At 49.6% G+C, this 57,334-nt stretch overlaps 1 protein-coding gene across 1 annotated transcript; it reads right to left on the bottom strand.

Annotated features, from left to right (window-relative positions):
* Positions 1 to 467: 467 nt before the first annotated feature.
* On the bottom strand, positions 468 to 46,514 carry FA2H (fatty acid 2-hydroxylase). Its single transcript, XM_036346614.1, has 7 exons — positions 46,091 to 46,514; positions 18,735 to 18,827; positions 9,234 to 9,376; positions 8,529 to 8,635; positions 4,848 to 5,020; positions 3,217 to 3,469; positions 468 to 1,867 (listed from the first exon to the last, which is right to left on the bottom strand). The coding sequence occupies exons 1-7, from the start codon at positions 46,358 to 46,360 to the stop codon at positions 1,788 to 1,790; spliced, it is 1,119 nt and encodes a 372-aa protein (XP_036202507.1). The 5' UTR covers positions 46,361 to 46,514; the 3' UTR covers positions 468 to 1,787.
* Positions 46,515 to 57,334: the final 10,820 nt, after the last annotated feature.

Genomic DNA, 57,334 nt, shown 5'->3' with positions numbered 1-57,334 from the left:
AGGTGGCTCTGATGTGCTGGCTGGGAAGACATCCTGAGAATCTGTTTCACCTAGACCGAGCCAGCCTGATGTTCTAGCTCCCACGGTGGGCGCTGGTTGCTAGAGTTTTCCTCCTCTGTTGTAGGAAAGCCAACCGAATCTCAGTTGGGGTCTGATAAGTGCCAGAGGGACGTCTCCCCAGTGGTGTGCCAAGGCAGTTGATGGGGGTGACACCCCTCCCCACTCGCCCCAAATGCCCACCCCATGGGCAGGCAGTAAGGGGGAAGGCTGTCTGCAGATCATTTTAAAACGGGAATAAAACCAAGTCAGAAAATAAGAGTTGCTCAGCTTTTTATTATCACCATGGCCAGCACGTCTACACAACCTGGTCAAGGGTAAACATCCCTCCCTGCTGGACGGACCGTAGCCACCCCCCACCTTCCGTGATGGAGTCTGGCGAATGAACACCAAGTAGCAGCAACCGCTCATTTCTTTTTAAATGTCTTTATTTTTCAAAATATACAATTTATTTACACCTTTATTTCACAACTGTAGTTTGTATATTTATTCCAAAATCTTTAAATAACTCCGCAGTAAACAGTACAAATCACAGGAGCGGTCAAACTGCTTCTCTTTAGCCTTTATGCTCATCGAGTTTTTTAAACGTTTCAAGTAGTAATGGTTTGTGGGTAAGAAGGGCACAAAAATAGGACCAAAGGTTTACATAAGCTCAACACATAGAATTAGAAAGGGCGATCTGAGCAGCTACTTGAGCATTTATATAGTTTATAAATAAGACCCTCGCATGAGCAGTGAGGGTTTTGGTTATGAGGAAAAAGGGGCTGGAACCTCATCTGCTGGATAGGGAAGCCAATGGGGAGGGAGATAAGGCACCGAATAAAGGCTCCTTCTTGGCCTAAGGAGGCACTGGCTGGAAGGGTCCTGAGTGGGGGGGGCAGGGGCCCACCTGTGCCAGGTGGAGGTCAAGAATGGCTGGGAATGGGGTGTGGCTCCCCCCCAAAGAGAGCCTCTTTAGCTGACCTTGGAGCAAAGCTTTGTGATTCTGGAGGCAGGGAGATGGCTAGAGCAGCTGGTGGTTCCTAAAGAAAGGGGCCCGGGCTCCCGCCAGCCTTGAGGCCAATGCCAGCTAGCCTCGGCCCGTCTGCACAGGCAGGTGAGGGCCGGGCCTGTGTCTCGGCCTGAGGCACCTGGCGGTACAGCTGGCATCTGTGATTGGCAGTGGACGGAGGCACTGCCCTGGGGTCCGGGATGGCCTGTGGGAGGCATCATGCTGTCTCTTCCTGTGAGAGCCCTTCGTCCACCTCAGTGTTCTCCGCTCATCGGGAGAAAGCCAGAGCCATCAAACCGCCCCCGGGAAGGAAGGTGGGGAGACTAGGGCAGAGGCCCTGCAGACCCCACTCTTTGCTGTGGGGGTGGCTCCCAGGAAGCCCGAGGTGCTAAGACACAGGTGGATCACAGACCTGCCCGGAAGTCACAGGGGTCCGTTGCCGTCATTCCCCTTGGCCAGGTCCTCAAGCAGTCCTGTGGGCTGATTCTGGGCAGAGGTGCCGGTGGGAAGGCTGGGATGCTGCAGGAAAGAGCTAGTCCCTGAGGACCATGTGGCCACCAAGTGGATGTGACCCTCCCGTGGTGGGTCGGGAGGGAAGCCTCAGTCTTTAGGGTCTCCCCAGCACCCTTCACCAAGCCCAAGAGCCGGACAAAGCCCATCCTGCCTGGCCAGGCAAACCTTCTTGCAGGGTCTGGATGGGGCGGGGGTGGGACAGGGGCCACAGTGGGGCAGGGAATTGTCACTGGATCTTCAGGTGGGGTTCTTCCGGCATAAGAGTGTGGAAAATGTAATCCCAAAATTTAGTGCTGATGCCAAATCCTAGAGAGGGAGACGAATAGGGAGAAGGTGAGGCACTGTCCAAGGAGGGGCAGAAATCTGCTTGGAAAGGGAGCCGGGGAAGATTTTCACATCTGTCCCCGCTGGCCTTCCCAACTCTCAGGGCCATCCTGGCAGAAGTCAGAGCAGGGTACCAGTTTCCCAAGGATGCCTGTAGACTAAACCCAAATCCTTTATCTCCAGGACTTCCTGGGAGAGCCTGGCCCCTGCCTGCCTCAGCCTCCTCCTTCTCTGTGAAGATGTCAGGTCTGTTCCTGCTTCAGGGCTTTGCACCTGTTACCCTGAGATGCTCTTTCCCCAGATGTTGGGTGCTGGCTCCTTTTGATTTAGGTCTCAGCTCTAACGACATCTCCGCAGTGACGTCTGCCTGGACCACTTGACCTAGTGCTCTGCCATCCAACACGTGGCCACTAGCCCACGTGACTGCTCAGCACTGGAAATGTGGCTAGAGCTACAAAGGGACTAGATTTTCAATTTCTCTTAATTTTTTTAAAAAACATATTTTTATTGATTTCAGAGAAGAAGGGAGAGGGCTAGAGAGATAGAAACATCAATGATGAGAGAGAACCATCGATCGGCTGCCTCCTGCACACCCCACACTGGGGATCGAGCCCGAAATCTGGGCATATGCCCTGACCAGGAATCGAATTGTGACCTCCTGGTTCACAGATCGACGCTCAACCACTGAGCCACACCGGCCGGGCTAATTTCACTTAATTTTAATTAACTTACATTTCAATTTAAAAATGTATACTTGCCCTAGCCGGTTTGGTTCAGTGGATAGAGCGTCGGCCTGCGGACTGAAGGGTCCCAGGTTCGATTCCGGTCAAGGGCATGTACCTGGGTTGCGGGCACATCCCCAGTGGGAGATGTGCAGGAGGCAGCTGATTGATGTTTCTCTCTCATCGATGTTTCTAACTTTCTATCTCTCTCCCTTCCTCTCTGTGAAAAATCAATAAAATATATTTTTTAAAAAAATTAATTTCATCCATGTATTTTTACTGGCTCATGTGGCCACTAGAAATTTAAAAATCACATCTGTGACTTGCATATTTTATTAGACAGAGCTGGGCCCCTCCCCTGACTTATATGGTTCCTCTAACATCATCTTGCTTTACTTTCTTTGTGGCACTTATCGTGGTCTGAAGTGCTCTTTTACTAATGAGTGATTTCCTTGTTTGTCTCTGCTCTGCCCCCCACACCAGAGAGCAGGATGGGAGCCCCAGGCTTGCCTTGCTGTCTGTGGATCCCCAGAACCCAGAACAGTGCCTGGCTGTCAAATAAGCAAGTGATGAAACGAGTGAGACTGGGAGGTGTTGGCTGAGCCTTACCTGACTTCTGATGTGCAAAGTGATGCTTGACGTGGTGGGCCTTCATGCTGTACAGGTAGGAGCCTTTGTGCGGTGAGCCGAAGTGCAAGTAGTAATGGGTCATGTCGTAGAGGACGTAGCCCAGAAGGCCACCCGCAAACACAGTGCCTCCCACTGCCTCAGGCAGGAGGAGCTGCAAGGCTGTGTAGAAGAAGGCAATCACCAGCGAAGCTGGCGCAGGGGGGAAGACCAGGCGGGACTCGTCGAAGGGTGCCTGTGGATGGAGAGCTCAGTGTCAGAATGCAGCTGGGGGCCGGCCTGTAGCCACAACAGAGACTTCCCCACGGGGCGTGGGGCAGAGCAGCCCCGCTGTCCCAAGGCGGGGCAGTGATTATCATGGGTCGACTGGCACTCTCGGTGGCTTTGGGGAAGGCAGGCCACTATGCCGGGGAGTCCTAGAGAGACTGTCCTGTTCCCGGTTTCCAAGCCAGGCTAGGACCTGGAACACTGCGCAGGAACACGGGCGTGGATGTGATGTGGGCAGGATGTTCATGGTTTCGAGTCCCGCTTTATGCTCAAGGGGCCACTTTGGCTCTGGAATTTGTTAGATGCTAGAGAGGAGCCCCACCTCCGATGACCAGTTGGGGCACTTAGACCAGGGCCTGATGCTGTCTGGGAGGCTAATGTGGATTCCCATGGTGGGGTGATGCCGGAAGTGTTAGCATACTTTCTCCCCACCCTTCTTCCTAACAGGGGCTCTTCTTTGTTCCAAGGGGGTGTTGTCACATTTAACAATAAGAGAAATAGGCCTTAGGCTCTGGAGCTTTAAAAGCCAAGGGCCTGGTATAGAGGTTAGATTTTAGTGACTGATGGTGAGGATTCTGAGAGAGACAGACCCTCTCTGGGCTGGAAGAAAAGGGAGAGAGCAGGTAACAGTCATAGAGTGATATGCCGATAAGGGTCTCTCTCCCGTAGACCGGGAGCAGCAGGACCAGCAGTATGCTGGAGAGCCAGCTCTGGGAGGGAGGGAGAGAAGGAGGAAGAGACGGGCACCCGGGGCAGGCTGAGAACAGCACGGGGTGGGGACAGTGGGCTGCAACTTCCTCTGGGCAGACCTGGCTTCCAGTCCCTGCCACGGGGGCCATGATATTGGCCTTGAAGAGCCCCATTGTGGTGGGCGGTCGAGAGCACAGACTCTGGAATCCACAGAAGGAGGCACAAGATCCTGGCAGTGACAGGTGTGGCCTTGGGTGAGTTCCTAGTTCCCTAATTTCCCCAAGCCCGCTGGCTGCTCTGGGGAACGGGAAGAAGGAAGCTCCACACGGGCAGTGGCTGTTGGCTCCTTTGTTCAGTGGTGTCTAGAGCAGTGCCTGGCGCAGAGCGAGCACGCGGTGAACACTCGTCGAGTGAACGAACGAGTTGCTGTGAGGGTTACAGATGGCCCACGGAAGGTGCCTGCAGAGTGCCCAGTGTCAGTAATGACGGCACAGACACACACGCTCATTCTGTCCACGCCCGGTTCAGGTTAGGCCCCAGTCCTTCCTCCGAGCAACAGCAAAGGTCCTGATGTCCCTTGTTCCCAGCCCCTGACTCCCGGCTCCTGTGAATTGGGGAGAGCTGCAAGGCCCCGGGTGGGAGCCCGCCCCACTCACCTTGTGGTGCTGGCCGTGCATGATGAAGTGCAGCGTGATGAGGTAATAGCTGTTGCTGGGGGGCTTCATGTGGAACAGGAAGCGGTGGAGGAGGTACTCTGTTAGGCTCCAAAGGAGCATCCCCAGCACGAAGAGGCCTGGGAACACGGACTTAGGCATGGCTACCGAGTACTCTGCAGGGCGGCAAGAGAGAGGAAGGTCAGGGCGGATGGCCCCAGCAGGCAACAATGCCTGGCGGCTCTAGACGTCCATCTCACCCCCACCCCCCACCCCCATCACCTTGGGACCTGCAGGCCTCTGTCCAGCAGCTATGGGGGCAGGCCACACTGCTGGGGCTCTTGGGTCCAAATGAGAAGGAGGCCATGAGGACCTATGCTGGCCTTGGAGGGGTCCTCTCAGGGAACAATGGGGTCACTGACCAGAGATCTGAGATCTTCCTTACGGGGACTAAGAGGAGCAGCTGTGGCCGGTGATGGACATGGGCCTGGTACTATGATCTGAATGTGTCTCTTCAAAATTTTTATGTTGAAAGCTAACCCCCAAAGTGATGGTATTAAGAGGTGGAGCCTTTGGAAGGTGATTAGCTCATGAGGGTGAAGCCCTCATGAATAGGATTAGTGCCCTTATAAAAGAGGGCCCACAGCCCAGCTGGAGTGGCTCAGTTGGTTGAGCATCATCCTGTGTGCTGAAAGGTATGTGGCCGGTTCAATCCCCAGTCAGGGCACATACCTGGGTTGTGGGTTCGACCTGGTCAGGGCATGTATGGGAAGCAACCAATCAATGTCTCTCTCTCACATCAATGTTTCTCTCTCTTTCTCTCTCTCTCTTTCTCTTTCTTTCTCTTCCTCTCTCTAAGCATATCCTGGTTGAGGATAAAAAGAAAAAAGAAATAAAGAGGGCCCACAGAGCTCCCTGTCGCTTTTGTCCATGTGAGGACACAAGAAGACTATAACCTGGAAGAGGACCCTTACCTGACCAGGCTGGCACCCTGATCTGAACTCCCAGCTTCTAGATCTGGGAGCAACACATTTCTGCTGTTTATAAGTCACCCAGTCTGTGACGTTTTGCTGTAACTAAGTCCAGACGGCTAGGACCCCTGAGAAGACCCCTTGCCTTGGTGGCATGGGGGAGAGGGAAGAACGATCCCAATGAAGCCAGGAGAGCTGGGCAGTCATTGACGGAAAATGTGAACCACCATGGACTGGAGAGCAAGAGGGACAGGAAAACACACAGAGAAGTTTCAATGGGCACGACTTGAAATCATAGCATATGGGGAAGCTGTGAAAAAAACTGACGATGATTAGCACGGAGGTGAGGAGACTGGAGATGTAACTGTCCAGTGTGAGGTTCCCAACACCCACCCTCTCATGCCAGCCTGCAGTCCTTGAGGCTCTTATTTCCTTTCTCCATTTTGTTCATTTCTTTTTTGTTGTTGTTGATCCTCACCCCCGGATATTTTTCCCATTGACTTTTAGAGAGAGTGGAAGGAAGGGAAGGAGAGAGGAGGAGGAGGAGGAAAGAAACACACCAACTGGCCACAGACTTTTGTCTTGACCTTATTTGGGCTCCCTCCCCACAATCCTCATGGAGGCCCCCATCCCCACCCATGCCATGTGGTTCTGGCCTACCACTCACTTAACCTGCTTCCAGGCACCGCATTTGGGCACATCCTGAACTGCAGAACCCCTCTGCTTTTCCAAACACATTCATGCACATATCTAGGAATTTCGGCCGTGAGCTGGTGGCTCTGCTCAGCCTCCACTGCTTCTCGGCTCCTTGCACGGATAGATGCTAGTGCTCCCCTTGCCCAGCAGCTGTGTGGGGACCTGCCAGCCGCCCCTTGCCTAGCTCTGTGGCTCTTACTGTCTCTGCCTTGCCTGGCGAGCAGGGAGGTAAGGGAGGCCTGTGGACACATATCTTACACTGCCATCATGGTCACGGGCTCTACACTGGACCTTTATTAAACAGCACATCTCAGCTCTCTGCAGAGGCCTGCAGTTCTGACCAAGCCCTCAGATCACCCTCCCTGTCATGCAGAAGAGCCTCCTCCTATAGGTCAAGTCTCTGCCCACTCCCTCACCCCAGCATCATCCCTGTTGGCGCATCTGCCCCGGAGCTGGTACAGAGTGGCATCTCTAGAGGAATCCTGCAGAGGGACCTGGGCCAAGGCTCCGGCAGCCCCTTCCCCCTCCGGCCGCCAGCCCTGGCGGCTCTGCCACTGTTGCTGATTGTTAGGGAACCCTGGGTGGACAGTGGGCGATTCAGTGAGCAGGCTTTCTGAGCAACAAGCCCTGTGCTGTGCCTGAGCTATTCAGCGTGGGCAGAAAAGGGTAACCTTGGCTCTCGGGGCGTGCGTGTTAACCCTTGGTGACCGGGAGCAGCTCTGGGCTCTGGGGAACTTGCTGCATCTTGTTCATCCCCTACCACATCCTGGTCCAGGCAGGAAAACAGAGGCTCCCATCACTGTGGCCGTGGCCCCTCTCATCTACACCATTCAGGTCCTCTGCTTGCCACTCCCAGGAGCCATGGGCAGGAGAGAAGCTCAGAGTGAGGGCAGAAGGAGCCTGCCTCTGGCAGAGAGGGGGCGCTCCAAGGGCTCAGAGTCAGGAACATTACACGTGGTTGGGAAAGGAAAGCCCACCTGAGCTACCCCAGTACCCTTCTCCTGCCTGAACCCTCTCCTGGCCTCCATCTGAGCCTCCTGCCACCGCCCTGAGGCAGGCTGTGCTAGGACATCAGACCACCAGGGCAGGTGGCATGGACCTAGAGGCCCAAGGGAGGCGGCAAGCTTGGGAGGCAAGCTGACAGAAGTGGCCGCACCCAAACCCATGGCTGCCCTGAGAGACTCAGTCCCCTGGGCTCATTGGCAGCCCTGCTCTCTGTCCCCTGATCCCTGAAGCTGGGGGACACCTGGCATGTACATCCTAGCCACATGAGCCCGAGTCGCTTGTCTGACTTCTCTGAGGCTCCATTGCCTCACCTCGAAAGGGCATGATGATAGTCCCTTTCTCATGAGGCTGTTGGGAGGGTTAACCAAGATGGTCCCTGGAAGGCACCAGGCTTGGCACGTAGAAAATGCTCATTAGAGGTCAGTGGGGCTGTGACTCCGAGTCAGGGGTTCCGCTGCCTGGGCCTTTGCTCAGGAGACACTGCAGGACACTCCCAGATCTTTCTCTTCCAGGTTCTAAGCTGTGGTGTGTTCACGGGCCATTCTGAGTCTAGCTCTTAGCTGTGCCACGTGGTGAATGATTTCATTTAGTTTCTTGACAATCCCAGATCATACCTTTTCTAGTATTAGACTCAGTGATAAACCTCTTTTTTTATTGCTGTCTCCTGACAAATGATTTTATTTAGTTTCTGCTAATGCATTGCTGTTCTCCTCCTCTTCCTCCTCTTCCTCCTCCTCCTCCTCCTCCTCCTCCTCCTCCTCCTCCTCCTCCTCCACCACCACCACCTCTTCCTCCTCTTCTTTTCATCTTCTTATAATCCACTCAGGATTGGGGCTGAGGGAATCTGACAACATTTTTCTTTGGAAGACTATTTCTACAGAAAGGTCTCACTTCACAATGACTGTGATATAGTTTTGGGTTCTGTCTTTGCAGAGACCTAGTGCCAAAAGGAACACCAAGGTCTCCCACCTCCAGGAGCCATGGGAGCAGATCAGGAAGGGACCAACGTTACCTGTGGTGAAGGAAGCGAAGAGTCGGACATCGCCCTGGGCGAGGGTTCGGTAGTGGGACCAACTGAGGTACAGCATCAGGGGCATCCAGATGACGGGGACGCTGTACCTGCAGGAGGGCCACCAGGGTGAGAGACAGACATGCTCAGGGGCTCGCCGGGGCCAGCTTTTCCAACACACCTTTTCACTAGAGGGGGGATGATATGGTACCAAAGCACGTGTGGACAGCATGTGGAGACCTGGGGTCAAAGGGGGCACTGCTGGGGCGGGTGGGAAGGAGAAAACAGAAGGAAGGCCGTGAGTCTATTTGTGTGAGTCTCTGAAATGAGTTATTGGCAGAAAAGAACTGTGTCCCTGTGGCTACAGACTCTGTGCAGCTGAATAGATGCTGACCTCTTGTGGCAAAGGAGCTAATTGCAGGCAAAATTGTTCCCATGGGCATTAGAGGCTGGAAACCCTTCGTAGGAATCTGGAATAGAACAGGGTGGCATTCAGAGTGGTTTCTGGCTGTATGTCGGTGTGCCACTCACTCAATGAACAAACCACGCATAGGAATGGATTATACCTACGGCATGTTCCACTATCCCCGAGAACCTACAGTACAGCTCTGGGCTGGGATTGGGGGAGGATGCCCCCTCCCCTATTGTATCTGCCTGATACCCTCAGGAGAGAGGGACAGCCCTCCATGGGCTCAGTGCGGGGCTCACCAGACAGTCTTGGTGAGGGCCTCGATGAAGTCTGAGTAGAAGAGGCGGATGGGCCTGGTCACCGGCTGGTGGACCCACTCATCGTACTTCTCGCCCAAGTGGCCTACCTGCCACAGCAGGGGCTTCTGCCAGTCTACCAGGTCCTGCAGAAGACAAAGTCAGCGGACACTTGATATTCACACCTGCACACATTCATGCTCCCGTCTCCTGGTTATAGTATCACAGTCACCATCCTTTACCTCATGTGGTCGGTATAAGGTTACCTGCCCTCTCGCTTTAGTGATTCAGGACTTAACCAAGCCACTCATCTCAGCTCCCGGCCAGAGAAATGAGATCCAGGACAGGCTCATGACCTAAGCTGGCGCAATAAGCCATCAGACACTCTCTCTTCCTGCTGGAGTGGCTAAGTTGGCGGGTATGAGCCTGCCTGAGGACTCAGTTAATCCAGAAAGTGGCCAATCTGGGATCTAAAGACACCAAATCCAGGTGATGACACCTGAGCATCCAGATTCATCCATGCCTGAAGCTTGAAGGCCTGCCCAGGATACTGTAAGTACAGGAGCCAATACATTCTGTACTACCATAGGCTTTCTCCTCTACCAGAGGCATTCTTCTTGGTGTTGGCCTGGGCAATCCACATCATTTACTAGTACATTAGCACATGCAAATAATTTATACATAACTAAAATGGAAATATAATGGAAAATGTGCTCTAAATGTTTTACTTATAGGGATATAAGATCAACAAGTTTGGAAGCTGCAGTTCTAGGCAATGGGAAGCCCTTGAAGATTTATGATGAGTCAATGTATTGTAGATTAATCTGAACCAAAATCAGGAAACCAAAACCAGTAAAGGACAGTGAAGTTGTAGCAAGGGGCCACTTTCAAAGCCTGGCTCTGCCATTTATCAGCTGTGGGATCCTGGGCCTCTCAGAGCCCCTCAGCTCTCTTGTCCTAAAGCCGATGTGCTCACCACCCGTAAGAGAGAGAGAGGGCAGAATTTGTTCTGTGTTTGGCACATAGTGGATGTCAACAGATCTCCAGCGCAAGGGAGTTAGGTGGCCACTGCGGGTGAGAAGGGGGTGGTGTCAGGGAAGAAAAGGGGAGGAGAAGGAGATGCACGGAGGAAGAGCCCAGAGCCCGGGAGAAAGAGGCAACCGTGATTCTGCCACCTGCCTTCCTCGTCCGCGGCTGGACTCTCATCCTTGCACAGGCCCCCCCACCAAAGCTTTCAGCCCCGCTGGAGGCGAAGCTAGCCCTGCCATCACAGCCTTGGAGCGGGGACTAGGGCTCTTGGGCAAACTGAGCGGTCTCTCTGTGCCTGTAACTAGAGGAAAAGGCCCAAAGATGGTTGTGGTTTCCTGTTATGTGAACTTGGCAGTTCCAGGGTGCTGGCTGTCCCCTGCTTCCCAGGCTGGAAGAGGACTCTGGTCAGCCCAGAAGCATCCCATCCAGCACCCATTAAACAAGGCAGCCATCCAAGCCCCACTGAGTCGCTTGACTTTCTCCAGTCCCCGCATCTCCTTGACTTTTTCCCCTGGGTCTAGCAGGAAATGGATTTACTAGGTGCCTGCTGTCTCATTCCTTCCATTCCTCTGTCTCAGGTCTCTACACACACATACCCAGCACCACCACCACCACCACCAGGAAAAAAACACACACAAAAAACTGGAGGAACCAGCTATTGCTCTATGTTTACATGTTATCTTATGCAGCCTACAGAGCCCCACCTCAAAAGAAGGGAGGCCAGGGTCATGGGGAGAATTTGAGGTTTTGCCCCAATTGCAACACCATTGAGAGCTAACACTCAGAGCAATTCTTACATGCAGGCATGACTCCTAATTATTTGATCTTCAACATACCTCTAACTAGGCAAGTACTGTCATTACTGTCATCTTGCAGATGGGGAGACTGAAGCAAAGGAACTTGCCCCAGGTTACCCAGGTATGTCTCTCTGATGAATTGGCCCTGTAATCATTGGGAAGCAGCCATCTTTGTCCCTGGTAATACTCCTTGTCCTGAATCTTAATAGAGCCACACCAGGCTTCCTTATGCTTGCTTGGCACGGCCTATCTTTCCCCATTCTTTTACCTTTTTTTTTTTATTATTATTGATTCAGGTATTACATATGTGTCCTTATCCCCCCCACCATCCTTTTACTTTCAAACTATGTACATTTTTACATTTAACGTGTATCTCTTGGGTCTTGTTTTCTTTTTTTTTTTTAAATTTAGTCAATCTCTGCCTTTTATTTGAAGTGTTTAATCAATTTTTATTTAATGTGCGGTAGTACCACCATTTTGCTATTTGTTTTCTGTTTGTCTCCTCTATTCTCCTTTTTTTTGCCTTGTTTGCATTAATGAAGTATTTAAAAATATTCTATATTATCTCCTCTATTGACTTTTTAGCTATGCCCTTTTGTGTCCCCCCTCATTGTTACTCTACAGATGATAATACGCATCCTTAACTTATTACCATCTTTCTCAAATGAAAACCCAGGTTTTCGTACATTCTACTTTTGTATGTCACACGTGGCACTCCATGCCTGGCTTTCATTTGTACACTTAATTAGAATTAACTGCCTTAGACAATGAATGCTTCCAGCTATTGCACAGGGGTGCGTGCGGCCCGTCAGGCCTCTCTCTGAGCCTTGCTGTGGTTTGGGCAAATTTTCACCTGTTGATTCAATTTGCCCTTATTTTATAGAGAGTAGAAACAGCATAGGATTCATAAGCTTGATTCAGTTGAGACCCAGGAAAAATGTCTAGGCAGGCAGCAAACAGGGACTCCAGCCTGGAACTTCCACCCTACTATGAAGGAAACAGAACGGGAGGAAGAGCAGGTGTGGAGAGATGAAGCTAGAAGAGCTTGTATACAGGGGTGGTGGGAACAGAGCCAGCACCACCCCCGGGCCCCCTGCCCCTTGGAACACAGGGCCTTTCCGTTGATGCCCTGCTGCCCATCTGACCTTTGAACATGACTTTGGATCCTCCCTGAACAGACCAGTAGGCAATCACCATACAGATGGCAGACTCACAGCCTAGAGTTGGCCTGGAGGCTGCCTGACCAGCTCGCTGGCCTTGGAGGGCCTCAGACCCATGTCTAGCCCCCGGGGCATTTCTGTGAGATAGCGCTCCTTGGTGCCCATGAGGGCCACTGCACTCCGGGGGCTAAAGCACCACCCTGGAGGACTCCCCGGAAGGCTCACTCTTACTCTGCAAACATCTCCCTCCGTCCCCAAAGGCCAACACCTGTACTTCTACCACGGTAGCCTCAGCCCACTATTCCAGGGGAAGTAAAATGAGCTTCCATGTAAGTAGAGAAGTCCACCTACTGACTCTTCCCCCTTTTATGGATGAGGACACTGAGGCCCAGGGGGCTTACGTGATTCTTGGGAGGGGGTTGGTTGGCCCTGAAGTGGGAGCTTCCTTTCTCCCCTCCCCTTCCACACAGTCTCCCAGGAGCTGGGGCATTTACTGTGTGCTCCACCTGCTTAGATGGTACAAGTACTGACGGGTGTCTTTTCTCAATTCTCTTCCAGTTCTGATTATTGAAGAGGAAGTCTCAGCGGGGTGCTAATATGCTCAACATCTCTCACTTGCTGGTCATTTCCAACGTGGCGGCTGGCTGGAAACTCATCATGGGAAGGGAGGATGCAAAAAACAACAGCTTGGATCCCATGAGTGGGGAGGGTCTCAGGGTAAATTTCACTTCCTGGCAGAGGACCCCTTGGCTAACCCTCCCACAAATGGCTCTCTTCCTCCCAAGCTGATGCCTGGTCCTGCCCTCTTCCCACCCCTACTTCCTAAGTCTTGGGGAGCTGGGGAGGCATCAAAGGCATCCGCAAAGGTCTGACAGCCTCTGTAAGAGGTCAGGTGGGGGGCGGGGGGGGGGGGAGAAGCGTTCTGAATAGGCCACACCTCCAGTTCTCAGCCATTTGGGGGCTTCCATAGCTTGCCTCACAATAGCAAATCTTCCTTTACACAGCTGTGGGACCTGTTGCTCAGAGAGGGCAAGCGATTCACTCAGGGTTGCCCAGCTAAAGCAGGACTGCATAGATGAGGGTGAGGGGTCTTTTGGTGAACTGCTAGACCCCAAGCAACAGGCTGGGCCCCCCAAAACACATGCAAGTCTAGGGAGAGTTTGGTTAAAGTACCTAGTGTCAACTGTGTGTGTCCCATTCCCCTCCCCCACCCAGCTCTGTCCCTGCCCCAAAGGGAGGGGGAGGGCCTCGGCCTCTCCCGGCTATGCCAGGAATGCAGCTGCAGCAGGGCCAGGCAGGGGGAAAGGGCAGCCTGCCACCCAGAGGGTGGGTGGAAGGGCATGCGTGCTGCCAGGCTGGGGAGGGGGTCTCCCTCGCTCTCCCCCTTTCCCAGGTGCCCCTCGTCCTGGGCAGCACGGAGCCAGGTGGCACAGAGTGCTTTCCGGGGGCAGCCCCGGAGCAGGAGCAGGAGCTGGGACCTGCTGCTCTGCAGAAGGGGCACATGCAGGGAGAGGGGGCAGCTGCTCTGTGCCAGCAGCTCCTCCCACGACCACAGCCGCAGGCTGAGGCAATTGTTTAGAGAAATGCCCGCCCAGACCCCAGAGCTCACAGCTCCGGGGCAGCTTTCTGAGCCAGGAAGGCTCCGATGGGCTTCCAACCTGTGGGGGTTGGTGGGGAGGGGAGTGAGGACAAGGAGCTGGACAGGAATCCCAGGACATAGTGTCCTGCATCCTGGTCACAGCCCCCTGGGCTCAGACTTCACGGCCACTCTCCTTTGTGAGCCGTGATGCAGAGAACTAGGGCCTGCAATGACCCCACTTTACAGATGAGGAGACAGGTGCAGATGTTGGAGGTGGGACCTGCACCTCAGTGCATCGTAACCCAGAACCAGCAGGCCTGTCAGCTGGCTCAGGACCCTGCGGTGAGAGTCAGCCAGCACAGAGGCTGTGAGGGACCCAGCAGGGGTGTTCAGTGTGGGGGTCCATGGGGGCCCGTGGTGGCCTTGCTCTGAGAGGTGGCTCCTCTAACTGGAAGCGCCTACGTTCAAGTCTACAGAGGTGGTTCTGGACCAGCGTCCTTCTCCCTGTACCCAGGCGATGGGGTAGCTGGGAGGAGGCCTCAGGCTCCCCCTGTGAGGGTTCAGGGAGCTGAGAGTGGCCGGGAGCAGGGGGTGAAGGGGTCAAAGCCCCCTTCGAGGGAGGATCGCCATGTACCATGCAGAATGCCAGTGTGACCTCAGTGCTTGGGACAGAACAGCAAAGGGGCTCTGCCGCCCCACTCTCCCCCACCAGCCCCCCAGCCCCGCCCCCGCCGCCCCCAATCCTAAAGAGAAGTGGGCTGGTCTTGCACTGGCCACTGGCTTTCTGATACCCTGCGTACCCTCTCCCGGGTCCTCCTGACAACCCCACACTGTAGGGAGGGGAATAACGTCCTCCCACTTGCTGAGGGAGAAACAGAACATAGCTGCCTATGGTCACCCAGTGGCATCTCCTACTTGAGCCTGCCCCGTCCACCGCCCTCGCAGGATCAGAGAGCGGTGCCCAGCCCTCCTACCTGGTTTCTCCCTGGGGGAGGTGGGGGGGTATTTTTTGAGCACTCCTGAGCTCTTTGGCAGAGGGGCCAGGGTCTCTAGGCCAGGGAGCAAACAGGGAGAAAACTCAAGACCCTGGCCCAGCAAGGACAGTCTTGGGGAAGTTGCTGTGGATCCCTCCGGGCAGCCAGGTAGACGGGCATCCTTCTGGGGCAGGTCAAGGGGAGAAGGGCGGCCAAGGTGACATGGAGGGGTGGTGCTGGGAGGTGAGCCAGGGCTGGCCAGAGGTAGGCCGGCCAAGAGGACCCTTGTGCAGATCCAGGGCTATTTTCCTGAGAAGTGACTTAACTGAGGGTCCCAAAAGGTTCACCCAAGCGGCCAATATCAACATCTGCTCCGGGGACACTTGGAGCAGCCCTATGCTAAGGGGTGTGTGCACACGCGAATGGCAAGGGGACTTGGAGAGCCCACGGCTGCATTTTGCTTTGTGACACACCTGGCCTGATGAGTCTACCTGTCTCTTTTTTTTTTTTTTTTTAATATTTTTACAGAGAGGAAGGGAGAGAGATAGAGAGTTAGAAACATCGACCAGCTGCCTCCTGCACATCTCCTACTGGAGATGCGCCCACAACCCAGGTACATGCCCTTGACCGGAATCGAACCTGGGACCTTTCAGTCCGCAGGCCGACGCTCTATCCACTGAGCCAAACCAGTTTCAGCTACCTGTCTCTTAAGGGAAGAGAGTGGCTTCCACCCAGTGGAGGGAGGGCAGGTTCTGCTGGAGTCTGGCTTAGCCTGAGGGGAGGGATGGGGAAGAGGATGTGCAAAGCTTTGGAGACAACTCCCTCGGGGGACCTGCTCAGCCTCCTCCCTCCCTCTGCCACCCTCTCTCCCAAGCATCGGCCTCAAGGTGGGCAGGACATGTGGAGGGGCACCCGCAGGGGAGGGGCTCAGCCGCAGGCACTGGCTGTGCTAAATGTACCCGCAGAGTGACTTTGGGCAGGAGACTGAAGCTCCCCGTCACTGTTAAATTGGGATCTGAAAATCTTATCTCTTCAGGATTAAATTAGATAACTGGATCATAAGTTTAAAGTGCTCGGCCTGCGGTGTCGGGCACACGGTAAGAGCTCAGTAAAAGGAATGCTCATTCGGCCCTAACTCTGCTGCCCAGAGGGATTTGGGCAGGGACTTCTGCCAACACTTTAAATCACACCCGTTTCATCTGGCATCAGAAAGCTGGCCCCCAAAGTGGGCAGATGGCTGTCAGGGGGGGCTCTGCACCCGACACAGTGAGGCAGTGAGAAGAGCGGGTGGGACAAATGGGGCAGGTGTGTCCAGAGCGGGAACAGTGGGAAGCTCCTGCCACCTGTACTGGGCAAGCCCCAGGCAGGCAGGGCTCCAGAAAACGGGGAGATGTGTGGGCTGTAGTGCAGGGTGAGGGGCTAGAACCTGGATTCTCATCCCACAAGGAAGCCTGGATCCTGCCTGCCTGAGTGATCGGAGGGATGACTTAGAAATGGTTCTAACAGCCCAACTGATGTGGCTTCGTGGTTCAACTTTGACCCATGAACCAGGAGATCAGGGTTCGATTCCCCACCAGGTTGTGGGCTCGATCCCCAGTAGGGGGAGTGCAGGAGGCAGCCGATCAATGATTCTCATTATTGATTTTCTTTTCTCTCTCTCCCTCTCCCTTCCTCTCTGAAATCAATAAAAAATGTATTTGAAAAAAAGAAATGGTTCCAATAACCTTCTATGTAGAACCTGAAAATCAGACTATACCACACCTCTAAGCAGGGTGGGGGGCCCCTGGGCTGGTTTCCTGGCCCGTCTGCTGTACCTCCTCTCTGTGTCCCAGCACCCCAGTTCCCCTGGCTCTTTCTAGCATGGCCCATCCTGTCCCACCCTGTCCCACCTCCTAGTGGAGGCGTGGTCATGGGAGCCCAAGGCTCCCTTCCTCAGCAGTGCCAGAGGCACTCCCCTTGAATGCAAAACAGGAAGGGTTAACTTTGGCAAATCCCTTTGCCCTAGAGGTAGATGAGTTAAAAAAAAAAAAAAAAGGCAAGGAAAGTACTGTTCCCTCTTCCTGGGAAGCCCAGCTCCCCAGGCTGGGTCTCTTGGGGGGACTGGGAGCTCCCTGCTAGGGTGGTTCTCCTTACCCTCTCCTGGTCCAGCCCTTGCCCCTCTCTCTCAGCCCAGATGGGAGGAAGACAGAGGGTGTGTGAAAGAATGACAGAGGCAGGGAAGGTGAGTCAGGCTGGACCTGTCTGAACGTGCTGGCAAGGAGCCAGGAGCAGGCCCTGGGGGAGGAGGGGGAGGGGAGGACCCCTCATTCGCTCAGCTCAGGTTGGGGCACAGGTGATGGTGGAACAGGCTGGGTGGCCTTGATCCCCACCCACCCAAACCCCTGTGCAGTGACGGGGCTGGGGTCAGCCTTGGACCTGCAGCCCAGGTCGACTGGGAGGCTCCTTCCCCGCAGCAGGATACTGATCCAACCCCGCTCAGTTCCCCCAGGAAAGTATTTTCTTTCCAAGCCCACAGATGCTGGTGCCAAGGATCCCTCTTCATGGCTCCTTTTAGTCCCGCCCCCTGGCCTTGAGCCCTGGGCTGACTGCCGCTGCGCCTTCTCTGTCCAGCCCTCAGCCCCACCCTCCTCCTCTCCCCCTGAAGCTCCTCCTCTCCCAGGGCGAGGTCCTGACTTCACAGCTTTGGGGCCTCTGTACCATTCAAGCTGGCTGTCTTCCCCTCCGTCCTGCCCACATGCAGAACCAGCCCAAGTCCCCAAACTTCCAGAGAAGTCAGCCGTTTGTAGCAAGACCCCCCAGCCTCAGCCCTGGCCTGGCACTGAGCACCTGTGGCCAACCTGGGGCTCAGAGCCAGCCCACCAGGTTCCGGCGAGCTCCCTGGGGGCCTGCTGTCATCCGGCTAGCCTTCTCCTCCCCGGTCTTCTCTTTCCCTTTTGGTTACAGGCCCCTGGAAGGGGATGGGCATGGAACAACCTGTCCCAGCCCTTCCCACAGAGCACACACGCATGTCCTTGCTGTGGGCTGACGGCTCCTCAAAGGCGGTGCAATTCCCCTGTGACAGGCACCATCCCTGAGTTCCCGGAGTCAGGGCCTCAGGAGTCCTGGCCGAAGGGGCCCGGCAACCAGTAAGCTTTGTGTCCCTTGGGCATGCTTCTCGAAACTCCCCAAGTTGTGCTAACTGTTGACATGGTGGCGGAGGGTCTGTCCTCCCACCAGACTGTGAGCAGCCTGGCTCAGGGGCCTGTCCTGCTTGTCTCTCACCTGGGGTCCAACACAGGCAGGGACCCGTATGGATAACCCACTTATGTCTTTTCCAGGAAGAAATGGCAAAATGACATTGGGTCAGTCCTATGACCTAGGCTGGAGGGAAATGGCTCCTACATCTGGTTCCCTGCAGGGCCCCCAGGCCACGCTGCTTCTCCTACCACCCCCCCCACCCCCGCCCCCAGAACATGGAGAGGTTCCTTCCACCTGGGACCAACAAAGGGGGCCTGCCTAACCCGCCGAGATGCTGGCCTCAACACCAAGGGAGGTTTGGTGTCGGGCTCTGCAGACGAACACCGCAGGTAGTTCGCTCGGCCCCCGCCGCCCCAGCAGGTCCCCCGGTAAGCCTTGCGAGTGATTGCTGGTGCCTGGGCAGCTCTGCCTGGGCACCGGTCAAGCTGGCTGTCTGGGCCTGCTGACCCTGCACTGTGCCCTTCTCGGTGTCAGGGGTCCATGGGGACCCTCCCATGGGCACTTGGGCTTGGCTCTGCACAAACCTCCTCGTCCACAGTTCTCCTGCGCCCACCACAGCCTTGGTCACATGTGCTACCCAGGCGATGCTTGTACGCAGTGGGCATCTGCTTCCCAGCCTCATCTTTCTGGGCAAGCGTCACAAATAACTACAGCCTTTGGCTCCACACACCCTCTCCTCGGCCATGGGAGCCCCCGATCACCATTCCACCCCATCTTGTGCCAGTTACCTTGTCCCAGTCTACCACTTTGAGCTTTGGCTCCATCGCTGGGTCTGTCTTCTGCGTGTCCACAGAGACTGCAGCCCCGTTCTCCACGGAACCCTGGGGAGAGGAGGGACGAGGTGATTAGGTGATGACTCACAGTGGGTGAGGGCAGAGAGCGCAGCTGCCCCACGTTCAGGCAGCCAGGAGTGGTGAGAGCCTATGGTGGGGCAGGGTGGACAGAGACCAAGGATAGTATTGAGAACATTTTGAACACGGTAGACAATGATGTGCATGGTATTATTCTCTACATTTTTCTTCTCCTTAAAAAAAAATAATTTCTGCAAAAACAAGAGGCAGAAAGATCCAGGGGTGGGGGTGGGGGTGGGAGCAGCGGCAGAGAGACTGTAGGAAAATCAGCTATTAGTGGGAGTGTTCTGGGCAAGAAGGGCCCTGCCAGCCTCCCTCCTGTCCGTGGCAGGTGTCAGGCAGAGGGAGTCGCAGGAAATCACCGGCGGGCTCACTGTGCCACGCCCAGTGACTACCCTCCCTGTAATTCCACAGAGCCCATGGTCACAGGCTGGGCCAGCGAGGTCCATGTGCCCACAGGAAAGAGAGGCAGCAGAGAGCGAGGGAGACGGTTCCCTCCAGGAACTCCCATGTGTGGGTCAGTAGCCACACACGGTGAAACTGGCAGAGGAGTGCCCAAATGGGCTCAAGGTTAAATCACAGCGGCAAAGAGGCAAAGTCAGAAGGTAACAGAATGCGCTAGGAAAATCACATGGTCCCAGCTGGCTCTGATGTCACCGGGTGAGGCTGGAGAGGGCAGGCTGGCACGTAGCTAAAACTCATGCTTCGTCGCAGGAAGGGTGGGGAGACCATTTGCCGGGGGCCTGCCCTCTGAGTCCCTGTGACTGAAGGACACCGTGATGCTAGTGGCCACGGACGAGGCCCTGGAAGCTGAATATCGGCAAGAACCCAGGAGCAGCCAGTGGGGTGTCTATTGTCATGATTCTTACATTTTTGCTTCCAGATGAACCAAGAGAACCTGATGGTGACAGTGATACTGGCATTTCCTAGGGAAACTCATCAGTAACCCAAATCAAGGCAGCTTGCATGGTCTTGCCTTGGTCTGGTATTATTTTTACTTTTAATCCTCACCTGAGAATATTTTTTTCATTGCTTTTTAGAGAGTAGTAGGGAGGGAGGAAGGGAGGGAGGGAGAGAGGGAGAGAGGGAGAGAGGGAGAGAGAGAGAGAGAGAGAGGGAGAGAGAGACATTAATGTGAGAAAGACACATCGACTGGTTGCCTCCTGAGCATGCCCCAATCAGGGGCAGGGAGTGGACCTGCAACCCAGGTACGTGCCCTTGACCAGAAATCAAACCGAGACCCTTCAGTTCTTGGGATGATGCTCTAACCACTTTGCAACATTGGCCAGGGCTATCTCAGTATTTTTCGTCTGTGTCCCCGTGCTAATACCTGCATTCTTTTAAAAAAGTATCTCTGATGACCTCTTAAGGACAAAGAAGAACTTTATAGTATATCAGACAATGAAACTCCCTCAGCGTCCAAAATAAAGGTCATATAATAATCTTGCCACTTCTAGTTCTGTCCTACCCTCAAAATACCCCAGGGTGCCCCCGATCACTGAGTTCTTGATTCTCCTTCCCTTCTGAATAGCTATTTTCCCCTTTCTTAAGTTGGGTGATCCAACCCTTCTGTGCCCACAACCCCACTTACTGCAACTCCACCATCTCAACAAGACGGAAGGCTCACTTTGGGGCCTGCAGGGAAGGGGTCCTCACGTGCCTTATCTTTTCATGGTTTTGTCTGTGCTACACTTTCCAGACACCCCTGAGTGGCAGACACAGAGCTATTTGGGGTACATCCACCTAAACAAATCCCTGGAAGCAGCAGAAAAGGTGGTCGCCTCTGGCACAGGGCACAGCACCCATCCGTGCAGCCCACTCATCCGCTCCCTCCAGTCTGACTGTTTTCTGAGAGCATTAGTCCTTGGCTCGGCTGGCGGCCTCGGGTTTGCAGGGACCACTCCTGGTTCTTTCCCTCTAGGACAGCGGTTCTCACCTGTGGGTCGCCAACCTGTGGGTCGCGTCCCCTTTGGGGGTCGAACAACCCTTTCACAGGGGTCGCCTAAGACCATCAGAAAACACATATATAATTACATATTGTTTTTGTGATTAATCACAAGGCTTTAATTATGTCCAATTTGAAACAATGAAAATACATCCTGCATATCAGATATTTACATTACGATTCATAACAGCAGCAAAATTACAGTGATGAAGTAGCAATGAAAATAATTTTATGGTTGGGGGTCACCACAACATGAGGAACTGTACTAAAGGGTCGCGGCATTAGGAAGGTTGAGAACCACTGCTCTAGGACCACACAGGCGCTTTCTCCTTCATCTGCAGGACCGTACATATTTGCGGGCAGCCAAGACGCCCACCCTCTGCCATCTGCTTTCCCCCAAGACTCTGTTAGGACATACCAGGGTCTCTAAGCACAGTGGGTGGTCCACGTTCCTCTTCCAAAGCAGGTGTGGCCAGCGGGTGTGATGGGACCAGTGCTAGATGGGCTCGCCTCTCTCGCATGAAAGGCCACATTTCAGGCCATAGGAACTGAGCTCCCATTGGCCCTCTTAGCACATGGCCAGCTGAAGCTTACTTCATGGACAGCTGCTGCTGGCATGCTGTGGAGAGCTGTGTGCCCCCAGAGGGCCTGCTCCCTGGAGGGCCACAAAAGATGTGCGAGGAAGATTGGGACACCCGGATGGTGATGAACGGGAGGCAGTGGCCCCTGGGAAGCAGAGAAAGCCTGAGAAATGGGATCAGCAAGGGGGGTTTGCAGGGACAGGAAGCCCGGCTCCCTGTAGCCTCCTCTATGTAAAAAGTCTTTCCCCTGCATTTCCAAACGCCTTTCCTGTTAAGCCTTTGGATTAACTGCAACATTTCCCTCTAGCCAGCAGCAAAGGTTTTCCACCTTCTAAACATGCCTTGCATTTCCCTTCTCAAATGTCACCCTGTCCAGGAGGATGACAGCGGTTTTGGGCACATCCCCAATATTCACGGATGCTTACTCCGCATCCAGCCCTTTAATCTTCAGAACAACTGTCTGAAGGAGGCAAGATTATTACCCTTGAGAGATGAGGAGACCTACGCCTGGGGCAGTGCCATAGCTAGTGAGAGGTTAGACTCCAGAATATTCTCTCGACCACTGTGCGCTTCTTCCCGAACCATGCTGGCCAGACACATCTCTTTATTTTCTAACTTTCAGAAAACCATACTCTCCGCGTGTCTCATGGTGACAGTTGGTGTTTATGATTTCCTACCTCTTGTCGTCTTTGGATGTTTGGGTAGTTATCCCGTTTGTCCAATGGCATTACGGATTCCAATAGGGTGGGAAACTACTGTGTCCTTTTCCCAGGTGCCTAGAAGGGGCTCCTGATGCTATGAAATGCTCCATTCATATTTCCCCAAGTGGACCATGTTTCAGTGCTAGACCTTTGCAAGATAGCCAGGGACTCCTGCAGTGCTGTGGGCTGGGCTGCTGGGGCTTGGCCCTTCTTGGAAATAGAAAATAAATGGGTGGGCGCGTTTGCTTAGAGGAGAGTGGTGGCCCCGGATACTCAACACGCCGACTCAGAACATCCCTCTGGGTTGGAGAGGACAGTGTCCAAGAACAAGGGTCAAAATTCCAATAATTTGGGCCATATATTCTCAGTGCCCTTTGGCCGAGTCCCCAGAACAGGCATGAGCAGGGCAAAAAGTACGTTAGACTGATAAGCGATTGCAGGCATTTTATTTTGCCAAATAAAAATATTTCCTAATTACCATCAGCGGCATTTCATAAAAGAAAGGAAATTTCACCCTGGCCAGTGTGGCTCGTTTGGTTGGAGGGCTGTCCTGTACAATGAAAGGTTGTGGGTTTGATTTGTGGTCAGGGCACATATCTAAGTTTTGGGTTCGATCCCTGGTTGGGGGGGTGTATAGGAAGCAACCTGTTGATGTATCTCTCTCTCTCTCTCTCTCTCTCTCTCTCTCTCTCTCAACATTAATGAAAAATGTCTTAGGGTGAGGATTAAAAAAAATAAAAGGAAATTTTAATACCAAATAGGTAGGAAACGCATACTTTCAGAGTAAAAGTTGGTCCTTCCCAAGGAAGGGCAGTTGGCAACTCTACATTGACTTTTTTTTTTAAAAGATTCTACTTAAAAATATTAATGTAAAAGAATCACACTCCAACATTTTCTTCTGTGACGATGAGTTGTACATAATTGTTTATTTTTGGTTCCAGGTGGTTGGAGTCCTCTGGCGCATCTTTCATCTCTAATCTAGGGGTAACAGAAAGTAGATCAAACGTTCCCTTTGTTCCCGTTCTAAGGTTTTACTTTAAAAAATGACTAAAAATCCAGCGTTGCAGAGAGATGTTGGCTAAAAAATGGAAACAATACTTTTGAGCGTTTTTTCCTTCAACTGGAAAGTTTCCAGGTGGTGTGAGGGACGTGGAGGCCGGGGAGCGGCTCACAGGCTGCCATCCCCGGCACAGAGCAGTCAGGGATGCTCTCAAGTCAGTTGTCACTTTCTTTTTAAAAATCTTTTTTTAAAAATATATGTTCATTTATTTCAGAGAGGAAGGGAGAGGGAGAGAGAGAGAAAAAAACATCAATGGTGAGAGAGAATCATTAATAGGCTGCCTCCTGCACGCCCCCAACTGGGGATGGAGCCTGAAACCTGGGCACGTGCCCTGCCCGGGAATCAAACCGTGACCTCCTGGTCCAGAAGTTAACCACTGAGCTTTGCCGACTGGACACCAATCCCCTATTGATGAACACTTAGGCTGTTTCATTTCCCCTCTGTAATGAACCATGTGAAAGTAAACATTCTCACGCAAACATTTTTGTGTATTTGTGGACCAACACCATTGGGGCGCTGCCCCCCGAGGAACAGAGGGTAGAAAGAGAGGCAAGTCGGGGTCACTTTCTCCCGTCCTTCTCCTCCCTCCTGCTGCTGCCCCGGTTTAATCACAATTTAAAAGTCCTGGAGCCACCAGGCAGTAATGTCATGGGTGACAGGCTTTTGGCAAATAAATCCTCAGACTGACCATATAAACAAGGTGCTTTTGGGGTGGCCTCATGGGGACTACACCCTGCCCTGGCAGAAGCCCAGGCTGTTCGTCACATGATTGCACACACCTCCAATGCAGGAGGAGACTTCAAGGAGAGCGAGGGCAGGCAGCACGCCGGCGCTGCCAATAGCAGAACTGCCTTCAGGTACCAGGAAGTGTCCTCTGATGCATCTTCCATTGACTATTTTTCTTGCGTCTAGTTGTGAGCTTCCAAAAGGCCCAACCACCTTCCCCCCATGCAGATGGGACAAAGACCCTCCCGAAGAAGGTCTCCCATTCCCACTCAGGGGCTGCTCATCTCTGAACCTGGAGTCTCAGGAGCCAAGTCCTCCTGGGAGTCGCAGGATCTGGGCCACGTTTTCCAGGCTTCTACACCCCAGTGTTTATTTTATAGTTGAGCCAGGCTCACCCTTGAATTCCATAAGCAAACACCATGCATGAATCAGACGTGTGTAAAGGTCATTCCTGGGAACCAGGGTACTACTCCAACTTTAAACTTAGAAAAAAGTTTCTTGGAAACTTCCACAATGCATTATTTAAAAGACTCTCCTGACCCTGGAAGCAAGCCACAGGGAGCTTTAAAACCCAGAAAGCATCAGAAAGCGAAGACGACGTGTGCTCTTTTCCAGTATTTGAGAATCAATCCGGGTGATGCCTTCAGATGAATAAGTCTCACATGGTGAGGGAAGTGAATAATCCTGTGGTCAGACACACTGGCTTTCACAAGAATGGTCAGCCCAAGTGTTCATGGGTGTGGCTGCAGGTGGGGTGTCCAACCCACCTGTGTCAGGTGGCAGTTTTCTTAGAGCAGCGGTTCTCAACCTGTGGGCCGCAACCCTTTTGGCGGTCGAACGACCCTCTCACAGGGGTCGCCTAAGACCATCCTGCATATCAGATATTTACATTACGATTCATAACAGTAGCAACATTACAGTTATGAAGTAGCAACGAAAATAATTTTATGGTTGGGGTCACAACATGAGGAACTGTATTTAAAGGGCCAGAAGGCTGAGAACCACTGTCTTAGAGGGTCCACATGAGGGACAGAAGCCTGTTCTGGAGCAAAAAAAAAACACAAAACAAAAACAACAACAATAAAAAAACAGAGATGAAGACCCCTCCTCGCCCTGGGCCCTCTGGCCCCTCCACTCTGGGAAGGAAGGCTGGGGCTTGGATAGGAGCCCTTGCGTGGTCTGGCATGTGGCTGTTTGGAGGATTGTGGTGAGTGGATAGCGCTCAGGCTGAAAGCATCTTACACGCTTCCCTGGGAGTGTCTCCCAAGCTGGAATAACAGCTCCGTGAGGGCAGAGGCCCCGCTGTGAGGTCCCCAGGAGCTGCACAAGATCAGCACTCAAATACTTGCTGAATTATCATTAGGGAGCAGATGGTGGCCTGTTTAACCTCTGGGGACCCAGCCCCAGAGAGGCCCCCAAAGTGTGGGCAGTACAGGCAGGAGGAGAGCTGCCGATGCCTGCGTGTACCAGGAGAGAGAGGGAGGTTGGGAAGCAGGCGCTGCCCATTCAGCACTGAGAACCACCAGACATGCTGGGCCACGAGGTGGGGGCAGCGAGGAAGGCATGTTGATCTCCTTAGGTACCCCCAGCCCCACCCCCACGCCAGCCACAGCCCAAGCCGCAGGGAGACAAGCCAGAGAGACAGGAACACCAACTGTGGCTTCTCCCCGCACAATGCCAGCGCCTGGCTGGTCACGTGGTATTATTTCCTCTCAGATGAGCCAAGGCCCTGCTCTCCTCTCGTGGAGATGGCTCTGCTACCACCACCGCCCCTTCTCCTGGCTCCGGCCCCCGCACGCCTCTCTCACACTGCGTTCAGCACCCTCGCACCCAAACTCAGAGCACCCAGGAGCTGTTCCCCGCCGGCTCCCTGAGGCTCAGCCAGTCCATGGAACACCCCTGTCACTCAGGGCCGCCTGAGTCAGGGGAAGAGTCCAAGGTCAGGTTCTAGTCTTAGACGCTGCAATTCAGGACAAAGCTTCCGGCCAAGCTCCATTACCAACGTGCTGCGCCCCCTGAGGATCATCCTCTTGGAACGAGAAGACGCTTCTCTCTGGCAGGGGCACCCCAAGTTCCTGCTCTGTCCCCAGAGGTTGTGCGGGTGACTCCAATGAGTGAGGCAGGTGGGGTGTGGTGCCTAATATGGACCCATTTTGTTTGCATAGCAAACATGTAGGCATAGTCTTCATCTCCACAAGGAGAGATGCTCACATTCATTTTCCTTAACGCATGAGGCACCAAGAAACAAAAACAAACAAAACCACAAAGTACTTTTTCTCTAGAGATGTTGGTACAGAGAAACAAAGATGGAATCCCAGACTGCACCCACATGGGCCAGCCAGGCTGCAGGGTCAGCTGTACCCAGATGCTTGGGGGGTGGGGGTTGGGGGTGACAGGCCGGTACCAGGGGAACCAGAGCCCCAGCAAGGTCCAATGAAGGGGGACCCCAGGCCTCCTCCTCCCTCCAGTCTAGAAGAGAGGATTGGCTTCAAGACAAGCAGGGGGTCAGGGAGCAGAAGTGGGTGGCGGCTGCCGGTTTTACTGGGTCTCGTCCCCTTGGGGTGTCCGGAAAGGAGACAAAATCCACGAAGGGGAAGGAATCGCAGTGGAGACGCAGGCCATGCTCCAAAGAAGTTACCTCCAGGGTCTCACTTCCCAGTGCAGAGGCCTCCCCTCCAAATCCATCTGTGGACGTCCTAGACCCCGTACCTCATGCCGTGACCTCGCTTGGAAATAGGGTCATTGCCGATGTAATTGGTTAGATGAGGTCATGAGGATGGGCCCTAACCCAGTGTGACTGGTGTCTGTATAAAAAGGGGACATGTAGACACAGACACACAGAGAAGGCATGTGAAGATGAAGGCAGAGGTTGGTGATGCAGCTACAAGCCAAGAAACGCCAGGGATTTCTAGCAGAGCAGCCCAAGGAGGCGGGAGGGAGGGGAGAGGCCTGGAAGGGATCTTGGTTCGCAGCCCAGAGGAACCAACCCTGTCTACACCTTCGTCTCAGACTTCTCACCTCCAGACAGTGACACACATTTCTGATGCCTAAGCTACCCAATTAGGGGCTCTTTGTTATGGCAGCCCTACAAACTAACCCAGGCCTGACCCAGTCTCCCCGGGGATTAAGACAGGGCCGCAGAGGGAGAAGGAATTCAGCCACGGGAGGCATCCAGGGAGATGTGGGGACAGGATTCCCTCTCCTCGGAGGCTGAGGGGTGTCAGAAACTGGGGCCTGCTCATCAGGACAGCCATCCTACCAGGCCTGCAGAGGCAGCTCCTGAAGGGGGGCATCCAGGACCGCCCTCCCCAGCCCACTATCTCCTGTCCTCAAGCCAAGGTGGCCTTGCCCCACTTCTGCAGGGCCTGAGAAGTCCCTCCCCAGTTTTCCCCATGTGGGAGGGAGGCAGGCTGAACTGGGGGGTCAGGCAAACCGCAGCCCTCTTTAGCCTCCTGGCCTACTTTGTACCCCCTGGCTCCAGCCATGTGGCTCCTGGGACAAAGTGCCACCTCCCTGGTGAGTGTCATTACCACCCTGGCATCTCAATGATATCAACACAATTCTCCCCAAGGGGTTCCACAGATGGGGAAACTGAGGCACAGGGGACCAAGTCACTAATTCAAGGACTCTCAGATGATGGCTGGGAGAGCCAGACAGGAAGCGCCTTCCAGTGCTGTCCCCCCTGAGACCTCCTGCGCCCTCCGCCGCCCCCTCTGGAGGACCACTAGGTACTCCAAGCCCCAGGCCTGGACTCCGCCTTAGACCCCAGCCCCCCTCCAGTGCCCACACCCTGTGTCCCCACAGAGGGCTTGCTTGGAGGGTACATGAGGGGGAGAGAAAAGAGAAGAACAACAGAGAGCCTGCACTCTGCAAGGCAAACAAACAAGTGGACCACAGAGGCGGTGAAAGGAGGCAGTGTGCTGGGGGCGGGGGCTGCGGGGGGCGGGGAGCCCGCATAAAGGAATGTTGTTTGGGAGAGCCAGGGCTGGGCACCGAGGGATGGACAGATGGCCTTTTATGCTGAAGCCTGGGTTTGGCCTGAAAACCCCTTTTCTGAAATGAGATGGGGCCCCAGGCCCCGTGTCCAGCTGCCCTCAGCCCATGGTGGCCCAGAAGAAGGTGGGGACTCTGGGTGTCCTGGATGCCTGGGTGGCACAGGACCTGGGCAGGTGGGAAGGAGCAGGAGGAGGATGGTGCTGGAGCCATAGCTGCCCCTAGAACCTTCCTTGGCCAGAAGCCTCTGTGTGAAGCCCACCGCTGAGGCCCCCACGGAGCAAACTCCTCAGAGCTGGCTGTTGTCCGCAGCCAGGAATTTGGGGTTCAATGAAGACAGCAGGAGCTGCTTGCTTCCGTATCCAATAAGCCGCCCTCTGCCTGATGAGGTCCAAATCAGAAGCCAGGCCCAGCCAGGTCCTGTGGCCTATCCTATCCTTAAAACATTTAAAATAAACCCTGTGCGCAAAACAAAACAAAAAGACAAAAGCCATATGCGGCAACTGACAAGCCACACAGAGTCCCCAAAGCACAGCCACTCCTCGCCTGCCCGCCATCCCTACAAGGCTCCTAGCTCTGCCAGCCTCCATCCCAGTACTCGTGGCAGGAAGAAGAGAGGCAAAGCGTGACCACCTTCTCCCACTCAGGGGATGCGGGAGCGGGACAAGAAGGCCAGTCTTGGGGCCCTGACCCTGGTTTGCCTTGGAACTGACATTGCTTCGACTCATGGAATGAGCCCCCTGGATGACATCACCAGCAACCTTGTCACCGGAAGTAGAAGCCAGCAGAGGTGGGGGATCCCGGACATCAGAAAAGGGGGCCGGTGGATTGAAAATACATTATTACTCAAAACTCGCCAGAGTGCGCCCACACGGTTTCAGACTGTTGATGTGATTCTCTCTCAGATCCTGCTATGGACCGGCCATCTGCATCCACACCCATCCTTTCCTCTCCAGCCTCTAACCCAGCGGTTCTCAACCTGTGGGTCGCGACCCCTTTGGGGGTCGAACGACCCTTTCACAGGGGTCGCCTAAGACCATCGGAAAACACATAGATAATTACATATTGTTTTTGTGATTAATCACTATGCTTTAATTATGTTCAGCTTGTAACAATGAAATTGGGGGTCACCACAACATGAGGAACTGTATGAAAGGGTCGCGGCATTAGGAAGGTTGAGAGCCACTGCTGAGTCTAACCTCACATGAGGGCACCATTTCCAGGAGGCCACCAAGGGCCAAGGGGACACATGGCTTTTTTCCCAATGAATGCCTGACTCTGGGATTTGGAGCAGCCTGAGCGGTCAATCCCATCTGGGAGCCCCGGGTTGGGGGGTGACCTGGGCTCGGTCTGGTGGACACGGGGAGCTCTCTGGGGCTCACCTCCTGGGTCCTGCCTTCCAGTCCCACCTGGCAATGCAGTGGTAGGAGGGGTGGGGCCAGAGTTTCAATGCTGATGAGCAGCCCCTGCAGCATGCAGGAAACGAGTTCCTCAGGATTGATCCTTTTGTCGAGTTGATGGGGTACTTCCAGATGGTGGTCTCTCAGGACTTAGACCTCAAGGCACCACAGGTAGGCTTATGGAATGTGCTATCCACAGGAAAAGACTTAAGCCACCTGAAATAGATGGTCTCTTCCCTGACCTAGTCTTCATAATAAAACACATTTCAGTTCGATCACGTAACACTCCAATTTGGAAGAATTACCCTCAAAATACTGTATTTTGCTGTTCTTTAAAGGAAAAACAAGACCATTGATTTACAAATGACCTCATATGCCACTATTCCAGAAACAGTATTCCTAAATTTTCCTTTTATACTCTCATAACTTAAAAAAGAAAAATAATTGTTCTCATCAGTGTTTACAAAATGACAAATGACTAAATAGTCAAAAACAATATAAGTCACTGGACAATAACAAAAACAATAATAACAACAAAGACAACCTGCCCTACACCTACTAATACTGATTCAGAAACATGGACTCAATCAATTCCCCCTCCCCCTGCCAAGACATGGAATTTTCTCCCATTAATAGTTGAGGATGGAGTCCTGGCCAGTGGCTCAGTTGGTTGGAGTGCCATCTGTACACTGAAATGTGGCAGGTTTGATTCCCAGTCAGGGCACATACCTAGGTTGTGGGTTCAATCCCCAGTCAAGGCATGTACGGGAGGCAACCGATCGAGGTTGCTCTCTAACATTGATGCCCCCCACCCCCCGCCCCCGCTCTGTCAAAGCAATAAAAATTTAAAAATCATCAGGTGAGGATTGAAAAAGAAATAGTTGGGGATGTTTCTGCTCATAGCGGTTGACTGGCTGGCCTCAGTGCATGGTTAGTTCTAGAAGACAAGACGGCTGGACTCTAAGCCTGTGCCTTGTTTTCCACTCTTATTTAACCTGACAAACTTCCACACCCATTGCCCATTTCTTAAACTAGCCAAGTCTACACAGCTAGCCCTAAAACTGGTGTCTCCTGTGAGCTATTGCCAAGAGCAGGGGCTGGGAATGTCCAGCCCACGAAATCATTTGGTCTGGCCCTGCCAAGGCAACCGCAGGCAGGACTCAAAATCCAATAAATCTAGGAGCTTTACTTCATAGCCACATAAATTTATATTCAGTGAATTATATTAAGCGAATGATGTTATAACTATCCAAATGGTCCTTGGCAGAACAAAGGTTCCCCACCCCTGGCCTATCCCCATGTTTGATCATCATTCAACCCATGTTTATACTTGTCACTGTAGTAAGCATCGGGTCCAGGGAAGGATGTCCTTGAACAAACCCAAGACAAGTGTCCTTCTGGGTGGTCAGAGCCCCTCTGACATGGCCACAGGTCAGGGACATCACTGAGCACACCATCTGGTGTGGGCAAGCAGAGAGGAAAAGAAGGAGCCAGTGTGAATGACATCAATGTCGTGAATGACACAGGGACACCAGCCGTCGGGACCAGAGCCACCCAATGAGGATGCGTTATTCCAGAGAGAAATGCTTTGTGACCCTGGGCCACGGCTCTAGACCATCACTGTGCAACAGAACTCCCTGCAATGATGGGCATGTTCTTATCTGTGCTGCCCAATAGGGCAGTCACTTGTCACGTGTGTCTACTGAGCGCTTGGAATGTGGCTAGTACAGTGATGGCGGACCTTTTGAGCTCGGCGTGTCAGCATTTTGAAAAAACCTAACAACTCTGGTGCCGTGTCACATATAGAAATTTTTTGATATTTGCAACCATAGTAAAACAAAGACTTATATTTTTTGATATTTATTTTATATATTTAAATGCCATTTAACAAAGAAAAATCAACCCAAAAAATGAGTTTGGGTGTCACCTCTGACACACGTGTCATCGGTTCGCCATCACTGGGCTAGTATGACGGAGGAACTGAACTTTATTTTATTTAACTTTAATTGAATTTAAATAGCTGCATGTTTCTAGTGGCTACCATATTGGAAACCATAGCTCTAGACTCATATATTTAACCCCTATTTGAAATCTCTACCTGGGTGTTTCATTGTATCTCAAACCTAATGTGGCTGCAGCAAACATTGCCCCACTCCAAACCTGGGCTCCCAACCCAGTATTCATCATTTCCATAAATCAGCTTGCTCAGGTCAAAACCCTGGCATCACAATATCTCTTTCCCTTATTCCCAACATCTAATCCATTGGCAAGTTGGTTCTACCTCCAAGACATTTCCAACTTCAATCCACTTCTTTCCATCCCTATGGCCACCCATCCAGGCTACCTCCTACCTGGACAAGAGCAATGGCCTCTTAGTTCTCTTCCTACTTCCTCCCTGACCCCCTTCAATGTACCCTCCACATGGCAGCCAGAACGAACTAAAAATATAGATTAACTGTCAGCCTTCCACTTAAAATCCTCCAACCCATCCTCAGAATAAAATCCCCCCCTCCCCCCCTGCAATGACCCATGAGCCCGGCTGAGGCAGGGCTTCTGCTTACCGCCACACTTCACCCCCGCCATGCTGCCCTAACCCCAGCCTCCAATAATACCAGAGCCTCCTTTGGGATTCCCGATGCCATATCCAGAGCCTTTGCATTTCCTGTTCCCTCTAACTGGAATGTTTCTCACCCAGTTCTATGATAGCTCTTTTTCATCCATTAGAGTAAGCCACTCTGTCACAGCCCCCTATTCGAATATATATGATCTATTCCGTTACATATAATATATGCACACAGAGAATATGTATATGTATATGTTTATGTATACGTATATACACCACCTGCAGCTGTCCCATCTGTCTCCCTCCCTCTGCTGACAGGTGTGCCCCATGAGGGCAGTGACCAATTGTCGTTTTATCCCCAGCACCAACAGCAGTTGGGCATGAAGAGGCACCCACTATGTTTGCAGCTGAATAGAGAGAAGAACAGTGGGGAGAAGGTGGCAGCCCTGCACGCCCCTGGCACCACTTGTGTCTCTGCCAGCCTCATTGTTGGAGACTGTCTGTCCCTGACCAGGGTGAGTGTCCCCAGGGCTGCATTTATCCAGGTGAAGATGGTATGACGGCAGCAGGTCGATGCAGACTCCGCCTGCCCAGGCTGGGGACCGGGCAACTCTGAGGAACTGGAATGTCACCACTGAGTCCAAGAGGGTCTGAGCACATGGATGTTCTGAAAACACCCATCCTCACCACCTAACAGGAGTCTACCTTTCCTTAGCAGAAGCTGGGGCTGAAGGGGCTTGTAATTATCCTGTTTCAGTGTAAGCTACACATGTTCTGTTTTACAGATCTCACTGTAGCCACACAAAACCCCGAAGAGAAGGAAACCAAAACTGGGAGAGGGTAAATGACTCACACAAGATCACACAGCCAATGAGACAGAGCCAGACCCAGAGCTAGACCCAGGCTCCTCCTCTTGCAGGTGGGAGGCGGGGAGAGACAAGGGGGCTACCCGTTCAGTGCCATGCACACCTGCTCTGCCCCCGAGCCCCACACTGGGACTCTGACCTTTAGAAATCCCGAGAGACCTGACCACCGAGCCACTTTTGGTGCCTCCAGTTTCCATCTCTGTTTCCCTCTGCCCTTAGCTTCTAGAACAATGGACTGTAAACTCTGTGTGCTGCTGCGTCCCACAGAGTGCTTGTTAAAGACACAGATTTCTGGGGTCTTGCTTCCAGAGATTCTGATCTTACTGGTTTGGGGAGGTTCCCAAGAATCTATTTACACACATATAACATATCAATCCTTATTCGAATTAATTCTTCAGTTTCCTTACATGTGTTTTTACCCACTCAAGTGAAACATCAAACGTTTCACACCGTCTTCAATATTGGAATCTATGTGACTATTAGAGTCGTTTTCTGTCTTTTTTTTTGGAAACATAACACAGCTTCCAGGGCACCTTCGTGAAGCTGGAGGCAGAGACGGAAGTGCTGTATCTATGAGCCAAGATGGCTGGCCCTGTTAAAGGAACAGATTCTCCCTCAGAGCCTCCGGGAGCAACCAACCCTATAGACAGCTTCAGTCCAGACTTCTAGACTCTAGACCTGCGAGAGAGCAGAGTTCTGTTGCTTTAAGCCACCCAGTTCCTGGTACTTGGTTACAGCTGCTCTAGGAAACAAATCAGTATCACAGGAAATGCGATGCCGTGTTGCACATACCCTTTCACAGTGCTGTGGCTTTGCTTGACTTTATTTTTCCACTCATCCTTTGAGAATATATCTGTGAGTGATGTCCACAATGTAACGACTTGGTATTCTCACCCACGTTTTATTATGGAAAAGTTTAAACATACAGTCAAGCTGAAAGAACCTCGCCTTGAATACCTGTATCCCCGGTATCACCTTCTAACATTCACATTCGACTACTTTTTAAAAGAAATCTCTAAAGATTTGTGTATACCAGCGTCTAACTCTAGTAGTCATGAGGTCACATCCTTAAGAGTGATTACTAATATGTATTAAATGTGTTTGCTTTCATTTTAAAAAATGGGTATAATTTTCGTATCATAAAGGGTGTCCCAAAATTCACGCAAGAAGTAATTTTGATAGAAAACACAGGTTTACAATTAAAAATTGTAAATTTTTTATTGATTCATAAAGTATACAGTATAGGGTTATGTATGGAATAGCATATTGGGTAAATGGCCTCCATGGCTTTGCTGGCACATACGCACTCTTTTGTTGAAATTTTCCATGACCGTTTTGCATAAATGTGGCTGAATTTCGATGAGGCTCATTTTCATCTTGATGGCTTGGTTAATCGACAAAATTGTCACATTTGGGGTTCAGAAAATCCACGAGTGATTGTTGAGAAACAAATGCATCCACAACATGTCACTGTTTGGTGCGGATTTTGGGCTGGAGGCATCATCAGACCATTCTTCGAAAATGCGGCTGCTCAGGCAATAACAAAAGAGTGCGTATGTGCCAGCAAAGCCGTGGAGGCCATTTACCCGATATGCTATTCCATACATAACCCTATACTGTATACTTTATGAATCAATAAAAAATGTACACTTTTTAATTATAAACCTGTGTTTTCTATCAAAATCACTTCTTGCGTGAATTTTGGGACACCCTTTAAAAATTACAGTCTTGCCCTAGCTGGTTTGGCTCAGTGGATAGACCGTTGGCCTGCAGACTGAAAGGTCCCAGGTTCGATTCCAGTCAAGGGCAAGTACCTTGGTTGTGGGCACATCCTCAGTGGGAGGTGTGCAGGAGGCAGCTGATCGATGTTTCTCTCTCATCGATGTTTCTAACTCTCTATCCCTCTCCCTTCCTTTCTGTTAAATATCAATAAAATATATTTTAAAAAATTACAGTCTTCATGGGTGGAGGGGGTTTGGGAGTGGATCTGGGCATCGAGGGGATAATCGTGATGGGGGAAAAATTACTAGTCTCCAGTGTATATAGTTTGATAAGTTTTGACAGTTCTATGCTTCCTGATAGCCAATGTCCAAATCAAGATGCAGGATATTTTCATCATGCCAGCAGGTCTCAAGGATCTGTTTTAATAAGCTGCTCATGCCATTATGATGAAAGGAAGCTGAGGGGATAAGTTTGCAGTTCCCTTGGCCAGAGGAACAAGAAGTTTGAGATTTGCAGGGCTTTGCAAGAGAGGTGGCAGGTTCCCTGTTAGCAGACACGGCTGCTTCCCTGCTCTCTTAGCCTCCGGCTGTTCACACACACAGAGAACTTGACCTGCAGGCCCCTCCTCCAATCACAGGCTGTGGACACAGTGCAGGAAAGGTACACAGGACCCACTGCATGCTGAGTGCCAGCAGCAAGGCTGCTTCCAAACGTTCCCTCCTCACCCCTCCCCATGCCCGCATTCCCGGCTGAAATCCCTACCATTCCATGACCGCTTGGACACCCACTTCGGACCCTCCCATGAGCGTGCTGACTGGGGCCTGTCGCCTGCGTGGGCTTCCCTGAGCTGCTTCCTCCCTGTTCCAGCCACAGGACCGCAGGGTCATGGCATGCAGGCAGCCTCAGCCCTGAAAGTCACTCTCTGTGTTTCCCCAAGGCCAGCAACATGGCCCTGAAATGACACTCAGCTCCTGTGCCGCCCTTTACTTTCTCTCACGCAGCAGATGGGAGCAGAATCCTGGCTGGAATAGAACAGGAGAAAAACCTAATGGCCGAAACCTAATTTTTTAAAAATGAGTATTTCATTGGGAAGGAGTAGAGTCCAAAAATAGACCAAAATATATCTGTGCACGATTGATGTGTGAGAAAGTGTTTTGGGGGGTGTGTGTTTTTTAAATCAGTGGGGAAAATAGAATATTTCATAAATCTACTGGGATAACCAGTTGGTCATTTGGAAAAATATAAACCTAAAATAATCTCTATTTTGTTCCTTATACCAAAAAAATCATAGATAGGCAAAACACTTGAGCAAAAACAAACAATAAAACATTAAGCATAAAACTATTAGTATATGAAAATATTTTGTTTTTAATGTATAACATTCTTAAACTAGAGGTGGTCGTTCTAAGAATGATAAAGCTTGGTATCTTTTTCTACATGGAAAATTTAAAGGTTTACATGGAGGGAAAAACATTAAAGAAGTCAAAAGATAAATGAAAACTGGAGGACAGATAGTGATACATATGATGGGGAAAAGGATATACAAACATCCTTTATATGTAAAGAGTGATAATAAATCAAGAAGCAAAAGACCTGATGGTTTAATCTCATGCCTAAGATTCGTCCCTAATGGGTATGCAATGGAAATAGTGGGCACCCAGGGACTCAAATTCCAGGATCTCCCAGAGCTACTGTTTTCCTCATCTATTAAATGGGAGAACTGACATCTACCCCACCTACTTTAAGGGTTCAAAATAGAAATATATGGGAAAATACTTGTAAAATGTTAATGGCTATACAAACTTGGGTGTGTTACTACTAGTTGTCCGGGGCTTATTGCCATCCAAGTGTTCTTGGATCTGAGTCCTTTAAGATTTGAGTTGCAAAGGACAGCAAAAATCACCTTCGCATGCAACTATTCATTCCTACTCAAACAAGTCCCCTCAGTCCACCGAGGCAAAGTGATGGTTGGGGTTGCTATCAATGCAACAAAATGCAAACAAACGGTAAAGTACAACTGAAAATCAATGCAAAAATACAGAAAATTTTCTGAAGTCAGTGAGAGCTATAGAAAACTGTTTTACTCACAACTTCATTGCCAAATAAGGATCTGGCAAAGTTAAAACGGAAATACAGGCAGTCACCAAGGAGAGCCTTCAAAGACAATGACCTGTTTATCAAAGGATTAAGAGAGACCCTTAGGCCTTAACTGCTCTTGCTCATCTTTAAAAAAAAAAAAATTTTTTTTTTATTGATTTCAGACAAGAAGGGAGAGGGAGAGAGAGAGAGAAACATCAATGATGAGAGAGAATTATTGATCAGCTGCCTCCTGCATGCCCCCTACTGGGGATTGAGCCCCCAACCAGGGCATGTGCCCTGACCAGGAATCGAACTGTGACCTCCTGGTTCATAGGTAGACACTCAACCACGGAGCCATGTCGGCTGGATTACTCTTGCTAATCTTTATGATCAGGCTATGAATAGCCAATGAGAAGTTGAGAATGTCACATTATGCTTTATACAATTTTATCAGAAAAACCACAAGTGCACAAAAACACTACTTGATTCATTATTTGCTCAACTTATGAATTGGCGTGCAATTGTAATCTGAATTTTGCTGCCACAGTAAAATAAAAACAAAAAAGAAGTTTTAGTTTCCTTTTTAAAGGTCATCGATTTCCTTCTTCCAACCCCCTGCCCCATTTTCTATAACATTTTGGTCTTTATTTAAAGCAGATTCACTTTAAGTGACCTTTTATCTTGAGAGTCAAGGACTTTACCACTTAGGTTCAAGGAACAACTGGATATTTTATGGCACCCTGTCTCCAACCCACACAAGTCATTACGTGGGGCGCACGAAAGGGTCTTGCCTGGGACAAGAGAAAGCAACCACTAAACCAGTGATGGCGAACCTTTTGAGCTCGGCGTGCCAGCATTTTGAAAAACCCTAACTTAACTCTGGTGCCGAGTCACATATAGAAATTTTTTGATATTTGCAACCATAGTAAAGCAAAGACTTATATTTTTGATATTTATTTTATATATTTAAATGCCACTTAACAAAGAAAAATCAACCAAAAAAATGAGTTCGGGTGTCACCTCTGACACGCGTGTCATAGGTTCGCCATCACTGCACTAAATCAAATTGGTCTGGCCTTTTCCCTGGTTTACAGTGATGGATACAGGATCATGGAAGCTGTATTTAATCAGCCCATTCCTCTGTGGCAGCCAGTCTCCAAGTTGGGCCTTGAATTGACTTTAAAATTTGAGGTCTTCCTTTAATCTTTGTGGATAAATGATGCCCATTTCATAGACTTTGATTATTACATAAGACTACTTATTAGTGACTAAGTAGGTTATTATAGACTATTAACATTTGGAATCTATGAAACTAAAACTAGCCCTTCCTAGAGATCCCTACATTCACTGATTCCATTTTCCAATGGGAAATCTGAGCATCATGCAATAATAAGCAATGTATACATATTAAACATTAATAAAACCAACTTTTCCATTTTAAAATAAGGTTCTACTGTCCACAGAAAAAAATGTAGAGAACTAGAATTCTACTCCTTTTAAATTCTATTCCTTATAAAGAAGAAATTATGACTAATTCACTTAGGCAATTATCAATCAAGTCTGTATAGACTGTGTGATTCACTCTAAGTGTGTAGTCACATGGCTTTGCATCAACAGGATTTCTGGCGATCAGTTTTCCTATAATAGGACTTTAAGACATTCTGTATGCATTGGAGTTCAAATATATTAAAACGAATTCCCCCGAATTTGCTTATCTGGTACTGCTACTTAACTACCTGGCAATATACTATCAAGGTAAGAAAACAAAGTATTTGGATAAGTATGTTTGGGGCAACGCTTCATGACAAAACATACCGAGTCTGAGTTGTCTATTTCTCAATGCTAAACTTTCTAAGTATTGCTAGCATCAAGTTTGTTGTTTTCCAATTTTATTTTTCTGACCAAGCTCTTTTTCCATTGGTGAGCAAGAGCAGGTGGGGAGAATGGACATTAGAAGCCTTCTGCCCATCTTAGATGAGTGGCAACTGGAGAAGGTTGGTCTGTTCTAAGACTACATGCTGTAGAGAGATTCGCATGAAAAGACACAGGAAGGAGTAAAGAGAGCAGGAAGTCAGGCAACCCGGCTCCTGACTTTGCATCCAGCCGCGGACAGCCACAAGGGGGCTGGTCACAGCTCTGAGAGCAATGAGGGCTCTCGATTGGTATTTTCTTTGGTTAACTTCACTTCTACCCTTCTCCATGGGCAGGAGTAAACTGCAGCAGCCTGGTGTGGAAGATGTTTTGCCAACTCTCTCTCTGACGGCAAATAACTGAGGGCAAAGGCAGAAATGAGTGACTCGATTGACGGCCTCCCATCCTTTCCATCAACTCCCAACCCTTTTAACGAAGAAGGAACTAGATACTTTTATATTTTACTTCTTGAAGTATCTTGTGTGTGCCAATATTACCACTTTCCTTTTCAGTCATGCACACACCTGTTTTCCAAGCAGCCCATTAGTTCTTTTTTTTTTTTTTAATATATTTTATTGATTTTTTACAGAGAGGAAGGGAGAGAGATAGAGAGTTAGAAACATCGATGAGAGAGAAACATCGATCAGCTGCCTCCTGCACATCCCCTACTGGGGATGTGCCCGCAACCCAGGTACATGCCCTTGACCGGAATCGAACCTGGGACCCTTCAGTCCGCAGGCCGACGCTCTATCCACTGAGCCAAACCGGTTTCGGCAATTCTTTTATTCAAACATTTATTAGTTCCTGTTGGCATGCACCAGTGTGCTAGTGTGTCCTAGAGAAAACCAGATGAATCAGACAATTCTAGTCTTTCGGGAATTTATGTTAATAGAGAAGATAAGACACACAGTGAAAATACAATAAATGAGGAAGAACATTATGAACGCTATAATTGTGGGTACAGGTAAAGTGCTATGAGAATTTGGGAGAAGGAGAAAAACCAGTTCTAGATGGAGAGGTAAGGCAGGGATCTGTGGAAGAAATAGCATTTCAACTCAACTTACAGGATGTGGCAATGGGGAGCCATTGAAGACTTAGGAGTACTGCAGTAACATAACCAAGTTCTCTAGAAAAGTTCACAGGCAGTGGGGTGCAGGAGGCATTGGCAGGAAGAGACCTACCTAAGGGGTTGCTGCCACAATGAGCATAATGATGCTCTGACCAAACTAGGGAAGGAATGGAGAGATGTCCTGGAGGGAAGGCTAAGAAGGCTCACGAAGGTCAGCATGTGGTCTGGCCAACCCATGGGCTCTGCTCTTTCCAGTTATCCCCATTCCCCCCTTCTATAGCCTGTGAATTATCTAGGACAGAACAGGCAATGGAGACTGTTTCTGTCAAGAGTAAAGAAACCACAGGATCTCCCATAGTATCAAGTGAAAGAAGCTGTACAGCAGAGCATGCACCCTGTGCTTCCATCTTAGCTTTGTGCACTTTTCTTAGAAATGAAGAGCAAGAGAAAGCAGTGAGGGCGACTGAGGAGTAATGTGCAGGAGTATCGGCCGTGAGGCAGGTGGAATGATGCACCCCGCCCAAGTCTGTGTCTCAGTCCCCGGAACCTGGGAATATGTTGCCTTTCACATAGATAGCGAAAGAGACTTTGCAGGCGTGATTAAGGTGAGGACCTTGAGATGGGGAGATTATCTTGGATTATCTGGGTGGGCTCGGTGTACCCACGAAGGTCCTTAAAACTGAAAGATGGAGGCAGGACAGTCAGAGTCGGAGAGCAGAGAGGTCCCAGTGATGCGACTGCTGGCTGGGGCCATGAGCCAAGGAAAATGGGCAGCCTCTCAAAGCTGGAAAAGGCAAGAACACAGATTCTTCCCTAGAGTCTCCAGAAGGAAGGCTGCCCTGCCAACTCATTTTTGACTTCTGACCTCCAGAACTGTAAGACAACACATTTGGGTTAAGCCACTGAGTTTGTGGTAATTTGTTAGAGCAGCGACAGAAAACTAGTGCGGGCACAAAATCAAAAGGGGGTGGTGTCCAGCAGCCAAGAGAGGCAAGTGTATCAAGGAGTGACCATCATGCCAAGAGCTGCTGCCAGGCCAGGTGAGAAAAGGTGAGAACTGGCTACCAGGTTTAGTGAGGTGAAGGTCCTAATGACCCTGCTAAGGGCGCTTTCAGCACCAGAGAGGTTTCAGAGGAACAGGGTGCTTGTTACCCGTTTGTCTAAGTCAGTGGTTCTCAACCTTGGCTGCACATTGGAATCACCTGGGAATCTTTTTAAAATCCTGATTTCTGGTCCTCGTCCTCCGGCAATTCTGTTTCTTTGTTGCTAATGTTGTGGCCCCACCCCATAACAAAGAAACAGAATTTCCAGAGGATGAGGCCCAGAAATCAGGATTTTAAAAAGATTCCCAGGTGATTCTAATGTGCAGACAAGGTTGAGAACCACTGGCTAAGTGAATGAAGACAGCATGTGGACAACGATGAGTGTGTGTCTTAAGAAAAAAAAAAACACAGGAAGGGAAGATGATGGGTGCTGCTCAGGTATCAATTTGGGTTTTTTCCTTGGAATGTTCCCAAAGATAACAACTCTCGGGTATTTCTGGGATTCTTGTTTGTTTCTTTTTATTGCCCTCAGAGAATCCTAATTTCTGATCTTCCCCCCAATCTGGGTCTCGAAGCCCCCTTTTCACTGAATTCTGAGGTGACACCAGGCAGCACGCTTGAAGCCTGTGTTTACCTGGGTCCCTGGATGCTCTACCCGCTGGCCCGAGGCTCGTCCTCCAGACAAGACTCGCCTGGCACCACAGCAGGCCAGAGCTTAGAAGTCCCTGGCAGGTACCAAAGGGTGGCGATTGCTGATTGGCCAGGCAGGCTCAATGGAGAAGGCCTCTTCCAGGTGAAGCAAAGCTCAAGCCCCTTCCATTAGCAGACTTCTCACGTCCTCAGTGCTCTACAGGTGGGGGCAGTTTGGCAAGTTCCCAAGCCTCATTTTTTGAAAAGTGAATTCTCAGCTCAGACAAGCTTTCCAAGTTGGGTTGTGCTCAAGATGTTCTGGAACCTGGGGTGGGGTGGGAACCCCGAGTCTTCCTGCACTTAGATCCCCTCCCTATCATCCATCCTCATGTAGTCACTCAAGCCCTGAAGCTGTGGATGGCCAGACCCGAAAGCCTGGCAGAATATGTGGACTTCTCAGCCACTCAGAGGTGGATGCACCCTGTGGGCTTCGGCCATGGCACTCAGAGACATCATGGGGAAGCCAACAGCAGTGGTGGGGAGCTGAGGCTGGCCTCCCTCCAGGGTCTTCTCAACAGAGGGCTTTATCTGGGGTGTGGTCAGATGTTTGCCCAGGGGAAGATGCTCCAGGTGTGTGTGAGATGGGGAAGTGTGAGACGCCCTTTCCCAGGCACTATCCTCTTGGGGGCCAGCTTCTGGTGAGGGAAGGATTCTGGCTGGACTGTGATGAAAGCTGTAGCTCTCTCACCAGAAAAATGCACAACCTGTGCCTTCTTAAACACAACTCCATCTCTTTCATCAATGTCAGGAAATGATCCACAAACATCAGGTTTAAGAAGCTCTGCTCCAGCCCTAGCTGGTTTGGCTCAGTGGATAGAGCATCGACCTGTGGACTAAAGGGTCCCAGGTTCGATTCCGGTCAAGGGCACATGCCCGGGTTGTGGGCTCGATCCCCAGTGGGGAGTGTGCAAGAGGCAGCCAATCAATGATTCTCTGTCCTCATTGATGTTAGTATCTCTCTCTCCCTCTTCCTTCCTCTCTGAAATTCAAAAAATACTTTTAAAAAAAGCTCTGCTCCAGATTTTCCAAAGTGTGATATATACTCCACTGATGGTGCCCAAGATGATTTTAGAGGGGTATGAGGACAAGCATTTCTTTTTTCTTTTTTTTTTTAATATATTTTATTGATTTTTTTACAGAGAGGAAGGGAGAGGGATAGAGAGTTAGAAACATCGATAGGAGAGAAACATCCATCAGCTGCCTCCTGCACACCTCCCACCGGGGATGTGCCCGCAACCAAGGTACATGCCCTTGACCGGAATTGAACCCGGGACCTGTCAGTCTGCAGGCCGACGCTCTATCCACTGAGCTAAACCGGTTAGGGCGAGGACAAGCGTTTCTTATTTTAATAGGTCAATATTTATTTTAAAGTGCGTAAAAACTGTGATTTCACTGATGGTATTGCCTACAATGACTAAATGGTAAGCTAAAAGGTGAGTCTAGGTCAGGGGTGGGCAAACTTTTTGACTCGAGGGCCACAATGGGTTCTTAAACTGGACCGGAGGGCCGGAACAAAAGCATGGATGGAGTGTTTGTGTGAACTAATATAAACTCAAAGTAAACATCATTACATAAAAGGGTACGGTCTTTTTTTTTTTTTTAGTTTTATTCATTTCAAACGGGCCGGATCCGGCCTGCGGGCCGTAGTTTGCCCACGGCTGGTCTAGTTACTGATAAATGTTAAATAGAATAAACAGTTCAAGTGGTATGCCAATTCAGAAAAAATGGGAACCGTGCTTCATGGCTGACTCAAATCTGGGAAACAGTGCATATGGTCTTGAGAGGTTTGGACCTAAAGTTTTTTCCTTTCCTCTTTCTTTCTTTCTTTTTTTTTTTTTTTAAATGCCTGTTTCAGCTCAATAAATGAACTTCATGCCCCACTAACAACGTGAGCTTCAGTTGGGAAAACACCCTACTGGCCCTTGAAGGCCAAGGTGAGAAGAGGGACTCTCACTTGCTCATGGTGGGCAGCTTCGCTTTCTCCAGTCCAAGGTCAAGACAACAGCAGACCTTGTCTCATCCCCACAGTATGCTGGCTCAAACGAGTTTGACTTGTTTTGTGTGTGCGCCTTCGTGTGAGTGTGAATGTGTGTGTAAGTGTGTACACAGATGGGTGTGGCAAAGTAGGGAACAGGGGAAACCAATGGGGCCAGGCCTTCTCCCTGGAGATTTCATAGAGCTCCAGGAAGCTTCCCCCCAAAGACCTCTAGAGGGGCAGCAATGAGCCCCAAACAACAGAGTGGGTTCATGACGCTCCCCTTCCCCATCCACACCCCTCTTGGTCCTCACATTACAGGAGCTGGGCTCTCACCTCCTGGTCCAGCAGAAGGAGCGAAGGGAGGTGTAGAAGGCAAGGAGGTTGCTAGAAGGGCTTCGCTAAACAGAAGAATAGAAATGTCTTGTCTCCATTCAGGCCTTGAGAAGAGGGATTCTCCCTGAAAGATTTCTCCTCGAATTACCTCTCTCCCTCAATTTAAAGACAACCCTATACTAGTTTCTAGAATAGACATCTGTAACAGAAGCTGACAGCAACTAGAGTACTGGGTGAGCATGGCTGTTGGTCAAGTTTGGGCCACAGGTTTGTGTGTTGTTATCTTTTAGTTTCCTTCCCACATCCTCAGGTTGGGGCAGATATAAGGATGCCTGCAACGTGGTCACAGTGAGGCTTTCGAGGCCAAGTGCAGGGGTAGGAAACAAATTTGGTCTCAGTATTCTCTGAGTGCAACCCCTGAGGGTTGCAAAGCAAAGCAAAATCAAGTCAGCAGAGCTGGAAGGTGGAGCCGTCTAGGGCAGCTGGCCAGGAGTGATGCTCAAGATGGTACAGGGAGGAGAAGCCGCACCCTAAGGCGCCTGTTTGTAGACACAGCTACGACGTAGGGTGGCTCCCACGTGCCATCACAAGCCTAGAAGCCTCTAGTCCTCTGGTTCCAACCTCTCATTTCCTGCACTCAGGTTTAGTGATATCTATGGCTAAACCATCTGCCCCTTCAGCATGACCTGGCACTAAACATCAACTTCCAAGATTAAATTGGGCTCCCACTGCAGAATGCCAACTCCTGGCACTGTACCTATGAAATCTCCCAAATTCAAACCCCCTCTCCCTTCAGTCACAGCCTCCACAGTGGCAGCGACCACGACCTCTCACCTCGGGCTGTGCAGCAGCCCCCTGCCTGGTCTCCTCACACTACTTGGGCTCCCTCCATTTCTTCTGGCACTGCAGCCAGGGTGCTCTTCCAAAGATGCAAATCTGACCATGCCACGCCCATGCTTGAATCCCTTCCCTGGCTTCTCATTGTTATTAGAATCAAGTTCCAAGACCGCAGCCTAGAAGAATGTGGCTCCAGCTGATCTCTGGCCTCCTCCCACTTCTATCTCCTTGCCCATCAGCTTTAGTCACATTAATTTTATTTCTGTCCCTTGACTATGCCAAGGCCTTACCCTTCAGAGCCTTCACATGTGCTGTTCCCTCTGGCTGGAATGCTTTTCCCATCACACTTCACCTCTCAGTGTAAATGTCACTTTCTCAAGAAAGCTCTCCTTGAACCCCTCCCCTCCAGATTCATTATCTGCTCGCATCAGATAATTAAATAATCACTGTGCAATTAGTACATCCCTCCCCCTGCTCATTAGCCTGTTAGCTCCACAAAGACTGGTATTGGTTTTACCCATTGGTGCCTCCCCAGTGCCTCACTCAGTGCTGCCAACTATTAAGGGATCAAGTGAGTGAGTGAGTGAATAGATGATTGAAAAATTAGGCAACATGGCTCAGTGAGGAGCCACCTGGAACGGTGAGAGGCAAGTCCTTTCATCCAAAGATCTAAAAGCACTTGCTGGGGCCATCCTGAAAGCAAGAGCTAGAAGGAGGGAACAACTACTGCTCTATGCCCAAGCACGGTGGTCTAAGCATGATGTCACCAGTCCTACAGCCAGGCCTGGAGAAGGCCCAGGGGATCAGCTTGACCTCTGGCCTGAGCCTGCCTGGAGCCCTGGAATGGAGGCAGTATCAATTTTGGAATCAGATACACTTTTTGGAATCAGATACCTAGCTATTTGGCCTTGGATAAATTACAGAGCCACCTGAAGCCTCAGTTTCCGCATCCTAAAATGGGAATAATAAAACCTACTCCAGGCTCACTTAGAAGCTTAATTACCACCACGAACCTGTACTGCACAGCAGCATGCAGCGCAAAGAGCTAATCCCTTCTCCCCAGCAAACTGGCTTAGCCCTTTCATTTCACCCTTTTGAACACCCAAACCAGTAGGCAAGACAAGGAATGAAGGGAAGTTTGAGGGGTGGGAGGACACAGTCCGCCCAAGCCACTGCTCTGACCTTTCCACCCACCCAGAGGAGGCCTAGAGCAAGACTGGGGCAGCACCAGGGAATCCCGACTAGCTGAGAAGGGTAGCTAATCTGTGCAGTTTAGGAGCAGGAGTCGGGTGAGATGGGGAAGGGAGAACAGGTAAGCTTGGAAGCTATTATTCAAACAGAAATAAAGAGCAGCTGCAAACAGGGAGAGGCCAATAAGGGAATAGGAAGGAAAGACTGGGCAGACGAGTGGCTGAGAAAAGGTGGTCCAAACTGTCAGATGGCAGAGGCTGCGGGAAGAACAGATAGGAAGGCGGGGGTCATTGGGTGGTGGGGAAGCAGCAGATGGAAGAGGGTCAGGGTTTTAGAGCTGGAGAGGAAGGGCAAACTCCTGGCGAGGAGGTCAGGGGCATTGACTTGCTTGCTGGAGAGAAGGGAGGAGAAGCAGAGGTGAGGGCGGAGGTTGTCACCTTGAGTCCTCCGAGAGGGCAGGTGAACGGGGCTTGCTGGCCGGGAGCGGAGAGTTGGGGGAGGACAGACGAGGGGGGAGGGGTCTGTGACCCCGGGCCCCGCCGTACCTGGGGGTCTCCTTGCAGCTCGCCCACGTAGTACTGCTCGAGCCAGCGGCGCGCGTTGGCCGAGTGCCGGTGCGGAGGCCCGTCCAGGTCGTTGCTAACATCCTGGCCGGCCCGCGCCCGCAGCAGCTGCTCGCCCCCCGGGTGCTGCCGCAAGAAGCCGGTGAGGTCGTAGAGGCGAGCCCCGCAGCGGACCCAGCAAGCGCCGGCCGCCAGGCGCTGCTGGACCTCGGCGGGTGAGAAGGAGGCGGCGGGGGGCGGAGCGGGGACCATGGCGGGAGACCGGAGCTCGCAGCTCGAAGCCCGGGCGTCTGCTCGGCGGCCGCCAGCGCGCCTCTAACATGCCCCGAGCCGCGGACGCCCTGACCGGCCGGCCGCCACCGCACCTGCTCATTTGCATGTCGCGCTCCCATTGGCCAGTCCGTGGGACACGGCCCGAACCAGAGGGGCCCCCGTCCTCATTGGCCCGCAGGAAGCCTTAGACCCGAGCGGGGCGGGCCCGGCGCTGCCGGCCGCCTGCCCCGTGGCCCTGCGCGCAGGTAGAGGGCGCGCCCGCCAGGTGTGTCCCGTCGCAGGAGGAGAGCCAAGGGGCGGGCACCTACAGACGGCGCAAGTCTTCCTGTCTCCGGTGACTGGACGGACGTTCTCGGTGGCCTGACCGCCGCTGGGATAACTCTTCTGCTGTTGCTCTCTGGGAGAAAATTGCAGTTTTCCATCCTCGGGCTCCGGGACGGGGCGGGGAGGCCGGAGTCAGGGCGAAGGCTAGATAGAGAAAGGCGAGTGAGGCACTGGCATCCGGCGCAAAATTTATGAGATGCCTCCACACTGAGTAATGACAATCTATAACTTTTTAAAAAATCCTCACCCGAGGATATGTTTTCCACTGATTTTAGAGAGAGGGGAACGGAAAGAGAGAGAGAGAGAGAGAGAGAGAGAGAGAGAGAGAGAGAGAGAGAGAGATACAAGCAGAAAGAAACATGGATGGGTTGCCTTCTGCATGCAGTTGAACCTGCATCCTAGCTTTGTGCCCTGACCGAGAATCCAAGGCGACCTTCAGCGCGGGAGGAAGCTCCAACCAGCTGCGCCACACCAGCCAGGGCTATAGATAACATTTTAACGTAATATTTAAAAAATCGTTGTTGCACAACACTGAATGTACTTAATGCCAGTGGACTGTAAATTTTAAAATGATTAAAATGGTAAACTCTGTAATATGTATATTTTACCACAATGAAAATATATATTATAAATCATTTCTTTTTTTAAAAAAATCATATTGGCAAACTACAGCCTGTAGGCTAGCTACCTGTTTCTGCAAATAAACTTTTATTGGATTTGGGACTAGTGAGGTGAGTGAGGCAGGTTGGTGAAAGTGAGGGGTGAGATCTTGTTTTTAATATATAAAGTTTTGGAATTTTGTTCATTATGATTTTTTTGCATTAATTTTGAATTTTTAAAATCCTGCATTAAAATATTCTTTATCTTGATTATGGAGGGGGAGGGTGGTTGGCATGCCCTTGGGTTTTGTACCCAGGACTCCTGCCTCACCTGCCTCTCACTCTGGCCTCACTCACCCCTCAGGAGAGAACAGAGGATGCTGTCTCCATTACATAAGGGGAAATAGGGACCAAAAGGAGAAAAGCCCGCTGGTTATGCTAGATGGAAGGGAAAATGGTGTGCTCTCCAGTTTTATTTATAAGAGGGAAGAAGTGCACACATCATTACTTGCCCAGCAATCAGAGATCTCCCTTGCCCTCGTGATTTGTAATCAAAGGACCCTGGTACCGAGGCTGGCCTTAGTCTGTCAGGAAAGGGTATTTTCAGGGCCACCCTTGTTTATGCTCTCCTGGGGCCAGTGCTGTGGGGGACATCAGCAATGCCCAAAGTCAGGAGAGCTGTCTCTCCCTTCTCTCCCTTCCAGGCCTCTCCTGGCTCACCCTCAGGGAGTAGGCAAGAGTTGGACTCAGTTTATGCATCTGCTATGGAACTGCTTCCCAACAGGCCTGGAAGCCTTAGGTGAAATGGCAAATACATAGTCACCCTTACACCAATTCCACACCTACTCTGTTCCAAATACCTTGCATGTGCAAAAGCAGTCAAACACACACCTGTAGACACCTCAGGTTCTTCCTGCTGACAGTAACTGTGGGACACCCCCATTTGGATTTCTCACCATTGCCTTAAACTCCTATTGTCTCAAGTCAACCAAGCAATGTAGCTATTGATTCAGGATTGTAATACATTTCTTGCCATAGGTCATTTCATATTTGATATTAAAGATACAGTATAGCCCGGCTGGCATGACTCAGTGGTTGAGCGTCGACCTATGAATAGGAGGTTACGGTTCAATTCCCAGTCAGGGCACATGCCCGGGTTGTGGGCTTGATCCCTGGTTGATAATTCTCTGTTGTCACTGATGTTTCTCTCTCTCTCTCTCTCTCTCTCTCTCTCTCGCTCTTCATCTCTCTTTTGCTCTGAAATCAATAAAAAATATATGTACATTTTAAAAGATATACTATATAAAGGTGTATGCATAAAACATTAATGGCAATCTTGTTTATAGACTAGAAGCAACCAAAATATTCCTCATTAGGGAGGACTAAATGGTGTATTCAGACAGTTAAATACTATGTAGCCATAAGAAAGAATGAGATCGATTTATGTGTACTGATAGGAATAACCTCCAGAACATTGTAAACGGAAAACAACAAGAATGGTGTGTATAGTGTGCAACAATTAATTTGCTATTTTTAATTCTTTAATCCATATGAAGAAAAGTTTCTATAGCCTATATACCTAGGTTTGCAGTTGTTGGGTCATAAGATATGCAAGTATCCCATTTATAAGAAACTGTACTGTAAATCAACTTCTAAGTGGCTATACTGTTTTATACCCCATGAAAGATGTATGAACATCCCTAGCCCTAAGTCTGGAAACAAGGCAGACACCCATTCTCATCACTTATATTCAACATTGTATCAGAGGTCCTACCAGTGATGCAAGGCAAAACAAAAGAAATAAAAGGCATACGGAGAAGAATCAAAGGCTTAAAATAGTCTCGACTTACAGATTATATGACTGTTTACATAGAAAAATCTCAAATAATTTGAAAGCAACTAGAACTAATAAGTGAATGTAGCAAGTTCACAGGATCCAAGGTCAAACTACAAAAGCCAGTTGTATTTTAATTACTAGCAGCAAACAAATGGAAAATAAAAATTTTATTTTAAATATGTATTTTATTGATTTTAGAGAGTGAGGAAGGGAGCAGGAGAGAGAGAGAGAGAGAGAGAGAGAGAGAGAGAGAGAGAGAGAGAGAGAGAAACATCAATGTGAGAAAGAAACATTGATCAGCTGCCTCCCACAGGCAGGAGATTAAACCCTCAACCTGGGCATGTGCCCTGACCAGGAATTGAACCAGTGACCCTTTAGTGCATGGGATGATGCTCAACCAACTGAGCCACATTGGCCAGGGCAAAGGAAATGAAAAATTTTAATCCACTTATAATAATGTCAAAAGCATAACATGTGAAAATAAATGTGAAACATCCAAGATGTCTAGCTGAGAAATTAAAGAATATCTAAATAAAGAGTTCATGGCTATATCAAGTTCCAAGGTCATGGATTAGATGACTCAATATTAAGACCTCAAATCTTCCAATTAATCTATAAATTCAACACAATCTCAATTATTATACCACTAGGTTTGTTGAGAGTTTTTAAAGAAATTGATAAGCTATTATGTAATTGAAAGTTACTAAGAAATTATAACTTAAATATTATCACCAAAAAGAAAAGAAATTGATGAATGACTTCTAAAATTTATATGGAAATATAAAGGACCTAGACTGTTCAAAGCAATATTGAGAAACAACAAAGTTGCAGGACTTATACTTCCTGACTTCACAAGTTAATACATAGAAAACTACATATTCAAGACAGTGTGGTCCTCACAGAAAACCCAACAAATAGATTAATGGGACAAAATAGAGTCCAGAAATAGACCCTCCACACATAAAGTCATTCTGTTCTTTTATGGACATATAATTTATATACAGTAAAATTTGGCCTTTTAAATGTATAGTTATATGAGTTTTGGGGCATCTATACTGTTGTGAAGATTGGGTTTGTCTCTCTCTTTGCCAATACTACATTGTATTTCTATTACCTATATATATAAAAGCCTAAGTGACTGTTACAACCAGTCGACCGAATGACCAGTTGACCAGTCACTATGATGCACACTGACCACCAGGGGGCAGATGCTCAATGCAGGAGCTGTCCCCTGGTGGTCAGTGTGCTCCCACAGCCAACCTCCCCCAGTCGGTCAACCGCCCTCGGTCCCTCCCCCCAGCCGGCCCCAATCGGCTGATTGGGACTGAGTGAGATGACCCTGGTGGGCCTCGATTGCCAGCCAGGCCAAGGAACCCCACCTGTGCATGAATTTGTGCACTGGGCCTCTAGTAGCTTTATAATAAATCTTTTTTTTTTTAATATATTTTATTGATTTTTTACAGAGAGGAAGGGAGAGAGATAGAGAGTTAGAAACATCGATGAGAGAGAAACATCGATCAGCTGCCTCCTGCACACCCCCCACTGGGGATGTGCCCGCAACCCAGGTACATGCCCTTGACCGGAATCGAACCTGGGACCCTTCAGTCCGCAGGCCGACGCTCTATCCCCTGAGCCAAACCGGTTTCGGCATAAATCTTGATATGTTGGTAAGGCAAGAGAGCTTCTGACACATAGTTAGTGCTTAACACATATTTGTTGAAATAAAACTCCACTCTCTAATTCAGATGTTCCCCTCATGCTTAGACTAGTGCAGTGGCCTAACAATCTCTCTTCCTTCAGCTCCATTTTTTTCCCACCTGTCTTCAACACCACAGAAGAACTGAAACTCAGTTTAGCACATGTCATCACCCTGTTCAAAACTGTCAGAGGTTCTCTCTTGCAATAATGATGAGATCCAAATTGAACCTGGGATGCCGACCCTAACTACCTCTTCAAACTCATCCCTTTCCTTCCGATGGAAAGATCCTTATATCTCTCTGCCTGGCAGGCCTGACCCTTAGGTTCAAGGGCCACCTCAATCTTCTCTGTTTCCCTTATTGCCTATAACATCGCATTTATTGCCTCAGCATATGGTGCCCAGTCCTGTCACCCTCCCTCCTTAACTAGACTGGAAGTGCTTGAGGGTAGGAGATGTTTCTGGTGTTAGTTTGAATCTCCAGCACTTAGCACACAGATATTTACTAATAATTATACCAGTAAGTAGAAACACAAATTCCCCTCAAGCATGCATGCACACACAGAAAACATACATACATGCTTACATTTTAAACACTCTTTTGAACACTAAATATTTTACCTGTATTAGGAAATCTGAAGGTAATATGTATCTTTTTCTTCTTCATGTTATTGAATATGTACCTCGTTCATTGTGGGACAAACCCTGGGTTTATTTTTTATTTTTTGTGTGGTTTTTTTGTTTGTTTGTTGGCTGCTTGATCTCACTTATATGTGAAATCTAAGAAAAAGCCCAAACTCATAGAAAAAGAGATCAGCTTTGTGGTTACCAGTGGTGGAAGCATTGGTTTTTGAGTCAGAAGTCCTGACTCTACTGTGTGTCCTAACATTGGGGACTTAGCAAATTTCTTTAGCTAGTGAACATCAGCTTCTTTTCTTTGTTTTCTCAAGATTTTTTTTGTTTAATTATTAAACAAGTAATATGGCCCTGGCCGGCTTGGCTCAGTGGATAGAGCGTCAGCCTGCGGACTGAGGGGTCCCGGGTTCGATTCTGGGAAAGGGCATATGCCTGGGTTGCAGGCTCAATCCCCAGTGAGGGGTGTGCAGGAGGCAGCCGATCAATGATTCTCTCTCATCATTGGTGTTTCTATCTCTCTCTCCCTTCCTCTCTGAAATCGATAAAGAAATATATAAGAAAACAAAAAAACACACAAGTAATATGAATAAGTAATGCATTCATGTGGTTCAATGTTTAAAAAGAATAAATGTCCCACAGCATCTAGTTTTTGATTTTTTACTGAGGAAACATTGCATAGTAATATTATATAAATTTCAGGTGTACAGCATAATTCTATATCTGCATACTCTATTGCATGCTTACCACCAAAAGTCTAGTTTCCTTCCATTATCATATATTTGACCCCCCTTTACCCAATTAGCCTCCCTCACCCCATCCCCTTTGGTGACTACCATTCTGTTGTCTGTCTCTATGAGCTTCTTTTTGTTTGATAACATAAAATGTATCATTTTAATCATTTAATCATTTAATCAGTGGCATTTTGTACATTCACAATGTTGTGCAACCATCACCTCTACCAAAACATTTTCATCACCCAAAAGGGAACTCCATACCATTAGCACTCACTCCCCATTGCCTTCTGACCCCCATCCCAACTCCAGCCCCAGTAACCAGTGATCTGCTCTCTGTCCCTATGGATTGGCCTAGTCCCAATATTTCATATAAATGGAATCATACAGCATATGACCTTGTGTGTCTGCTTTCCTTTACTTAGCATGGTTTTGGAGGTTCCTCCATGTTGTAGCATGTGTCCGTATTTTATTCCTTTTGAAGGTTTAGTAATATTCCACTGTACAGATATAGCACATTTTCTTTATTCCTTCAAAAGTGGATAGACATGTGGGTTGTTTCCATCTTTTGACTATTTTGAATCTGGCTTCTTTCTGTGTAAAATAGGGATTTAAAAAACCCTGGCCTGGCTGCCTCAAGGCCTGTTGTGTAACCCAAATGAGAACCCATAAAAAAGCACCTTGTGGGCTGAGTGGCCCCGCGCATGAGTGTAGTGGGAGTTGCCGGTGGTGAAATATTATGGCTGTGGCCAGGATGATGGATATGGCTATAGGCAGTTTCACCTGTTCGGGCCTCATGGATGGAAAGACAGGTGTCCATGGCCCCAGCCCTCCCTCAGTGCCATCTTATCACCCAATGCCCTGTTGCTGTGTCTGGTGGAGACCAGCTGCTCACAACTGAATCTAGAAGTCCATGCGTGGCCATTTCAGATAAAGCACTCAGGGCAAAGGGGCCAATTATATACAAGGACAGTAACTTGCTTGGGGTTCTGAATCCTAAGTTGGCCTTTGCTACCACTGGGCCTGAGTTATTCAAGGTGAGTGGAATAACGTTTGAACAAATCTGCTGGGTGTGGTGTGTCTAGACAGGTAGGATGGGGGTGAGTGGTTGGGGGTCATCGAGAAACTCCTCAGTGCTTGATGCTAGAGACCAAACTGCAGTGCGGAGGGTGACCTTCATTGCCTTCATCTTGGCCAAGTACCCACGCTCTCCTGAGCAGGGACACCAAGGAAAGAGAAGAGACCATCCATATGCTCCCCACAAAGGGAAAGGAAAAAACAGCATGTGAAGCTGGAGAGTATTTGTATTCATTACAAAAACAAAACTAAACACAAAACTTTCCAAACTGCTATGGTGCCAAGTGCAGAGAGCAGAGGGAATATATACATTTGGAATTGGTATAGATGGCTCTAACAATCCCAGGGTATTTGCTTGGGGGTCAGGGTCCCATCCACTCTTTTGGGACATCTGCACAATTTCTAGGACACAGTTGGTGTTTGAGGCTGGAGTTTTTCTCCCTGTCCACCAGGTCCCATCCCCACCACCCACCTCCATGTTCCCACACTCACCCCCCAGATCAAAGATGGAAAGGGAGCAAGGGCAGCTGGAGCTGTGGAGTCTCGGGGCCTTGCAGAGAGGTGGGGGCCTCTCCGCTCACCTGCTGCAGACCTGAATTGGCCCCAGTGCATAGATGTGAGTACGTCCACCAGCATCTTTTTTGTTTGTTTGTTTGTTTTTTTGTTAATCCTCACCCGAGGATATTTTTTCCATTGATTTTTAGAGAGTGGAAGGGAAGGGGAGAGACAGAGATAGAAACATCGATGTGAGAGTGACACATTGATTGGTTGCCTCCTGCAACCTGCATCCGAGGTACATGCCCTTGATCAGAATTGAACCCAGGACCTTTCAGTCCATGGGCCAATGCTCTATCCATTGAGCCAAACTGGCTAGGGCATGTCCAGCGGCATCTTAATGATGGCAGCTCTTGTTCCATTCTCACTCTTGGCTGTTGAACACAACCTCCTGTGGATTCGGGCCCTTCCCTGACATTCACACCCCTAATTCTTTGCCAGCCTCCTGGACAGCATCTTCTTCCCCTCTCCCCTCCACCATTAGCATCTTTTCTTTTCCCCACTACCTCTGAGGTGCAGATATTTCACAAGGTGGACCTATCTCATTCTTTCCCATGGGCGGATTCTGAATCCATAGCTTCATCTCCTAACTTCTCACCACTTTAAAGAAGTATTTCTGCCGAAACCGGTTTGGCTCAGTGGATAGAGCGTCGGCCTGCGGACTGAAGGGTCCCAGGTTTGATTCCGGTCAAGGGCATGTACCTTGGTTGTAGGCACATACCCAGTAGGAGATGTGCAGGAGGCAGCTGATCGATGTTTCTCTCTCATCGATGTTTCTAACTCTATCTCTCTCCCTTCCTCTCTGTAAAAAATCAATAAAATATATTAAAAATAAATAAATAAATAAAGAAGTATTTCTGGCCACATGTGAGCCTCCTACCTGCCAGCATGCCAAGCCCAAATCCAGTATCTTGCCCATAAAACCAGTGGCTCCTGTATCTGCAGTGACATCATGAAACTTTAAATACTCAGAGAGGAACCTCGGAACCCTCTTGTATTTCTCCTCTCCCACACTCCCCAAACCAATCAGCTGTCCATTCTACCTCTGAGATGTCTCTCGTCTTCACCCCCCCTGTGTCCATTCAGATTATCACCAGTATTTTGCATTTACAAAATATCCCAGAATGGGTCATCAGAGGCATATTATTTTCATACTAGAGGCCCGATGCACAAAATTTGTGCAAGAGTAGGCCTCCCTTCCCCCGGCTGCCGGCACTGGCTTCCCTCTGGCTCCCAGGACCCAGGCTTCCCTCGCAGCCCCAGCTTCATCTGGAAGGACATCCAGTCTACTTAGCATATTATGCTTTTATTATTATAGATGACGATGAGAGCGTTCAGGATAAATTCCTAAAAATGAAATTGTTGGGTTAAGAGGTAAATGCATTTATAATTGTGTTAGGTAGGACTAAATGCCATTCCACAGAGGTAGTGCCCTTCTGCACTCCCACCAGCAATATATGAGAGTCCGCAGAGTGTGTAGTCAAACTTTAGAATGCTTGCCCATTGGATGGGAGAGAAATTATGTAGTCTTTTTATGTATATATATATTTTGGTTATATGTAGTCTTTATTTGCATTTGTCTTGTTATGTATCAGTGTAATCCTTTAAAAGCCTTTCGGCTGTGAGTCTTTTTCCATTTATCAGAGTTGGGGAACGTCTGGTTCGCAGGCCATATTAGGCCCTCGAAATAATTTGATCTGGTCCTGCCGCAGCATTAAGGACGAGGTAATCAAATGTTTGACCAAAGATAGCAGGCTAATTTTTAAGTTTCAACTTTTGGCTATTATGAATAATACTACTATGAACATCCATGTACAAGTTTTTGTGTGGACACATATTTTAATCTCAATACCTAGGAGTGGAATTATGGTACTTCTATATTTAACTTTTTGAGGAACTATCAGGCAGTTTCCCAAAGTGGCTGCACTGTTTTACATTCCCACCAGAAGTGTATAAGGGTTCTAGTTTCTCTACCTCCCACCAACACCTGTTATGAGCTGGTTTTTGTTTGTTTAATTATAGCCATCCTAGTGGTTGAAGTGGTATCTCATTGCGGTTTTGCTCTACATTCCCCTGATGGCTAATCAAGGAAATATCAGCACAAGGAGAGACAAATGGACGGATGCAACAGAACAAAAAGCCCAGGAACAAATCCACGACTGGAAGGAAATTTGGTGTATGATAGAGGTGGCTTGCAAATCAGCAGAAAGACCTTACTTACCATTCCTCACTTGTTGCTGGAAGAGCTGGTTATAAATATGGAAAAGGAAAATACATCCGTACTATGTGCTTATCGGCCATTTGTATATTTTCGTTGGAAAAATGTCTACTCAGATTGTTTGCTCATTTTTAGATTTGGCTATTTGTCTTTTTATTATTGAGTTGCAAGAGTTCTTTATATATTCTGGATACTTTTTATCTTATTCTGTGAGTTGTCTTTTCACTTTCTTGGTGGTGTCCTGTGAGGCATGAGTTTTCCATTTTCATAATGTCTAATTTATATGTTTTTTCTTCTGATGCTTGAGTATTTGATGTCATAGATAAGGAACAATCAGCCCAATCCAATGCCATAAAGATATACTCCTTTGTTCTCTTCTAAGAATTTTATAATTTTAGCTTTCACATGTAGGTATTTGATTCATTTTGAGTTAATTTTTGTATATGGTGTGAAGTAGAGATCAAACGTCATTCTTTTGCATGATTTCCACAACCATTTTCTGAAAAGACTATTCTTTCCCCCCACCGAATGGTCTTGGCAGCCTTGTCAAAAATCAATTTACCACAAATGTAAGGGTTTGTTTCTGGACACCCACTGTAGTCCATTGATCTATATAGGTCTATCCTTATACTAGTACCACACCATCTCAATTCATTTAGTTCTACCGTCAGTTTTGAAGTCCGTAGATGTAATATGTACAACAGTAATAGCACAAAAAGTAGGAAGTTTGTTAGTCTTCCAACTTTATTCTTTTTTCAAGGTTGTTTTCATTACTCTGGGTCCTTGAAATTCCCAGATGAATTTTAGGATTAACTTCTCAACTTCTTCCAAGAAGTCAACTGCTGGATGGCGGCATAGAGAAACACTGGGAAATTGCTGCCTCCCACAACAACTTCAAAAATACAACAAAAAGACAAAACGGACATCATCCAGAACTACAGGAAGGCTGGCTGAGTGGAAATTCTACAACTAGAAGGAAAGAGAAAAACACACTGAGAGCCAGAGGAGCTGTGGAAGTAAAGTGCAGAGGTACAGAGGCTCACACGCGCGGAAAGGGGCTGGTACCTGAGGATGCGGCTGTCTTTTTGAATCGGGAGGGAGTCACAAGCTCCCAACTGCTCTGAACTCCGGTTCCAGGAAGTCTCTGGGGACCCAGGGCTCATACGGGGAGAAACTGGACTGTCTGGCAGCAGGCAGAACTCTGAACTTGAGGGCGGCTTTCTCTCAGAGGTGCTTGCAGCAATTATCGGGACACTGAGACGCGCAGCCCCTTAAGGAAG

This window comes from Myotis myotis, unplaced genomic scaffold (assembly GCF_014108235.1).
Source record: "Myotis myotis isolate mMyoMyo1 unplaced genomic scaffold, mMyoMyo1.p scaffold_m19_p_19, whole genome shotgun sequence".
NCBI lineage: Eukaryota > Metazoa > Chordata > Mammalia > Chiroptera > Vespertilionidae > Myotis > Myotis myotis.
Note: the sequence above shows the minus strand (reverse complement) of the source record. Positions and strands in the feature narration are given on the sequence as shown.

Bases quoted from the DNA above. Each gene is read 5' to 3' on its own strand.
- FA2H (XM_036346614.1), bottom strand. From the start codon at position 46,360: ATGGTCCCCGCTCCGCCCCCCGCCGCCTCCTTCTCACCCGCCGAGGTC. The intron at 9,377-18,734 runs GTAACTGGCACA...TGTCTTCTGCAG, and splicing joins AAGTGGTAGACTGGGACAAG to GACCTGGTAGACTGGCAGAA. The intron at 3,470-4,847 runs GTGAGTGGGGCG...CTCCATCCACAG, and splicing joins TGCACGGCCAGCACCACAAG to GCACCCTTCGACGAGTCCCG.